Source organism: Mucor mucedo, assembly GCF_025094135.1.
Source record: "Mucor mucedo strain NRRL 3635 chromosome Unknown EV154scaffold_132, whole genome shotgun sequence".
NCBI lineage: Eukaryota > Fungi > Mucoromycota > Mucoromycetes > Mucorales > Mucoraceae > Mucor > Mucor mucedo.
In genome coordinates, this window is record NW_026252416.1 from 46,596 (window position 1) to 118,684 (window position 72,089).

The following is a 72,089-nucleotide window of genomic DNA, read 5'->3' on the forward strand; positions in this document are numbered from 1 at the left end:
AGTGATCAACTATGACCACCTGATACTGGCTAATTGAGGTACACAGTAGTACAATGTAGAACAATAATTAATTATAAGATACAGAAAAACCCAAAAATAATAAAACAGAGCCTTTTACACCCCAATCGAATATAAACCAATATCCGACCATTTAAAGTTGGATTAGTTATTATAGTCAAGAAGAGTATCAAGTAGTACAGTTTACTAAGTCAATAGGTAATTTGAATCCCTATGTCAGAAGATTTATAATAGATATAGTTGTGTAGACTAGTAATGAAGTAGTAAAAAGATGATCTTTATTAAATTGAGATTCTGAATAAGTTTTATCACCACCGTTAATTTTTGGGCTCAAATTTGGAAATCGAAAATGTTTTAAGGGCCCTCGCAAGCACATCAAACTATTTTTTAAAGATCCCGATTAAGGACATTAATTTTTTTTTTTTTTTTTTTTTTTTTTTTGTGAAAGGTTACAGTTTTTCCAAATAGAATCTTTTAAAATTTTAATAATATATATGGACGATTAATAACAACATTGAATATTTTCAGTGCTAAAAAATCCGAATTGTCCAAACGAAGAATTAAAATCTGCAGGCCCCAAAAACCTTCTATCAGATTATTTAATGTCCAAATCCGATTACTGAAATCACGAATGTTGTTTTATTTTTCAATAAGAGCCTTTTATTTTTATCGATTTACTTTTTTTTTACCATCTCCATTTTATTTTACAGATATGAGTTTCCAAAATTATTCAAGTGCTGACTTCATCAATGGCCAACGCCCAAACCCTCCTGTGGTAAGAGGCCGACCCAGAGTAAACCCTCCGTCTGCTGCACAGATTCCCACTGACGTACCTGTTCCATCCTCTCAACCTGTACCTACCCCTTCTTCTGTACCTGCACCATCTTCCGAACATGTTCCTTTTGCTGGTCCTGTTCCTTCTGCTGGTCCTGTTCCTTCTGCTGGTCCTGTTCCTTCTGCTGGTCCTGTTCCTTCTGCTGGTCCTGTTCCTGCTACCGAGCAAGCTCCTCCTCCTGCTGCTGAGCCAGTTTCTGCTGCCGATTCCGTACCAGAGCCTAACACCAACCTTAACTGGGATTCACCAAGCACACATGTATTGATTGAAATTTTTCCTGCGTATCTTGTTGAAGCGGGTGTGACTAGCTCAAATGAGGCAAAGGCAGATTTAATCCAAAAGACAGAAAAAGCCTTCAATGACAATGTCATGAACTCATTTCATCATGTCCTAGATCATGCCTTGATTTTAAACCCTTGTGAAACCTTGTCCTAAAATCTAATATCAGTATACCTTGTCCGCTACCAAACTCCCTGTAAAACCTTGTACCCAAAATAATATCAGTATACCTTGTCCGCTACCAAACTCCCTGTAAAACCTTGTAACCAAAATCATATCTGTATATCTTGCCCGCTTCCTGAATTCCTTGTAAAACCTACCACCAATCTGTATTCCAATATATTTCCCGCCTCTTGTCTGACTCAACCTTAGTAAACCTTTTTCCGATCATCTATTACTTCATATCCCAATCCAGTTTTCCCGCCCGTGTCAAATCAGAGATATTCCCCGAACCATCTAATTATTCAATGTCAACTAAATCCAGCCTGCTATTACTCGTCGAATCTCAATTACTCATCCTTGTCAAATAATCTGCTCATGATATCTGTTCCGTAAAGTCCCTTGCTAATCTATAATTTAAACCCATCGTAGCTTTTCCCATGTATAAGAAATAGTATAAATAGATGCTAGTTATTTATTAGAAAAACGTTATTCTGGATCTTAGTCCTAACCCCTCCCCCTTCTCTGAAATAAACTTCTTTATTTATCATTTTCACTCTGACTCTCGTGTCACCAAGTAGTCTTCTTTCTGTTCTTGTTCTGTTTCTGACAGACAACGCAGCCGTCAATGGCCGAAGAGACATCTGTGCCATGACCACTAAATGGCATGCTCTTCATGCTAAGTATCGAAGCAGACGAGACGATGCTAATTCTACTGGTAGTGCACCGCTTCAACACTGGGAGTTTCATGATTTGATGGAGCAGGCAACAATACAAATGCCAACTACAAACCCGCCTGTTACATACAGCTCCCATTCCAGAGAAACTGTGGACAACCGTGGTGATTATGCCACCAGAAGACGTGGTCATTCAGAAGTCGATAATGATAATGAAGAGGATGAGGATGAGGATGAGGATGTCGTTCCTCAGGTAAATGCAAGACGTCCACGTAATGTAAGTGTGTCAATGTGGTTTATGGCAAACCATATGGAGCAAATGGAAGCTCAAAGCCGGGCTGAGAGAGCAGCTGATCGTGCTCGTATGATCGAAGAAAGGAATACCGATCGTGCACGTATGGCTGCTGAACGAGAGGCAGATATTGTTCGTATGGCTGAAGAAGATGCATACCGACGAAATCAACTGGATCATAACAACGATTACAGACGACAAAATACTGAGTTGTTAAGAGAGGCTACTTTGTCCATGTCCCGAATGGTAGATTTGTTTGCTGCTTCAATTGCTCAAAACAACAATGCCACTCGTGCTCCCACCCCTACCACTACCACCAGCAACAACAATCCCCCTTCTCCCAATCCTTCTACAGATAATATCATTTAAATAAAATTGAATAAAACAAAAAGTTTTCTATACTTATCTATTTCTATTTCTAAGTCTAGTTCTTCTTCTACTTCTACTTCTAGTTGCTCTTCTACCCCCTCTAGCCGCCCCACGTCTACTTCTACGTCTCATCAATTCCTCAAAAATGGTAATCCTTCTGCTACTACCGCCTACATCAGGTGCGTCTTCATCTTCAGGAACAGCTGCACTATGATCTTGAAGGTGAACAGTGTCGGTAAACCCGGTATCACCAAGGTCGATACACATATTGTGTAAAATACAACATCCGGTAATCACCTCGTTGATCTTCAACTGGTCCAACATGTAAATGTACTTGCCAGTAAATCTCCAACGAGCCACCAACACACCAAAGGCTCTTTCGATCGCCATTCTTGTAGATGAATGTACACTATTGAATGTACGCTTGCGACTGTCTAACACGCATTGACTCTCAGGAAATGGTGTGATCAAGTTGGGTCCCAAAGGATAGGCAGAGTCACCGATCATGAACGTGTTGTCAGGAAAGTGAATGTCTGGGTGGCGAAGAATTTCACTCGCTATATCACTTGATCGGAAAGCAGCAGCATCATGCGTTCTTCCTGAAGTAAATATTGTTGTGTTAGCTTTTATATTGTTTCATCGTAGATCATTTTACTACAATACCTGAGTCACCCACTTTGATATACGTGAATCGTAATGCAGAATCACATACGGCAGTAAGCTTCACGGAATAGTTGTTCTTTCTATCCCTGAACATAGCACCCACGGATGGAGGGGAAGGTTGGTGAATGATAAAGTTCTTACCATCCACAGCACCAATCACACCATTCAATCTATCCCCAGTGCTACTCCCAAAACCGACAGCGATCGCATTGGCTCTGATAGGGTCTGATGGCCATGTCAATAAATGACCAAGTTGATCCTTAATTGCTTTGAGTGTTCTTGTGGTGAAGTTGTTATAACTACCTGATGAAACACCCAAAAGCATATACGCTTGACGATATCCGATATGGCAATTAGCCAACCGAAATAAAGCCGTTGCGACTTGGATATAAATCGGAATAGTATTGGGAGCAACAAGATTGAATTCTTCGTGTGCCGAAAGCTCGTTCACCAAATGCTCAAAAGCACGCTTACCCATACGGTAGTTGGCGCGATAGCTACTGACCTGGTTTTCGTCATTGTCATTGAGGAATGGGTGTTCCAATCTCCAAAAGTGGTATCGACGCGATTCACGTCTACCATCAGCACTAATTACTGTTCTTGTTCTTTCTACATGTTCGCCCATCATGAAAATGGGGAGATTGTTAATAGAAACTCCATATTGATTGCGGTAGTTGCTGGCAATAAAATCATATTGGAGACGTTCTGCTTGGTAAAGTTCTCTACTGGAATGAAGAGTCGTCATATTTTCTACGAGGCGTTGTCCAGTAGAATTAAGAATTTCCATTCTATCTTCTTCGAGAGATTCAGATTCTTCGTTGATTCGAACTATAAGGAGCTGCAACTGAGACACGATAAACGCAATTTGTTGTGGGGTCATCATTCTTAAACTGTAATTTTTATCTTTTTAAAATAATAAAAAAATCGGTTAAACTGAAATTTTGTCTTTAAAAAATAAAGGAACAGATATTTTAGTAATCTGCAAAAACTTTATTATTAATCATTCAAATTGGGTCATTTAAAAAGCAACGTCATGGATTTCAGAAAAAGATTTCTTTTGGAAGTCTGAAGTAACCTTTCACAAAAAAAAAAAAAAAAAAAAAAAAAAAAAAAAAAAATTTAATGTCCTTAATCGGGATCTTTAAAAAATAGTTTGATGTGCTTGCGAGGGCCCTAAATTAATCACAAATCCTAAAATATAATAAAGCATCTTTTATCTTCTATTCATGATTAACTTATAACTAAGAACGATCACGACATTTCAAACATTATTTAGGAGATCAAAAGATGATTTTATTATATTTTAGTGAACACTATTTTAAATATTAAACTACTTGTGTGACCGAAGCCACGACAATACCCCCTGTGATAGTTTCGTATATAAGTAGGTGTTTATAGGCGGAAGTAAGAAATGAGACTCTTTGTTCCTTTATTATAAATTGGAGAGTGTGTCATGAATAAAATTAGAGGTCTTTTTATATACGAATTATAACTTCAGCTACTTTCTCTGCTCAGTTCTAATTAAGGTTTGACACGAGGTGGTGATACCTTAATTTGAAGTACAAAACAATGTCAACATAAGGTAGAGTTTATTACTTATGTAATGTATCCTCGCTTTTGTATGTTTGGAGTCTTTATATAAATATAATCATTCATAATTCCTTTACTTGAAGTTAAGGGATTTAGAGTTCTTGATCAAAGTACATATGTTATAAGATTCCACAGTTACACGACAACCTGGATTTAATGTAAGATATAATCGCAGAGTAAATGTTGTGTGTTACTGGCATTGTGCCTTTAACCACTAGGAATGATATTCACTAGAGTTCTTGTTATAACATGGTATGTGTTATAACGAAGAGGCAAGCTAAATTGTAATTATATTTGGTTTAATGGTAGGAGTAAATACGACACCCCCTTTCCAAAAAGAGCTCAAGGTAGGAAAAAAATTATTATTTTTCTTTTGCTCTTGCTATACGCGGAATATACCATGCCTTGTCGATTGGGGAGCCGTCATATTTTACAGGATGGAGTCTGTCAGTGTGTACCCAGGACGAATAAACCTTTCCATCTACTTCTTTAATCTGGTACGTGTTAAAGTCTAGGTTGTGCTTGAGAACCTGATACGGACCCATCCAATTGAATTCCAGACCCTTTTTACTTTCGTGTCGAAGCATCACATAGTCATCAATTTTGAAAGTTTGAGTTTCTTGTCCTTTAATGAGTGCATCCCATTTTTCCTTATCCTTTTCAAGCTTGAACTTTAAGACGGTCTTCGGCTTGAAAACGTTGTTCACGTAAATAGCGTAGGTGGGTTAATGCATCTTCCGCTATTAATTCAGGATCTTCTTCGGTTAACGGATCCATGAAAGGTCGTAATAAATTGCCTGGTAGTACAGGATTGACACCATACGTCATGAAGAAAGGGCTCAGACCTGTGGTTGCATGCTTGCGAATGCGACAAGAAAACAATGCAGATTCCAAATATTCGTCCCAGCTGTGTACCTCTCCTTTAACATATTTGGTAAGCATATGTTTAAATGTTTGGTTTAATCTTTCGCATTTCGAGTTGGTACGGGGGTGGAAGGCACTGGTAAAAATATGATATGATTTGATTTTGGCCATGTACTGCTTCAATATCTTCGACATAAAATTGGCTCCACGGTCTGTCACAATTTCAGCAGGGCAAGAAAAACGCATCACTATTTCCTCATAAATAAATTTGACAATAGCCGACGCACTAGCAACGGGAAGGGCTTTAGCTATTGGCCAATTCGTGTTGTAATCCTCTGCCATAATTATCCACTTATTTCCGTTCTTGGTTAAAGGTAGCTCACCGATAAAATCCAGATGCCAGCGAGAAAAAGGAGGAGGGACTTCCAAAGGTTTCATTGGCGCATGATGAACATTCTTTTCTTTGCGTGAATGTAATTGACATTCTGGGCATTGAGACAGCCAGTTTGTAATATCATTTAACATTTTAGGCCACCAGAACCGTGTTTTCATGAGTTGATTTATTGTTATTTTTCCTTGATGTCCAAATCCACGATGAAAATCTTCAACAAGGTCTGCTCGTCGTTTAAAAGGAATAAATTTTACCCATGTTTCCTTGACCGGCATATCAGCAGTAATTTTTGATTTATCCACAAATTGACGCCACACATGATTATCCTTCACCATAAAGCGATCTTGCTGTTGTTTTAATTGAGTTTTGAAATGGTCTGGCCATTCATCTTCATTTTTGAAATAATGTAGGGGCCAGTCTTGGAGAGGGTCAGTTATCAAAGGATCATCGGACCGATCATTATTGAGCGAATTCACTGCAGCGCAAGTGTCAGGTGAATCATACAAATATCTTGGTTCAAAGGATATATCATTCGGAGTACAATTGGATCCATCACGACGACTTAAAAAATCTGGAACAATATTATCCACACCCTGTTTGTATATGATTTTCGGGGAAAACATACTCAATTCGGACATCCAGCGAACTAAACGAGGTGAGATTTTTGAGGTATCCTGATAATATTTTAGCGGTAAATGATCCGTATACACTTCGTAGTCATTACCGTCGATAAAACATCGCCATGTTCTTAATGCATGAAGTATTCCCAAATATTCTCGTTCTTGAGCGGGATAGGCACGTTCTTGAGTACTAAATTTGTGCGATTCGTATGCTAACGGCTTCCATTGATTGTTATCATCTGGGTCCTGTTGTAACAATACTGCACCACAACCAAAATCGGAAGAATCAGTTTCTATGCGGAATGGGCGAGTCATACAAGGCGTTAATAATACTGGGGCCGATGTTATCATTTGTTTGATTTTATCAAATGCAATTTGACATTCGGTTGACCAATCAATTTCTCTACGCTTAAATCCACCACCCTTCGTTAAATCCGTAATAGGAGCCGCGATTGATGCAAAGGAAGGCAAAAATGACTTATAGTACTGGCATAGGCCAATGAATTTGCGCACGTCTTGAACATTTTTCGGAATCGGCCAGGAAATAATAGCACTTACTTTCTTTTTGGAAGGAAGGACACCAACATTTGCAATGATATCGTATCCTAAAAATGTCAATTGTTTGCGATTAAATTTACATTTATCACGATTAACAATCAATCCAGCTTCGTCTAATTTCTTCATGATGAGATGGACATGTTGCTTATGGACATCAATATCCTTATCTTTGGTGAAAATCAGAATATCGTCTATGTATACAATACATATTTTGTCAATATATTCTTTTAAAACAGATGTCATCATTTTCATAAATTGAGCACCCGAGTTACGTAGTCCAAAAGCAATTACTTTCCATCGAAATTGCCCATATCGAGTATTAATCGTGGTTTTTTCCGCGTCAGCGTCTGTTAATCGTTGCTGGTGAAATCCACTTTGCAAATCCAACGAGGTAAAGAAATGCGCGCCATGAAGCTGTTCCAAGCATTCATCGATTCGGGGAACAGGAATACGTTGAGATATTGTTGCCTTGTTTACCGATCTGAAATCACATACCATGCGTAATTTGGCTGGTTGATTCCCTTCCGCCGCACGTTTTACGAATAAAACCGGACTGCCGTATTTCGACGATGTTGGTTCAATTAAGCCTTGATCTAATAATAAATCTAATTGTCGTCGTAACTCACGCAGTTCAATAGGACTCATTTTGTAAAGAGCTCGCGATTCTAGTTTGGCACCAGGTTCCAATACAATCATGTCCTCAACTGATTCACGCATTGGAGGCAAACTGTCAATGCAACCTTTAAAAACCTTTGGGTAGGCGGCCGCGAATTCTTGACACCATGCCTCATTCATGTTCTTTGTTGCAGCTTCTTCATTCGTAAGCGTCTTTGTTGATTCTGTCTCCATCATAACATGAAGCTCCTCTGGACTATAGATTGCCGAAATGTCGATCCAAAAGCATTCTTCTACTTTCTTTTTCTTAAGCAATGTGTCGAGCTGTTTAGCCGTCAACAAAAAATCGAGATCGTTGTTAGTACTATTTGCTATATCAGTAATTTTTGGCTTATCCCGTTTTGATTCCTGTTGATCTGCTAACTTGATACTTAATTCATTTATTGCTTGACGCACTTGGGTTTTCATAGGACGAATAGTTGTTATCTGGTATGGGTTGTTGCGTATTCGGATTTGCCATTCACCAGTAGGCCAATGAGGAACAGGTTGAACCTGTGATAACCAAGATCGACCGAGGATAACATCGAATTTTGTATCAAATACATAGGCTTCAATTCGATCAGTGTAATCTCCTAGTGCTATTGAAAACGATGCGATTTTTGAAATTGCTGTTAATTGACCATTCGCCGTTTCAACCGATTGACCCTGTATCGTCGGTGCTGTTTTGGATACGTATGGAATAAGTCGAGGATGAATGTAATTTGCACTAGCCCCAGAATCAATTAATACGCTACATGGATGACCGTTAATAAGTATGCGATATAGTGGTAATTTGTTAGGAGTAGAATTTGCATTTAACATGAATTCAACATCTTTTTGTATCATATCCTTATTTAGTTTTAACGGTTGCACAAAGGAAGCCGATGATGGCAATACAGCATAAAGAATAAAAGGCTCTTGAGAATACTGTTGAGAAGATTTATCTTTATTGGTAGATTTATCCATTATTGGTTGAGGGGTAGGGGTAGGATTGGGGTGGGAAGAAGGATGTGATTGCGGATAATAGTCATGTTGTTGTTCATTATCGTAATCATAATTGTCGCTGTAATAAAAACCATCATTCATATAATGAGCTTCTTGGCGGTTTTGCGGACAATTGTACTGTAAATGTCCAACTTGCTGGCATTGATAACATGACCGAGTTTCTTGTTCATAATACTGCTGATGTCCTTGATAGCCACCTCTAAATTGTCCCCGAGAGAAACCACGCCCACGCAAACCCCCTCGAAATCCACCTCTAGATTCCCCACGAGAAAATCCACGACCACGAAAGCCACCCCGAAAATCACCACGAAAATTACCTCTATATCCACCACGATAATTACCACGTTGAATACCGCGGCTATTGGAACTGATATAATTGACCATATCACGAATTGCGGAGAGATCCATCGGATCATCGATTGGTTGAGGTACAGACATGGAGTTGGTGTTCGGCAAAAATGAATATGTTCCATGCTCATTACGGGCAGATTCAAATACATAAGCAGCTTGGATTGCTTCATCCATGGTAGGACTTTTGTCACCTCTATACAAATTTCGAATATGTACACGCGCATCCTTATTTTTCAGATGTCTGATAAATTTAGATACCGCTTCATCGTCCGTCATTGTTGGCACACCAAGCTTTAGAGTCAAAAAGTCTTGAATGTATTGGGATATGGTGGTTGTTTGTCGCAATTCTTCTAAACGTTCTCGAAACACTAAAGCTGAATTCGTTGGCTTGAAACCTGAAATAATTTTCGCACGCAGGCTAGTCCAAGTAGTTGGTGCATCATTGTCATTTAATTCCAAGTTACGCAGCCATATGGATGCAATGTCGCACATCAAAGTACGAGCAAACTTAAACGTCTGCTCGTCATCCCATTCTTTATATGCTTTGTAATCATTTATTCCCTTGATGAAATTATCGATAACGAAAGGATCCCTAGATTCATTGTATTTCATCGGTTTGATAATAAGATCTATTTCCATATTGTTATTTTGTTGTTGGTTTGTATTGGAAGCATTAATTGCCCCAATTGCTTGAGCTATTCCTTCTTTCACCGCAAGTGCAATAGTGTTTGCTATGGATAATTCGTTTGTATATTGATCAGCCATATTTGATGCTCCTTGGTTGTGATGTTCTAAGTGTTGCTTCGAAAATTCTTGGTTGTTATGTTCTAAGTGTTGTTTCGATAATTCCAATATATATTTTCCAACTAATGGTTTGATTATTGAATTCCAATGTGCCTCTCTTTTCTCTGTTGATTTAATTCGTACAATAATGTCTTCTGCTTTTATAATTCTGAATTTATGGTAAGCAGCTTTTAATGCAGTTGGTAAGGCAGCTTCAATTCTTTCCTCAATTTCAAATTTGTTTAAATTTTCTTGAGATTGTTCCAACATGAAATTCTTGTTATCGTTGTTGTTACTACTTCTATTATTTTTACAAAAACAATTCTTTTTAATAAACTGGTGCTACCAATTGTCGAGGAACTATTGTTATGTAACGACCGAATATATCAAAGATTATTTAGGAGATCAAAAGATAATTTTATTATATTTTAGTGAACACTATTTTAAATATTAAACTACTTGTGTGACCGAAGCCACGACAGCTTCAAGAAACTTTTTGTCGTTGTCGTAGTGTCGGGGTCTGATCTTGATATATGTGTAATGAAATAGAAAAGTAGAGTAGAAGATAAAAGATGATCTTTATAGTTTTGTATGATTATGAAATATATATATGTTTATGTTTTGTACTCCGACAGTAGGACTGATACAATCTGGATAGTGATTGTGATGTTCTATTGGCAGAGGTTAATACAATCTGGATAGTGTGTCAAATATAATTTTAGACTAAGCTCTGTACAACTTCAATTTAGATATAACCACTTCACAAAACTATAATTCAATAAAGATCATCTTTGATTTACTATACTTAACTTTACATAAGCACATCTATTAAAATCTCTCTGACAAGTGATTGTGATGTTTTATTGGCAGAGGTTATGAGTTAAGATAGATCAAGAATATAAATAATGATTTATATTTCAGTTCTTAAGTGAGCACCACGTTATTTTATATAAATACTTGAAAGATATAAATGGTAACGAACCAGTAAAGATAAATAGAATAAAAGATTTGAAATAAAGATACAGAGAAAAGAGACTAGGCTTCGATTTTCTAGGGAGACAGACAGATAATAAGCCAAATTATATGTTAGATATAAGTATTGACCGGCAAGATATGGTGTTACTGCCAAGTTTCAGCAAAAGTAATAAAAGAAAATAAAAATAGAGGTTAAGATAAAAGTCCTTAAAAAGTGAGCACCAGACTATATATTTGTCAACTGAAAAAGATAAAATATATTTATATAAGAGGGTAATATATACGACGAAATCAGATAAGAGTGGTATTCGAAGGAGTATAGTTAAATACGTAATGGAAAAGCTACAATGCTTATTTTACAGAAGGAAATTACAAGCAATTATAATAAATACAAAATCACAAAGACTTAAAGTATTAAGACTTATTCAGATTAAAGTAAAGAGCAAACTAATTATTTTATTATGAATTTTTGGGGTCCTTTTATAAGAAAAGGTCAGAAAAGCAGTCAGAAGAATGTAGGGATTGGAAGTCTAAAGGACCAAAAGAAGAAGAAAAAGGTGGTGTAATAGTGGTAAGAGTTTATAAGAATAATATAGATAAAACGCTGAATGGTTTATTTAAGTATAATGTTTTTATGGGTTTATATAGTTATATCTTGTCGCAAGGATCGGTAACGATACCCTTGAACAAACGGATAAAAGATAACTAATGATATATTAACTAATGAATTTAAAATAGAAAAGGGAAAGTTTCTAAGCTGTTGCAACACAATGCTAAAAGTTAGCTTAATAGAAAATAAATTTGGTTGAGTATAAATTTTAGGTTTGAAGTCAAAAAAAATAGTTGTTGGAAATCCGCATTGTAACAATAGTTATAAATATGTCGGACAAATCATTCAATAAAAGCATAATTCTTTTACTACTCTACTTAAATATATATAACTAATAGTGCTCGGAATGAAGATAGAAACTCTCCAGCGAGCTTCGATCGTGTTCCAGTTGAAGCTCGCTCGAATGCGTTTTATGCAGCTCGAGCTCGCTCAAAGTTTCTTAAGCTCGGATCGGTTGCAAATACGATAGCTCGAACTCGCTCGCCCTTTTTATTACACAAAGTGCACGTCAAAGTGATGTTAATTACAGAAAGTTATGATAATAAAATTGTTATTTATTGAAATTGAAGTTGGAAAAAGAAAAAAAAAACTTTTTTCTCACCAGCCTTAACAACAAATTCGGCTACTTTGTTCTATCAAACAAGATAGACAGTTTATAAAATAAAGAAAAAGGTAATTGTGAAACTGGGTAAATTGAATATTGTTTTATTATTGAATTAGAGGATGGTTTATATAGGAATTGACAAAGTCCTACTTGTCAATTAATAGAGCAGGCTGAGAGAATGATTAACACATAATGTGATCATATTGCAGTAAGCACGTGTGGACCATGCGTGCATTGTAAACTGTGGTATTATTTATAAGTTGTTTTTATCATTTGTTAATGCAGATGTTGCGTGTAAACCGCGTGTACATGAGGTGACACAAAACAGCTATTTCGAGTTTCTTTGCTAAAGTAACTCACAGAATAGTGCTTCTATACACTACGGGATATTTCTGTATACAAAATACTTAAATCGAACTTTTACTGCATCTATAAATATAATACAGTTGTATTTGTGAACACGAAAGTTTAAATTAACTCTGCTACGTCATGTTACTATGGTTGCTGTAAAAATTTGGGTTAGTTGGGTTTAGCGTGCAACACTGTATCATTTTCTATGCTAAATAGGTTTGTTGGTTGTACAATTAAATAAAAGTCTAAAGCATTTTAGTTGGAGGTATGAGAGTATAAATAAAAAAAAAAGTACAGATTAAACCCAAAAAGTCTTAAAATACTATTAAACTCTGAAAATATTCGGAAAAAACACTTAAAACCAATCGGAGAACTGAATGAATTAAAAAGTTGTTAATTTAATGTTTGATGTTCAGGAATTATTCAACAAACAATTATGGATTTCATGACTATTGTAACTGCCATTAAAAGGTCACCGAATGCGTTGAAATAGTTCAGCTCCCGCTAACACAATTTTAATTGTTATAAGGCAGAAAGTTAATAAGTTGACGGGGATGCTGATTTTAATAAAAACTTCAGCATAATTTAATCTTTTAAAAAGCTTCACTGAAGTTTATTAATACGACACTTTTTAATCTTAAACACTTTATTTTAAAAAAGAGAAAAAATAAATAAACCTATGGAAAGCTTAACTCTGCGTAGCTGGAAAAGTAATCATATTCGCCTATTTGCAAATCTATTCTTCTCATTTCGGGCCAAAAGAAATATATCCTGTTCATATTCTCCAAATTTGAGGTTAGTCCGCCTGCCGTACATAGAAGGTCTTCAATATCTACTACTTCTAGAACTGGACATGGGTTAATCTCGTGGCTATTACATCTTTCGCTAATATTCCAATATGGAATGCCTGTTAACGCCACAAAAACGTTTTGGTATATGTGTATAAGTGCAAGTCTCTTTGTTATTTGATGATGAACATGCTCAAAAATCATAAGCACTTTTCCAATATATGGTCTATCAGCCTCATTTGATTTCACAACTGCATATTGACATAATCGACGTTTTTTATGTGCTACGATAATCGAACTATTAAATGATCTATATTTCTCAGAAAAAACCAGTCTTTCTGCACAAGCGACTTCGTTTAAAATATTTGATTATGCAGTCTTCAACTTTTGTGATAACAATAGCAACAGATTATAATTTTGGAACTTGTCTACATCAGAAATAATATTGAATTTGCCGGAAGGATTCATCAATTCATTACAAACATCAGTGCCCAAACGTCTTTTGTGATAATTGTTATAAGCATCATGTATAAATATATTCTCAGCGTTTTTTTCAGGCAAGCGGGTACTTTAAATGTTTTTCTTCATTCTCTGGATTCGTAGCTCCATACGTCTGCAGCTAATTTGTCGCAGAAATCCCATTGCTCTTATAATCCTTATAATATGAGTGAGATAATGTTGATTTATGTTGAACTGCTCAACAGGTAGACTGTCCCGAAAAGATGATGGCCATGAGTCTATATTTTTGTCGATTTCTTCAAGTTCACGATCGGTTATTTCATATTGGGTGGCAATGGAACATATTAATGATATTTGTTGTAACGCTTTGATGGCCGTATTCAATGCCTCAGTGTCTTTTTGGTCTATGGCACGGCATTGCTTTTGCTGCTATTCGAGTTGTTCTACAACAAGAGTTGGAACTACGTACTTCAAAAACATCATATAATCAACACCTCTGATACGACCGGTATTCTTGAACACATACTTAATCTCGCCTTCGAAGATGTTTGGTAGGTATTTTCCTTCATCCGAAACATTATTGCCGAGCATTTCTTAGTATTTCTTGGCCAAACGCAATATACCATTTTCAGTAGACTTTAGGAAGTCTCAAATTTTGGTGCTGATATTCAATCCAAATAAATGAAATTCATCGATTCCCAGAAAATAAATGCTTTGAAATGATAGCAATCTTCGAAAAATAGATCGCTGCTTGATTCCACAATTTGGATCACCTTGTTTATATTCATCAATCGTTCGAAGTCTAAATGGCTCTTCAGTCTTATTTGCGGGGGTTCCAAAACACATGCGATACTTCAGTAGAGTGGACTTTATAGTACAAAACCGGCATGACCAGTATGACGAGTGGCCACTTAAATAGTTTACTTCTGCTACTAATGGAATATCTCCAAAGGACCCAAGAAGATATACTTTGAGATTGTATGTAGTCTCATTAACGTGAGCCGTCATGCCTCTGATAGCTAATTATTTTAATTCCGCGACTGCAAAACGTAAATAGCTTGCGAGGTTGATTGTCTTTAAAGCAAATCCAATGTCAATGATATTCTTCTTTTTAACCCTATTTTAAGTCTTTATCAGATAGAGACAGAAAATTTGGAGATCTATTCATTCAATTACCTCTCAGTCTCTGGAAGATTTAAAATTTGAAGAAGAATTGTATTTAACTTTAAGCCTCCTTTGTTCAATGTCAGGAAATCATCATTGAATAAGATCAAGGCAATATCATATTTTCCTTGGAAAAGGCCTTGTTGCTGAAGCTGATTTATATAGGATCCTTTGATGATACTGGTGATAGGTTTCTCGCACTGTTTTAGAAGATCTGAGTTGGTGAACAACGACACCAATTGAGGTGCAATCCGCAGCTGCTTTGTGGTTCTGTCGTATTTGGGTACGATTCACTTAAGAATAATTAAGCAAATCGTTTAAATAAATAAACTTTAAAATTAAAACAACCTTTGATGTTGCATATCAGCATACGCTTGTATACTGCTATACAACTTCTCCTACTTCGAGTACATACTTCTATATAAAATATTTCATGATTGGCCTAAATACGATATACGAATGACAGTTGGATACAGAATGCTATACCACTGAGTTACGATATCACCGATCGAGAAGAGAAACTTCTCAGATCAATCAGGAATTATAAGAAAGAGAAACTTAATATTAATAGTTCTCTCAATGGATTAGCTACCCAGAGAGAGAATAGAACAGCTATTAATATAAATGGTTCATTTACTTATATATTTATATAGTTATACTACTGATAAAGAGTATAAAGAAATAGTGTATGAATTAATGGATACCTAGCTTCTACAACCAAATATACAAATATCGATAAGACATTTTATATTTGGGATCGTAATTTATTCATTACAAAGATAATAGATAGCTTTGGGGAGCCAAATTTCAATTCAATGTTTTCTCAAAAAAGGAAAAACCTTGGTCAGCTCCGATGTAGCACAAAGCAATTGATGGGAAACAGGGAGGAAATAAATCCAAAAAAATGTTACGCCTTTTTGTGTTATTTCGTTTCAGCGAATCATATTGGTTTATTTTAGTGATTTTTACGAAATTTCGTCATGATGATTTCCAATAAAGCTATTGGATTCTCTTATTTTTAAACGCCATCTTTTGTCTACTTTCAAATATAATAAACCTATTTCATATATTTCAAATGACTAAAAACAACGACACCTCAAAAAACTCCCCACCTAAAAAACACTACGGAGAATGGACAGACCGAAGAATTATTGCTCTTGTCGATGCCATGATTGCATATCATCCATATGATAGAAAGAAGCTTGAAGTGTCAGAGGCAAAAAAAGCCGTTATGAGAAACGTTAACGAAATAGATAGAGATGCAGCAACAATTTATAGTTGGAATACCTTTCAATAGAAGATCAGCAATTTGATCAAAGAAGTTACCAAAAAGCAATTGTACGACACTACGTATGGCACTGGAAGTAACAATTTTGAGACTTACCTAGAGTACAGGGTAATGGAATTGAAACTGAAAGTAAGCAACCAATTTAAATTATATAAGATCATATGTTAATATGTTACTTAAATGGAAGAAAGTAAGCAGTTGACAAGTAAGACGAAGGAGGCCGAAACCAATGCTCTTTTAAAGAAAAAAAGTGACCAAGAAGCTTTGGTAGCAGCTTCAAAGAAGGGCAAACATGCTGTCGGTCAGCAAACCAACACGAAGCAGCTGGACTTTTTATCTCTTGTAAAAAATGAATGTGATGAGGAAGCCATTAAGGATAAACAAGCAGCTTGTGTAAATCCCGTTCCTGGATTTAACAGAGGCATTAAACGCTCAATTGAGAGCCTGGAACAGGACAGGTTACAAGAAAAAGATGCCATAAAAAAAATGGGTCTTAAAATCGATATAATTGAAGACATGATTAAGACTGTTATCAAAAAACAGGATGACAATGAGAAACTATTACACCAAGCCCTCAAAGGTCCTGTCCCTCAACATCTCTATCTTCCTCGTTCAATTGCACCTGTCCAACTTCCAAAGCAAGACAATATAAAAAAGCAACAATAAAAACTGGTTTATTATGGCCTTATTTCATCAATATATTCCTCTAATGTTGGCGGTTCTATTCCAAAATATTTACTCGTTTGATTACCTCCATTGACACAGATGTGAACATTTTTCATGAGCGTTGCAACTTCATAAAAAAGATTACATCTGCTATGGAGTATCTTCTGCTCTGGCTTGTATCTAACAAAAGAAAACAACTTTGCAACATGGCCAAACTCCCATTATACTGCGATTCTTACTGCTTTCATTGAATCATTTACATCATTTTCTGCAGCAGTCATTTGGGTGCCTAATATTTGCAGTTACTTATGATACGTAATTGTATTTTGAAACCGACAGTAAACTATTACCTGTTCTGAATGGCTTTATCAAGCATCTATCTTCTTTATATGCAGGATCTCCGTATATTGCGTATATCCTTTCTTCAATGTGAGAAAAATCAAGGCATTGATGAAGATCAACGATTACTTCACTTGTGTCAAACACGTTTTGCTCATGAATAGCTCCAGCAAAAGGGCCTGCTAGACTGGCCGTAATACCATCAGGCGTGACAATACTTTGGTATTTTAAACCATGACAGCGCTATACGTAAGAGAACGTAATTTTGGAAATTTAGAACAAGAAACACATATCGATCATGGATCATTAACCGTGTGCCCATTAAAAGTAGATCTTTGGCCACGGATGGGTCTAGCAACTGCGACCAAAGTGCCATCTATGTAACCCACAATATTATCATATAGAGATCCTATGTAAGTGATAGGTACAATTCAGCGCATTATTAATAACTATATAATATATTTAGCATCATGTTTACCTTTTGCTTGTATGACAGCTGAAAACAATTGAAGATTGAAAGGATTCAAATGTTTCTTATTAAATCTGATACTGTCAGAAACAGAACAAGAACAGAAAGAAGACTACTTGGTAACACGAGAGTCAGAGTAAAAATGATAAATAAGAAGTTTATTTCAGAGAAGGGGGAGGGGTTAGGACTAAGATCCAGAATAACGTTTTTCTAATAAATAACTGGCATCTATTTATACTATTTCTTATACATGGGAAAAGCTACGATGGGTTTAAACTATAGATTAACAAGGGACTTTACGGAGCAGATATCATGAGCAGATTATTTGACAAGGATGAGTAATTGAGATTCGACGAGTAATAGCAGGCTGGATTTAGTTGACATTGAATAATTGGATGATTCGGGGAATATCTCTGATTTGACACGGGCGGGAAAACTGGATTGGGATATGAAGTAACTGATGATCGGAAAAAGGTTTACTAAGGTTGAGTCAGACAAGAGGCGGGAAATATATTGGAATACAGATTGGTGGTAGGTTTTACAAGGAATTCAGGAAGCGGGCAAGATATATAGATATGATTTTGGGTACAAGGTTTTACAGGGAGTTTGGTAGCGGACAAGGTATACTGATATTAGATTTTAGGACAAGGTTTCACAAGGGTTTAAAATCAAGGCATGATCTAGGACATGATGAAATGAGTTCATGACAGATACATTCGTGAAAGTTGTCATGGACCATTTCAATCATACCATTGAAAACAACATCGATAGTTGTTTGATTAATTCCAAACAACATCTCAAGATCGGGAAGGCAATTCGGATACGCTAGTCTTCGTAGCATTATTCCTAGACACAAGACTCGGCTAAACGAGAATCGATGACTTATATCATTCGTTCTGAAATAGATACGTTCAGGGAAGCACATTGTTCTTGCTATGTATTTAAGTTGAACATGCGAAAACTTAAAAAGATCTATGCACATCTTGTCATTTAACATCTCGAATTCCAAACGTTGACCATTATTCAAGAAGCCTCGTACATCTGGACGTTGAAGTTGTGGTGACCTAGCAAGGCTATAGCCATATTAGAGCTAACAAAGGTTTATCCATGCTGATACCATTTGTGATATAAGCTTAACAATAAATGTCATAGTAAGAACTATAAGGATATTACATCACAAGTCTAATTTAGTACGTCTGAGAAATACTTAAAATTTAGTTTAAAGCAAAGAGAGTTAAGAAGACTTAACATTTATTAGAACAAGACTAAATTAGTGACTATGTAATAATCGTATACATTTTTGGTTAATCAATGATAACTTCAAGATAGCACTAGAGATATGAACACAGCAGACAGTCTTTTATATAAATACTCGTACATTTCATTTATTAATAAAGGACAATCTTATAAACAGTCTCAAACTACTCCTATAGTCTTTTTATAATTTAAACCTTACCTTAAAACACAACAGAAGTATATCGTCTTCTAACATATCTTCTCCGTCATTTTCAGCAATAATAGTGCTGTTTCCGTTATCAAGAATTTCTTCAGTAATGTATTGATCAGACATGATAATAAAAAAGTGTAAGTAAAAAAGAGAAACTAAAGTATTTCGTTATGTCATTGAAAGACGTAATGTTATTGTATTTTTTTTGGCACTAAATTTTGATGTGAGATTGATTCGAAATATGTGTAACAAGAAAATCAAAACGCAGAACTGAATTGAGACAAAAATCCCCCAAAGCTTTCTAATGAATAAATAATCAACTATTATGTTCTATTGCCAATTACGCTTGACAAACAAGTATGCATCTTTTACAGTAACCGTTGCATGATCTGATAAATAAGTGTCTCGTAATACTAAAGATTTTGTCGTATTTACTCCTACCATTAAACCGAATATAATTACAATTTAGCTTGCCTCTTCGTTATAACACATACCATGTTATAACAAGAACTCTAGTGAATATCATTCCTAGTGGTTAAAGGCACAATGCCAGTAACACACAACATTTACTCTGCGATTATATCTTACATTAAATCCAGGTTGTCGTGTAACTGTGGAATCTTATAACATATGTACTTTGATCAAGAACTCTAAATCCCTTAACTTCAAGTAAAGGAATTATGAATGATTATATTTATATAAAGACTCCAAACATACAAAAGCGAGGATACATTACATAAGTAATAAACTCTACCTTATGTTGACATTGATTTGTACTTCAAATTAAGGTATCACCACCTCGTGTCAAACCTTAATTAGAACTGAGCAGAGAAAGTAGCTGAAGTTATAATTCGTATATAAAAAGACCTCTAATTTTATTCATGACACACTCTCCAATTTATAATAAAGGAACAAAGAGTCTCATTTCTTACTTCCGACTATAAACACCTACATACATACGAATTATCACAGATTTATTAGAATACTCATGCTCACGATCCACTGATATGGGACAACGTTATCTGGAAACAATTCTAACGAGTAGTATCCATTTAATCCAAGGCGGGAAACAAAGTATAGATCTATTCCAAAACCAGAAAGGTTGACTCATCATTAAAACTCAGGAGAGTTGTGCAATAAAAAAAGGATCAATTATTTCATAGCAGCAGAGTTCTTTTTAGTCTATTTTTACCCCTAATAAAAATATACTTTTATCTCATTACTTTTCTATGTAATATTTTGTCAAATACCACAAGTTCGTCTTGACTTAGAAGTGGAATTGTATGATGTGTACCTTTGCTCCTGGCACTCAGGACACACGGGTTCACTTTTATCCGGAAATACGTAGCAAGCGTTTATACACGTTTCAAGATCTAGTGGTCAGAATGGTGCATCATGCTTGACCTTTGTTTTGTACAATTTGTACGAGAGAAGAGGGGTCTGATCTGTTAAAAAATCTATAATAGAAGTGTTCAATTTTGCTTTACAATTACTGCTTACCTTCTCTCTTTTGATTATTGTACCCAGCAATAACTTTGTCAATTGTACCCTGTTTAATATTATGGTCTACAAAAATTTTGTAAAGTTCATGATTCTTTTGGTCAACACCAAGACAATTTCTTTTAGGGTCTGTAACCGTGAAAGTTGTACTATCTGAATACAAATAAACTAAGTCTTCTTCATATCCTCCTTCCTCTTGATTCTCATTAGTTTCAAAATTGCTATCATCAAAGTCAAAGGATTGCAAGGTATCCATTCGGTTATTCTCATGGTTTACAGTTTGTGGTGCTGCGGATAGTGTTTCTTCTGTTACTGTTCCACTTTTCATATTTGGGTACGATTCACTTAAGAATAAAAAAGCAAATCGTTCAAATAATCAAATTATGAAATAAAAAAGAACCTTCAATGTTGCATACCTTCATACACATGTATACTGCTACACAACGTCTCCTACTTTGAGTACATATTTCTATGTTAAAGATTACATGATTGGCCTAAATACGATATACGAATGACAGTTGGATCCAGAAAGCTATACCGCTGAGTTACGATATCACCGATCGAGAAGAGAATTTTCTCAGATCAAATCAAGAATTATAAGAAAGACAAACTTAAAATTAATAGTTCTCTCAATGGATTAGCTACCCATAGAGAGAATCGAACAGCTATTAGTATAAATGGTTCATTTACTTATATGTTGATATAATTATACTGCCTATAAATAGTATAAAGAAACTAGCTGGCATCTCGCATCGCAAAATTTCAAGAACGATTTATTAAAAATTGACCGCAATCGCCATGATTGCGGTCAAAAATTGACCATATCGCATTTTTGGCGATAATATCCAATTTTGACCGCAATCGCCTAAGTTTAACTCCGAAAAAAAAACAAATAGCTTCAAATATTGATTTTGCTATCCTTAGAGGTTAGAAATAGATAATAGAATAATTTGGTCGAAAAAAATAGTTCTTTCCGACAATTATTGATGATTTTATAAGAGAAACAAAACGGATGATTTGGTTCATGGACTGGGTTTGAGATTTTGTATCACGTCAGATAAATTTTCTCGCACTAATCAAAAGAATTTTTTATTTTTTTAATTTTGCCTTTTATTTTATAAAGTAATGTCGCCCACTTTTCCAGCCAGTTTCGACATAGCCTCCTCAAATGCCTCACCCGTACGTATGACATACATGTTGGATGACTGATCAGTGGCATTGACCAGCCCGACCGAACACATAATATCCTCCGCGTCAAAAACGACAAACTTCTTTTGCTCATTCTTGGAGTAAGCCTTGACCCGGGGAATAGCCTTGGAGTACGGGGACACCCCATTCGTCTTCATCAACTCACCATAGACATAATGGGACCTAGAGGCCTCACGGAAACTGAAACTAAAAAAAAACAAGGCCTTACAAACGTACTATTTCTCGACGGAACGAAATTGTCTACATAATGGATAATTTTAGCATTTAACACAAATGAATCAATTGCAGGGGTAGATACTTACAGTTCTGATGGACGACCTTGAACATCAAGAATTTACCACCACGAGAACTCGAATTGTTATTGGACTTGAAAAAATCAGAGATCAAAACTTGGTTGTTGAGCCATAATTTTGCCGAAATTATGATCGTTTGATCAGCGTGAAATTGACCGAAAGATACTTCCTTATTTCCTTCTAGACTAACAAAGCAATGTAACAAAACCTTGATCCAGAAGATAAAAGGGTATCCTCCAAGGGAGAAAGAAGTCGAGGCGGTGAATCTCTGGTACAAATCGCCAAACACCAAAGGAGCCGGGTTTGACATGAAAGGAGACCAGAGCTGTGGGCGGATTGGATTATTTGACGGATGCTCTACAAAATTCGGGGATTTATCAACAGAGGCGCGACCAATCGAAAAATCGATAATATCAGCCGACTGGATGAAGGCAAATATTTCTCGAGTTTCTAAGATGTTGCCAGCATTGACACCAGGATGAAGAGTTGAACGGATTCTTCTTTTGTATGTACCGATGGTTCTTTCTAAAGATCGTGCAGAGTAACAACGCAAGGGACTATATTAAAATCAGGTTAGACGGTGGATTTCTTTTGCACTACTACTATTATTTTAACTTACCCCATTCTTTTAATCATATACATAATATGATTTAATTGATGCATATTAGACTTGAAAATGGTACGGGAGATCGTTTCTTGGACAAGGCACGTATCCAGATAATCAAACCAAGTGTCAAATGATCTATCAGATTGGATGATTAGTGAGTTAGATATTTATAAGGCATTTGTAATATGTAGCTAATTACCTTTCGATTTCTTTAAGGTTGGACTCGCTTACAACCCACTGCAAACTAAGTTTAATGCCTCGGGAGAGAGCAATAAATGCCTTTGTGGTACTACTGGCGGGAAGGAGAGGTGCGACAATTGTAGGTATCACATACAGCAACCAAGCAATCCAATGAACAGATCGATACATAGAACGGACGTTGTCGGAATGCATGCCCTTGAAAGAGCCACTGAAATCTGTGGGGATATTACAGCGCGAATCGTTCATGGATTGTTGAATCTTGGCAAAGTTCGCAGGGGGAAAGGAGAAAAGGGTACTTGGATTCGTGACCAACAAATTTAAACCGGGCATTGTACCTTGGGGAAAGAAGATCAAAGCAGAGTTTGCTGACATTGGAGAACATATGCAGCTCATCGCAAAAGAAGAAATCTATTCCCAAGAAGGTATTTAATCGACCAAAAGGACTTGGTTTTTTGATGCCATAAGTGTTATCAGCGTTGGGCTTTGGATGTAAAATGTAAGTACAAAGTAGACGGGAATATAAAATGTGAGAACTTACGGATAACAAGGATTCCTTACTTCTCATAGCAACACCCCTTTCAATGAAGTACATGCCACCTTTTTTTTCTTCAACAGGGTGAACACCTTCAAATAATCGAATAAAGGAGACGAATAAGTTTTCTAAGTCGTAAAAGTTGGAATTTAACACATACCCAAACAAAATCTACATCCATGGAACCCTGTATGGCCACCAAACATTAACAGCCGCTGGTTGATTTCAACACCATCCGCAATAACCCCGAAACAAAATACGTTAGACGTAGCAACATGTTCACCATTACGCTTAACGACAAGCGGTTGTTTGCTTAATTGATCAAGGCTTCTAATTATGGGACGGAGGTAAGACTCAAAATTTGTTTTGGTATCGCCGAAAAAAATTGCTACTTGGAAGGTATATTCATCCGTATATCTGTTAATTAAATGATAAAGTTATTAATAATAATTTGAAGTATATCTACAGATATGTGATACATTACCTAATGGACGGATCGATACTGGGGATGATGACATGTACCATTACCATACTTTGTCGGGAAACCTTGGATGTGAAACCATCGACGCAGAGAACAATGGCCAAATCATGCTTACCCGAGAAAAGCCCCTTCGCTTTCAGCTCCTTGAAAGCCAAACCAGAGAAAAAGTCGGTGTAAGGATCGTCTTCCTCCATACCATCAATGAACTCTCGGTATTGATCGACCTCCTTACGGAAATCATTGCAGGTCAGCATACGAGCAAGATGATCACCGATGTCGACCATTTTGACAACAGATGTTGCACGTCTTACGGCACCACACTGAGGACAAGCAGCCATATTGACATCGATGATGGGATCAAAAAGATAGCAACCCTTCTTCGAACATATCTCATACTCGCGGACAAAATCCAGTTGTAATCTTCTTTTGATCATGGCAAGGCCAGCTTCTTGAGCATGAAATTTCTTCTTCTGGACTGATGCTAAAAAAAGGGAAGTCGATTAGTATCATTATTATAATTTAAAACTGATCGATAATTTTAGTATTTTACTGGATCGTTCTCTGTTCGTAAACAACTCCAACAATCTCTTCATTTCTCTCACTGCTTCGACTGTCATGTTTGACTTTACGCAACTATACATGAATTGGATACTGTCATATTCGTTATTGTTGAATGGATGTTCAGGAATAAGAATATCCTTGGTGTCGGAATCTTGATACATTTGGGCTAATATGGAGCATTTTTGGGTAAGCATAAGTGTTTAAAATTTCAATTATCGTTACGAACCTTCATCTGTGTCTTCTTCAGTTACAGTTGGCTCCGCAGCAGAGGGAAGAATGATCTCCCTTACATACGCCATTTCTTCCATTCTACTACGTTGTTCAAAGTCCACATCAGGGATGTGACTATCCAAGAACTCATTACAATCCAATGCTTCGTCAAAACGTTGTTCGGCAGGGATAGTCTCTACATTGACATGCGACAAAGGAACGGTATGAACAGCATCCATGTCCACATCATTTGCTTCACTATTTGCTTGATTGGTATTGGCAGCAGGAGACATAAAGCTCGTGATACGGTGGGCTCTGCCCTGTCTATGGACTATTGAAGGTGTAAGCGATTTCTGAATTCGATTAGGGTGCACCATGATTTTAAATTATTTGAATTAAACAAGTAAGTGAAATTATATGGGCCTGTTTTCTATAGGTTTTATATTCATTATAGAATTAGACTATCACAGGTCGGAACTACTTAAAACTCTTATGCCGTCATAGCTGCGAAGCAAATTGGCTTTCAAATACACGAACCTGTCGGGAGCTGTTGTCAAATTGTCTTCCCAAAACGGCGTTCAGAATTAATGATACAATACTGTGATTGGTGTATGCGAACCATACAAATCGAAGCTAAGTAACTGACAAAATGTTATAAATACTAAACATTTATACTAAATCATTGATATTATTTTAAATAATTATTTTTAAAATTTATAACATGAACCCCAACAATATTGCATTATCCAACGCCGATTTTATCCGTCTTTACGAAACTGCCATCAATCGTATGGAAGCAAAGTGGGAGACTAAGTTTTCTCAGTTAACTGCAGATATAAATCGTGGATTTTGTAATGTTCCTGTAGCCGTGAGCAATCACATGTACCTGAAATCTGGAGAACATTGTAAGTGCTGCAGTCAACTCAAAAAGCTTCAAAGATCCAACAGCAAGGCCTCCATCCAAAAGCCACTCGCAGTAGAGTCAGCAGGTATGAAATATCAAACATTTTCGGTTTATCTTGTAACAGTATTTTGGTTTTAATATTCTTACTTTGCGACTTATAGAGCATCTGCAAGATCAACTCCGTCGAGCAATTGCGCACTACAAGGATAATGGTCTGGTCGAAAAAATTGATGCCATGATGATAATTTTTGGATCTAGATCAATTGAAATGCGTAAGGAGAACAAGATCGCAGACTTTGAGATCGTGACCGAGGCGTATCTCAAGTCAATTTCGTCTGAGCATTGCAGCGATCAGGATATCACGGCCAGAGCCAAAGAGTCATACAACAACGTCCATTCCCTGTGTAAGCATTTTGTCGTAGCATATCTCGGTGACAAATTGCTGACACATTTTACATGGAGCTCACTTGATGTCAAGGTCCGTAAGGAGATGACCGCCTTGTTTGAGTGCATCGTTCTGTTCTGGAACAAGCGTGTGGGTATAAGTGGATTCCCAACAAATTTCGCCGCTGAGATGATCTCGGATGCAGAAGCTCACACCCCGGTGATGCCACTGTACCGTGCTGACAAGAACTGGATGGCACGTCGTATGCTGATTTCAGCCATTCAAACTGCTGTCCCAGTTAAAGTAAGTAATATTTTTGTATACAATGGTTCATAATGTGGTATCTAACTAAGTTTATTGTATGATCAGCCAGTACGACGTCCAGTTTCCTCAGGCGTGTCCAACAACTTTGACAGCTTGGGGTTATCCGAAGAGCCTCTGGATAACACGTCCACATTCAATGTCAGCATGAGTACGTTGAGTTCTTTTGGGCGGGTCAGAATGCCAGACGACGATGCTCCGTCAGTCTCTTCTAACAGCGACATTCTCAACTGTTTGTCTGACGATGTGTTTGACGATGTGCTTGACGAGGTGTCCGAGGAGGTGTCCGAAGAGGTGCCTGAGGAGGTGTCTGAGGAGGTGTCTGGTGCGAAGAGACAGCTTGCCAATTCAAATGCAGAAGGTGAAAGAAGAAAAAGTCAACGGTCTCGTAATGCTTAGATCCGTTTTTTTTAAAAGTCAACTAAAAAAATTTTGTTCTATTTTTTCTTAAAAATAAATTTTTTTTTCTTTCCCCAACAATATCTTTTTGTATTTAGCTTTGATGTATGTGTATGATACTATATATTTTTTTTTGTAAATATAGAGGTGCCCAGCCCCCATCCCATCCCTAACCATAAGGTAAACTAGTAAGTGGACTTCTCGCATCCGTGAAGGTAAGTTCAATATTCTTCTGTGCAACTAACTAAACCTGCTCTTTTTGATTGTAACCATTCAATTGTAATGTAAGCCAGTGATTATATTTGATTGTATTATACTCTAACACTGTAGTCTATAGATATAATGCATACAAAACTCTCGCTAGGTTAGACTAAGGTAAATAAATAAATGATTGTGACCTGTGTAAGCCACCCATTAATAATTTTAACTCTAGATATGTAGCTATTCTATTCGTATAATACTCTTACGTATCAATACAAAGCACGCGATAGGATAAGGTAAATAAAATAGCACTGTAATCTACATAAGCCACCCACTAATATTTTTAATTTTAGGTATGTAGATTTTCTATTTGTATAATACCCTTCCATTTTACCTGTAATTTCACCTCATAATCCATAATCCCTTTCGCCGTTATTATTTTATAAACATTTAATAAAAAATAAATAAAATTTTTCATAACATAAACACATAACTGTTCTAGACAAGGGTATAAAATTTGATAAGCAAGGGAAAATTTAAAGATACCGCTGAAATACGGCCAATAATAGTAAAACAATTGATGGCATTCGTGATAAATACGACCAATAATAGTATCGCATTCGGGATATATACGGCCAAAAAGTGTAGAAATTGATCGCATTCGCGAAGATTACGGTCAAAAAGTGAAGAAATTGATCGCATTCGCGAAGATTACGGTCAAAAAGTGAAGAAATTGATCGCATTCGCGAAGATTACGGTCAAAAAGTGTGAAAATTGACCGCCATCGCCGCGATCACGGTGAAAAATTGACCGCCGTCGCGGCGATTGCGGTCAAAAATTCATCGCATTTTTGCTGGTTATTATTTGATCAAAAATTGACCGCGATAGAGATTTTGCGGTGTCGCTCACTTCGTGAGCGGAGCCAGCGTCTGAAACGCACTCAAAGTTAATAAATATAGCATTTATTTGTAATATACGGTGGGATAAAAAATGATGATTTTGGATAAAATATAAAATTTAATGGGAGTTAGGTGTGGATGAGTAATTCAGGATAAACAATATTTTCTGTAGTGTTTGTTTATCTGAAAATAATACGGATATTCCGTTTGCTGATGTTGCTCTAGTATATCTAATAAATATTTTGTATACGCAATGCAAATCAACATTTTTACAGTCAATGCCAATCCACATTTTTACATTCAATGCCTATCAACATTTTTACACTAATAATGCCAATCTACCGGTCTTTGTTACTGGAGGTGGGGCAAGCCCCTCCCCCCAGACCCCCCTCGGAAATAAATTTTTCAGCTGAGTATAAATTCCGCTGGATTTTTTTATATGAATTGTAGTATATTATAAGATAGTGTATGAATTAATGGATACCTATCTTCTGCAACCAAATATACAAATTTCGATAAGATATTCTACATTTGGGATCGTATTTTATGCATTAGAAAATTAAAGCATAAATTATCAATTATAACTATTATGTTCTACTGCCAATTACACTTGACAAACAAGTATGTATCTTTTAACAGTATCCGTTACACGATCTTACGAAGAAGTGTGCCATTGCACTAAGTATTTGTCAGAATACTCGTGTTCCCGTTTCACACATCTGGAACAACGTTACCTTTAATCAATTCTAACGAGTAGAGTTTAGATAACACAAGATGGAAGACTAAAATATAGATTTATTCCAAAACCAGAAAGGTTGACTCATCATAAATCCAGGAGATGTTGGCAATATAAAAAGGATTGATTATTCCATAGCAGCAGAGTTCTTTAGTCTATTTTTACCCTAATAAAAATATTCGTATTATCTCATTATTTTATACGTGCATTTTATCAAATATCACAATTTTTTTAATGAAGAATCAAGAACTCTCTTCTGCCGCCCCTACCACTGCCCCCACTCAAGAATCGGATCCAATGTCCATGAATTACAGCATGGAAAGCCCATCTCATGAAGCCATTCAAGGTCCCTCTGCCCCCGTGTCTCGGAAGCCATGTCTCCTCAGAATAGGGAAGATATTGGTACTTTTGGTTTAAACGGTAAACATGATGTTCAGAAGAATATTTCGCATCAATTAATCAGAAAGATTAATCAATTTTCTATTTCAGATCAAACCACTTCTGACAAATTAGATGAAGATGAAGAATTGATCAAATGTTACAGATCAAAATTAAAATGTTTCACAAAGCACAATTAATGACGGATGATATTGAGGAGATCACAAAGAACAATGAGTTGATCACGCAGCTCAAGATTTCTATTAAGGAATTATCTATCCAACATGAAACAAAAGTGGATGTCAAACAAAACCACAACAAAAAAACCAATAAGAAAATTGATATCCCCAATTTCCAACTAGTTGATGATCTATCAACCAGCAAATCAGAAAATTACCCTTCTTACGAGAATGCAGAATCATTCGTCACCACCTTCGAAACAATTTTACTTGCGAAGGAAGTAGATGTAGGAAAGGAATGGAAGAAATATCTCCCCAACGCATTCATGTTCAACAAGAACGAAAAACATCTCCGTTGGTACACAAATTTCATAAATTCAATCAGTCAACATGCCTCCTGGGAAGAAATCAAGGAGAAGCTCATCGACCGTTTTGGTAATTCAGCCAACAAAGCCACCAACATTGAGAAATATTTGGATCTTCGCCAACAAAAAAATGAAAACATCAGAGACTATGTTGACAGATATCTGGAAACTTATCGCCGTCTTCCCATCACGAAAAATGCTAGTGATGCAATCGAAGCAATGAAATTTATTAAGTCTCTTTTGCCAAGAGCTAGGGAGGAAGTTACTAATTCTTTGAAAAAGAATAAGAAAACTGACGTAGAAAGCTACTTGCCCGACAATTTGGAACAACTCTTCAAGTATTTGGAAAAAATATTGGAGATATCCAGAAAGCTCTGTACATTTCAGTTATCATCCCAACGGCCAAATCATCCTACAACAAAAGTTACATCGTACAAAAAAAATACAGTAATGCGGAAGGTTACGACAAAATATGAATAACAAACGTGGGCTCCACAGCAACAACAACATCAACAAAGAGAATCCAAAAAGATTCAAGGACAACAGAAACTTGTGTAAGAGCATCCCCAGCAGTGCCCGATAAAAGTCGATTTGCCCGCTAATTAAGGGAAAATTAAAAGTTTTTTACCCCCAGCAGTGCCCGATAAAAAATCCTTAACTTTGGGAAATCAAAATTTCCCATAAATTTTCTCAATCCGAAGTGTTTTTTTAGAGGAAAAAAAAACATCAATAAAAAATACCCCTTTTTATCTCTATAACCTTTTTTAATAAAAATGAGCAATAACAACGATTCTGACTTCGACAACGGTAACTATTCTAGTAACGATGCCAGTGATAATGGTAGTGTCCATGGAATTGACGACCACAAGCAAAGTGGCAATGAGGATGCTGGTCCTTCCGATACCAGCAAGTTGAAGCGTTTTCGCTGGACACACGAGGAGAATGTCCAGGTGTGCAAGTCATGGTTGCGCATCTCGGAGCAGGCAGTCCATGGTAATTTGATAAAGGCGGAAGTGATCTGGAAGTTGATTATGAACGACTTTAAGGCGGAGGGTGAGCTCGACTGGCCAGAAAGAAACGAGAAGGCCTTCAAAAACCATTGGGGGAACATTTCTGCTGCTGTCAGCAAGTACTGCGGCTGTGTCGCAGCAATCCAGCGACGCAAAAAAAGCGGTAATGCTGCTGCAGATGAAGTACGTATCATATAACTATCGATAAAGGGATATAGTAGTTTAACTCAAATAATTTAACAAATAGTTGGGGGATGCTTTCAATTTGTTTCGAACAAAATACCGTGTTCATTTCGCTTTTTACGATTGTTTTTTGGTACTTCGTAGTAGTCCAAAGTGGAATGATGAGATGGCAAGAAGAGACGCCAAGCTCGTGAGAAAACTGGCGGTAAAGGCAGGTTCCAAGAGAACGATTACCGCTTCTTGTGCTCCTGGTAGCTCTGCTGCTACTGAGGTTGGGACCTCAACAGTGATTGCGGAGGATGAAGATGGTGAAAGTGATGGATCCATCATTGCGCGTCCTAAGGGACCCAAAAAGAGCAAGAACCAGGCTTCCATGGACAAGAAGATCACTGATACCTTGGTTGACTGGGAAACAAACCAGCAACAGCTAGCAGACAAATACTCTGAGATGATGAAGAAGATGGATATGGCGAACGCCATTAAGCAGGAGAAATTGGCTGTCAACCAAAATCTTTTGGCAATCAATCAAAAGTTGTTGGATGAGAGATTGTTCAGCGTTGACTTGGAAAAGTTCAAGGATGATGAAGAGACTTTGCGTTTCTATAAGCTTAGTCGCAAACAAGCTTTGGATCGCCTCGAAGCTGAGATTGAGAACGAAATACTTCGTACAGAAGATCTTAATGGTGAACAATAAATATGTTTAATCCTCTGTTCCATTCTCAAAATTATTTATATTTTTAAAACTAGATAGACCTATACTTTTGAGTGAATTTGATTTAGAAGTGAAGTCTAAACAATTCCATGTCCTTTTCTATGCCAGAGATGCGCGACCAAGGCCTTCTTCAATCTGAAATGTTCAGATGCATCAATGATATTTCCGTGGCGCTCTAAATAGCTAGAAAAGTTATAGAACGAAGAATCGCGAGAAATGTCTGCAGCATCAGAAGGATTGGCAGAATGAGACTTAAAGTAATTGTTTGGAAGGGTGTCGCTCTCATCCCGCTCGTCTTCGACTATCATATTATGCATAATTATGCACGCCTTCATGATCATACCAAGATCTTTTCTTTTCCACAATCTTGCAGGACAACTAATTATAGCAAATCGAGCCTGCAATACGCCAAAAGCCCTCTCGACATCCTTACGGCATGCTTCTTGTTGTTTAGCGAAGTTCTATATTTTAAGAAGTCACGATTAATAGCTAGCATATATATTTCAATATTTTAGAAACGATATTTACTACCTCGGCACCAGGTTTTGGAACAGAAAATGTCTTTACCATATTGGCAAAGTTGGGGTATATCTTATCGGCAAGATAATACCCCATGGTAAACTCCTGGTCACCGACGTCAAACTTCACATCCACGCTGCTGCCGTTCGTATATTCATCGAACAAATCCGATCTGTCAAGAACATTAATGTCATTCAATGAACTTGGTAAGCCAAAATGGGCATGCCAGATCCACAGGTCATACGAAGACACTGCTTCCAAAATCAATGTTGGCTTCTCTTCCTTGCCGGTATACTGACCATTGTATGCCGTTGGACAGTTTTTCCAAGTCCAGTGCATGCAATCGAGAGACCCGAGCATACCTGGGAATCCACGTTTTTTGTTCTCTTCGAGAAGTCTCTCGGTATCTTCTTCGTTGGGTCTTCTAAGATACTCCTCTCCAAAAACCTCAACGACAGCAGCGCAGAATTTCTTCATACTTTTCAAGGCAGTACTTTCACCCAAACGCAAATACTCGTCTACCGTATCAGCGCTGACGCCGTAGCATAGCTGACGTAATGCAGCAGTAGCCTTCTGCAAAGGATGAAGACCCATTTTTCCAGCAGCATTTGGCGTTCTTTGGAAATACGGATCATGCTCGGTGATAGCTTCCACAATTCGAAGAAAGACATTCTTACCCATTCTGAATCGACGACGAAATTCTTTTTCGCCGTAAACCGGGTTTTGGACAAAGTAATCATTTAATAGACGTTGATAGCCGGATTCACTGTCTCTGACAATGACTCTGCGTCCCTTGACTGAACCACCTGTCTTTGACTGACTGTCCATTTCATCCTTAAGTCTTTTGATGTTCAGTATATGAAGGACATTATTATTTGCACGCTTTCTAAAATTCAGGAGTGCCATGGCTGCGAGTTGTTCCATCTTAAAAAAATTCGGGATTGAGTAAAAAGATCTTGACACTTTTTTTTTTCTGGTACATTTAATTAATTAAGTTTTTTGAGGTCCGTTATTTAAGACTTTTTTTTTAAACTGCTGGGGTTGACAAAACTTGGATTTTTATATTTGTTGGTAGATGGTAAATGATTTTCCGAAAACAGGACTGTGATTCCTTTTTTTTTTTTTTTTTTTTTTTTGAGCACCTGTCTGGTTCACGCGCTTGATAAGAATTTTTTTTATTACAACCCTGAACTAATTATGTCATCTAACAATATGATATACTCTTTAACAAACATTATGGAAGCCCTTACTCCTTCAACTTTGCCCGGTGTAACGCAGTTAAATACTGGCGTAACAATTAAAGTAGAATCAGCTAGCTGGAAGGAATGCCTGGCCGAAATCAACGAAGCTTGTGCCTATGGCTGGAGAATCACTAATTCCATCAAGCAACCCATGGATCTCTCTCTTGAAGAAGCTAAGGCTAGAAGCATTTCTCTCCGTTTCTCTCAACAGTATTGCTGTCATCGTGCTGGTACTTACAAGTCTGTTGCCAAGGATCGACCCGTTCAAAAAAAATCGAAAAAGGTTGACTGCAAGTGCACTCTCCGTGTTAGAAGCTTTTATGCTTATCCCGAGTTCTATGAGCTCATTATCGAAAAGGATCATACAAACCATGTTCCTGGAGATTTTATGGACCATATTCGCACTCTTTCTCTCCCAAGAGACCGTTTACATGAGATTTTGCAGCAGCTGAAGCATTCATCAAAGACTCCTCGTCAAATTAGAATTGATATGTTGAAGGCAGCTGACTCTTATGGTCGCAAGTCTCATTTTAAGGTTAATTACCATGATATCTGGAACACTATGAACAAGGTCAGACTATAAACTCAGTATTTACGGAATATTGATATTAACAATAACGCGTTTTAGGTTGATAAGGAGATGTATCATTTTCATAAGGATCATATGGTGTCTTTTAAAATTTGGATTGAGACAAAACTGCCATCTGAAGGCTACGAATGCTTTACTGGAAAATTGGCATACACTGAGGACCCATCCTTGTTCGCCTGTGGGTTTGTCTCCCCCGATCAGAAGATTCGAATGAAGAATTCCAGTGCGTTTTGTTTGGATGCCACTCATAGTATTTCCAGCAATATGGCCGATATTTTGTATACTTTGATCATTCGTGATAATAGCATTGGCAGAGGATGGCCAGTTGCCTATATGATTACCAATGATCATGGCACTGGACCAATTGTTGAATGGCTTCAGCATTTGAGGGATGCCCGTCTTTTGGTTGATCCTGAACAATTCACCATTGACTGTTGCCAGGCCGAGGTAAATGCAATTACCAACACCTTTGATCCAGCAAAGACAAAGATTCAGTACTGCATTTTCCATGTGACTCAGGCTTGGAACAAACATCTTGCTTCTGTTTCTGTTCCTGGATTTTCACCTTCTCAGAATAGAGTGCTCAGAGGTGAAATGATGAGCTATTTACAAAGCATCGTATACGAAGAAGATCTTGATCAGTTCCATCAAAAGGTTATTGGTTTCCAAGAAGAGTATGCCGACCAAACCAAGTTTATGGACTACTTCGTCAAAAACTGGTGTACTGAAGACAAGTTCAAAGTTTGGAGTAGATCGTACAAAGACATCCAGTTTTCTCATATGTTGACCAACAACTTCATCGAATCTTGGCACAATCAATTGAAGACCGTGTTTTTGGGCCGAGTTAGAAACAAGAGACTCGACAAGCTCGTTTTTGTTTTGGTCAATGATGTCGAGTATTACCTCCTTCAAGAATTTGAAAGGGTTATTCAGGGTAACGGTGCGATGTCACCCTTCTTTAAGCAGCAAAGAATCAGAGAGCTTGAGGCTGAGGAAGTTGATGATGATGATAGAGAGAGAATGGTTGGTGGTCCCTCGGATGTAGATGGTGAAGGAATCAGAAGGTATCAGGTTAGCTCCTTTGTCGATGGTGCTTCAATCGATTATTCAATTGAAGTAACCATTGACAATGTCATTATGTCTTGTTCCTGTTACGATTTCGGCAAACGAAGACAGCCATGTAAGCATATGTATCTGTTGAAAAACCATACTAACTTTTCGTTGCATTTTCCTTCGTCTGTCAACAACTACGTTGTTGATAATGTTCCTGTTTTGGAGACGGCTCCTATGGCCACAATCATTCAACAGGATCATAACGAAGAATTAAAGGATCATTTCTTAGATAACATGGCCACATTAAACCATTCTCGATCTGATTTAACACGTCTTTTCAAGTATATGACCAAAGAAGAGGCAACGGTTGTAGATGAAATTTTGCAACGTACTATGCAAATCACTCAAAGAATGAAAGATAAGTATGAAACACATTTCCGTAGATCAAACACGCAACTTTAAAATAAATTTTACAATTTTTCTTTACAACTTTTAACTTTGTAATTTGCCTTGAGAGTTTTAACTTAATGATTTTTCTGATTTTTTTGTCAATTTATTTCGTGGTAGATAAGCCTCTTTTTCGGAAAATCATTTACCATCTACCAGCAAATATAAAAATTCGTTGATTCAGGGCGACGTTATTTGAAATCAATTCTAACGAGTAGAATTTCATTAATGTAAGGCGGGAAACTGAGTATAGATTTATTACAAGACCAGAAAGGTTGACTCAACACAACTACCAGGGGAAGTTGTTCAATATAAAAAGGATCAATTATTTCATCGCAGCAGAGTTCTTTTAGTCTATTTTTACCTCTAATAAAAATATACTTTTTTCTCATTACTTTTTCATTGTAATATTTTGTCAAATACCACAGTTTTAATTTCATAGTTTATTTATTTGAACGATTTGCTTAATTATTTTTAAGTGAATCGTACCCAAATACGACACATTTAACCAATTATGATAACATTCCAAGTTCTTCTTGTAAGATGAACTCAAAATAGGACCAAAAGACGATCTTCTATCCAGTGCTTTGTTAACTTCTTTTTTCAACAAGGTTGCCACAGATTCCACTTTATCCTTATACACCATTAATTGTCGTAACAAAAGAGTCAACTTCTCGCTGATAAATCGATGATAATTTAGGAAAATAACAAGTAAGATTAACCAGATTGCAAAAATTAACTGAACTTTTATTAACATAAAATTTAGGGGTCCTTTATATACATATTGAATTCGACCTCCTTCTTCGACAGGGCTAGATGACAGGCAAGATTATGACTGACACGCCATATTTGAAAGTAAGTAGTCCAATGAGAATTATATAATAGAAGAAAGAGTGGTACACGTTTCTGTAATAGGTCTGTAGTGTCACTTGACGCGTACCTTTAAAAGTCATCAAAGTACATTCAAAAATTTATCGTGTTTGTACTTTTAAACCTCGCTTGTCATTGGCCTCCGCTAATCTGATTAGTACAATATATTAATAATGTCTTTTTAGAATAATTGTATAATAAATGTATACTTTTGTACTTGTATTTAGCTTGATGAATATCGTGCTAGTTTGTTAAGTCAATTGTGAATATTCAATATGCAACATTAAAAGAAGTGTTTATAAAATTATTGTAATGGATAAAAATATGCTGTGTAGATCAAGCATACATGAATATATAAAGCTCGATCACAACAGGGGCGGAGTGGTATACGTATTCTTTTGCTTATTCGTTGAGTGGTAAAATTGGAAGGGGAGCCAAGACTTGTTTGTAATAAGTCGCTTTTGATGCCACAAATTTGAAACGAGGTTACTGTGAAAGACGGTGGATAAATAAAGCTAAAAGAACTGATTGCTTTTTGTATGATTGTTTTGGCTTCCAGAAGTAGTTTAAAGTGGTCATCCTTGACCTTGGTAGTGGTGGCCTTCTTTCCGACTTCAATATTCGCTATATCAATGAATCTCTGATTGATAATAACTCTAAGTCTGTAATTGTTTTTGAACTTGCTATCAAAGCTTTTCAATACTGTATCGCCGCTATATAGAGTAGATAATGGAGTTAGTATTCTCTGATATCCTTATTTGTTTTTTTTAAAAAAAATACGAGCTTTGTATTTACCTCTTGACTTGTACAATGGAATCAGAGAACATGGCTTCTATGATAGGCTCCCAGATATTTATGTTATAATCTTGCTCTGATTGTTCATGAGCAACAGATAAGTCAAGTAGGCTTGGTTTGGTGTAGAAGGCATTCATACTATACGCATAAGATAGTCGCATTATTGTGTTGTTAGCAAAATATCACGCATAAAAGCTGGGAACATTTGGAACTTACATGGTGGTAATAATCTTGTAAAAATATAAAGAATCTTCGGGACATTGTTGCTGGTATGATAAAGATCGAATATACCTCTTATAAGCTGTTGACTTCTATGATAGTAAATGCTGTTAATTAACAAATATTCTGATTTGTAAATTTTCTCCTCATTCACATGCCTTTTGTGTTACAGAGCTTACCGCAGCAATCAGTTTTGGACGTAATGCTGGTAATTGGTCCTCTTCAGTACTTTGATGAGCAATCAGTATTTCCTTCCAACCATCAACATCATCTTGTTGAGACGAGCTCCCTTGGTTTGATAGGTCAACAATGCTTAAGCTTAATAAAAGATAGGTATTTATATTTAGTGATTGCTAAACAAAGTATTTGGTATGCTTAGTGGTACTTACTTTTGGGATAAATGGCGGTCCTTTTGGGTACGTTCGGTTGACTAGACAAAATAAAGACTCTGTTGTTAGAGCTATGTATTACATTTGATATAAGTTTTTGTGTCTCACAGAGGATGCTTCTTGGGATAGCATGTGGTCCAATTTTCTTTTGTTTATATTTGCGCTGATTATATCTTTGACTGTATCAGTCCAGTATATATCCAAGTGTGTACTTTCAGTAATCATCTAAAATGATAATTAGTCAAACGTGTTATAATCTGTATCTGACAAACTTCATACCGCAAAATCATCACGTATATATTCTTCATACAAGAATTCTTTCAGTTGTTTGTCTTCAACTTCCTGATATACAGACTTAACTTGCCTCATCAAACTGTCTTACCTGGCCACCGTCAACTCCATACACTGATTATTATTACCTGCAAACAACACCGTCACCAAACATTGACTCACCACCAGGAATCACAATCTCCGAGTATTAATTCACCACCAGGACTCACCACCTCCAAGCATTGATTCACCACCACGAATGACCGCCACCAAGCATTGAATCACCAGCATGAATTACCACCCCCGAGCATTGAATCGTCACCAAGAATCACCACCTCCGAGCATTGGAGCACCACCAATAATTACGCAATTTTCAGTTCACTTTCTGCATAAGTGCTTGTCTTGAATAATTGGCAGTAGAACATAATAGTTGATCATTTTATCATGAATAAAATACGATCCCAAATATAAAATGTCTTATCGATATTTGTATATTTGGTTGTAGAAGACAGGTATCCATTAATTTATACCGTGAAGAAGCTAAAATTGTCAACGTTCAAAGAGATCACAAGAAGCTAGCTCGTTCTATGGCTGCTGCTTCTATCGTTCTTCTCAAGAATCCAGACATTCTCCCTCTTTCCAAGAATATAGAATGATTGTATATCAAAGTCTTTTCCCTGTTCAAGAATGTAAGCTTTCTTGTATCTAAAAAAACATAAATAAGTAACAGGACAAGAAATATGGTGTCATAGCATATATCTACATTTTAAGAGTATCAAATCTTTTAAAGAAAAGTAAAAAAAAATTTTGTATGAACAAGATTTTATAAAAAAAAGAAAAAAAAAGTTTTGTTTACTGATGGTTTTTTTGTTTATATTGGATGGACAAGAAAAGCTTGGCATTTTGATTTTACTACTTTTTGAAATGGGATGAACACCATCGGACCATCCGTTTGATTCTCGTCAGATCCATGTGCGATACATCATACTTTTGTTAGGATCAAATGGAATAATGAGCAGTAAAGCATCTTGGAATGACATGATACTTTCATGTGAAACAAACACTAAAAAATCAACTTTATCATTGGCTAACACATTATGGGGAATGCGACAATGTTGACATATACATGTTTTTTAACAAAAAGTTTCTAATAACGTTCAAGCATGATTAAGTTTTTCTATGAAGAAATTTAAATCAATATTTGTAGCTCTTGTTTTGATGTTGCCAGCATACAAGTTATATACTTGTAAGCAGTATAATATGCATAGACATTGGACTTCCTCAGTTGAAGTTCTGATGCAGCCTTAAATTTTATGGTCTCGGCGGAGTACATAAACTTCAACTTTTGATCTCAACTTCAAAACTCTGAATTCAAAAATTCAAGCAACCCAATGTTAATACACCATCAGCTGAAAGCAAAAAGATAACACCACCTAAAGCTATCAAGGCACAATTAAGCTTTGATTACGCACCAAGTCAAGACGACATCGATCATAATCTACTTGTTTTACATCATGGTTTAGATACTGGAGTATTTACATAGTCATAAAAACCAATATAATAACTGATTCGACAAGCTTGGGTCCTCACTCATTAACAATTCTTGAGGCTTCCACTGCATTTAGGTCTGTCTTCTTCGTTAACAAATCGTCGCCAAAGCCGTTTTTCTGGACGCGATATTCTCTGGACTTTAAGAATCATTTGATAGGAGAAGCAATCATGTAGCTAAGGTTATCCTTCATGACTATGGTTTCTCTGTTAGGAAGGTGATAATCGCGTCTCAGGATGTTTTTTGCACGCTCAACTGCTTCTGGAGGGACAATTTTGGCGATATTAATAAGCTGCTCGTCTCCACTGACGTTATCCATTTCATCTTCTTCCACTATGCACTTAAATTTCTGTTCAAATCCTTCAGGTATAATGAAAGTAACCTTATTGTTCATATTGGCAGATTGAAGTAGAAATGATGCGATCAAACGTACACTTTTGACGGTCGTCAAGTGTTATGGTGTGTAAACTGGCAGCTTGCAAGAAGACGTGCTTCATGTATTTTTTATCACAGTATCGGAATTTTATGATAAAAGCACAATACTTTCTCAGCTGCAGAGCAGTGATCGTGCTTTTGAGCTTGAGTGTATCTGCTGTTGGCGAAGAACAAATCCTCCAGTGCCTTTTGTTAACATAAGCAAATGAGAACTTATCCAGTTCACTTGGAAAAATATTTAAGACGGATAAAAGCACTTCGGTAGGTAAGTTTTTCGTCATTAACAACCAAATCAAGTCAAGAATAACAGAAGAGAAAAGGGTTTTACTAGATCTTTTCTGAAACAATCAAAATTCATTTGATTTACAGTGATAAAAATAGAATGTTTGCCTTAAGGCAATTGTTATTCGTTTCAAGTAATGCCAACTGCTAGAGCGCACAGTTACAGAATACAAATATGGACTACAACAAAGTAACTCTCTACTTAATCACTTTAAAAAAAACATTGGCGGAATGTTGGATACAATTTCTTAATGTAGTTTGAGGAACGTTATTAAATGCTTCAGTGATTCTTGTATGAAGATCCCTCAGTAACATCGAACTTAATACGCTCAATACTATTTTTAACAATAGCCCAAAATCATTCAGTAGGGTTCAATGTAGGCGAAAAATAAAGGCAAGTAAATAAACTAATATCATCTGCTAGCAACTAAATTATCAATGCCTTTGTGGGTATAAATAGGAGCATTATCCATGACAAAGATAAGCCCTTTTAATTCGGGAAATCTAACTGGTCTCAAGTTCCCTTTAAAAAACTCAAGATAATGTCCAGTTCTTGTTCTCGTCTTTGCACATACCATCGCTTCTGCTTAAAGCACAGAACTCTTGTCTTCTTTTCAGGACCTCATCTTTTTTTACGTTTTATGATTGATTTATATATAGATGTACAGAAACGTGAAAAGGTAAAAGAATGTTTGTTTAACAGCAATCTAGCCGATAAGTATATATATACCAACTGTTTTAGACATATAAATGCTCGCTCCAAACTGAAGGCTAAGTTTTGTTTTTGAAGCTAAAATAGCCATTTATTTTTACTTCCCTTTTTTAAAAAAAAAAAAAAACGACAAAGGGTGATAAGTACAATGATTTATTAGTTTAAATAAGATTTTTGTGCTCAAAAATCAGTGGAGACTCTTAAATTTTTGGTTTGTGGGTATTGATTATTTTGTCAAGATCTACAATTGTAGTTGAAGGTTTTCTTTTGATATTGCTGGTTGTATTGGATTTCTTGACACAACAACGGTTGTAAGAATTACTGAGTTTTTTTTAAATCATCAAGTTGCATAATAAATCCTGTTAGATTTTGCATAGATGATGGAATTTTTATTTTTGAGACTTCGAAGACGATTTTGGGGCCATTTTTGTGCTTTATACATCCATAATTTGTTATTACAGTACCTAGTATATTTAAATTTATAAACAAACTATGAAAATGTAACATCAATTAAATGTTTACTTTACCTACGATCTGTATGAGTAAAACGCATTCAGCATTGATATCTTCAATTTCATTTACTCCAAACAAAGCCAGTCTTAGTAGATCTTGGTGGGTAGATACTGTATCCTTTTTTTTTTTTTTGTATTCTGACTTCACTTCAGTAAAACAAGTAAGCTTTTCAATTCTTCTCTCGTGGATTACAGCGCAACCAGCGTCAGGGCGGGTACTGAGAGTTTTTACTACCTTTCTATTTAACCTATCATTTAGATGTAGAATTAATACTACTAATAACATTAAAGTCTATATCAGGCCATTTACCAAAAAAAGTGTTTCCTGTTTTCTGGTTTGTGCAACAATGGAGTAAGCATAGGATCGACAAAGCCGTTGATGAGCTCTTACTCTTCAACCGTATAATCAATAATTTCTTCATCAGGTAGTTTGTTTAATCTATAATAAAGAGTAGTGTTGGTTTATAAATCCTAATATCATAAAGTTTTTTTTTTTTACTACATGTATAATACGCACAAATTAATTAAAACATCAATTACTTTTCTGTTTTAGGATCATGTTTTTTTTACTGTCGTAAGATAAAGTATCGAATACAGAGGATACAGCGACAATTGCGAGAGGAAAGATGAAGCCGTACCTTACATCCCAACAGCCATACCATATCATATACCCAAAGTTGTATCAAACTTGGTAAAAAAACAAAACTTGCTGCACCTCACACACTTACTTCGCCATTGTCAAGCACCAATACTACCGAGTATTCCCTCATCGACAAGCATATCCACCATACTTGCTGCACCTGGCATATCGATCTTCTTTTTTGGCCTCTTCGTATATTATAAATAGTTTGATTTTTACTAAGTCTCTGTCAGAAATATCACCAATACCCTGAGAAAAAAATATATGAGACATAATATTAAACCTTAAACTTACTTACTCTAAATAATTCTGTTAAGGCATCAAACGTTACTTTTTCAATACTTGCACCACATTTGTAGATATCCAACATCTGGTTATATAAGTCATTCATATTTATTCCAGGATAAGCACGGCTTTTTTTTAATAGTATAATATTGTAAAGAGATCTAAAGCAGAGGCATGAATATATCAATATACCAGAATAAAAAAAAATTACTTACAAGGTTTGAAAAACCTGCATTAACGAAGAGACCGACTACTTTTACCTTTTTGTAAGCATTAATTGGAACGAGTCGAATTCTTTCAAACAGGTAGGAGCCCCTTCATCTACTAATATTGAATTTATAAATTCGGCCTCATTTTCATCATCGCTTTTTCCGTTTGAGAAGTCACTGTCAGAATCTTCCTCATACAAGATATGTTTTCCATTGTTGCTATTTTCCGCCTATTCTTGCACCGGTACCTATTTTAGTGATAATAAAACGTATTACTTTCGATATTTATATTAAAACGCTTTATTTCTCATTAACCTGTAACTCTTTGGTAATCGCTGCACCACTGGCTTTAATCAGAGCAATGGATACTTTGTTTCGTTCATTGGTGAGTGTCTTGGTAATTTGTGTAGAAAACCATAGTGTATCAAAGTCAAAGATAAAGATAAGCGACGGGCATCTCTTGCTTAAGGGAAATTTTGCTTTATATTCTGCTTTGAATTTATTCACTATATTGATTTTTCCATCTTTTGATTTATCGTACTGTTGAATATATGTTTTAACCAAAGTAATATTGTTGCTGTAGTTGGGTACAATTCACTTAAGAATAATTAAGCAAATCGTTTAAAAAAATAAACTACGAAATTAAAACAACCTTTGATGTTGCATATCAGCATACGCTTGTATACTGCTATACAACATCTCCGACTTCGAGTACATACATCTATATTAAAGATTGCATGATTGGCCTAAATACCAAATACGAATGACAGTTGTATACAGAATGCTATACCACTGAGTTACGATATCACCGATAGAGAAGAGAATCTTCTCAGATCAAATCAAGAATTATAAGAAAGAGAAACTTAATATTAATAGTTCTCTCAATGGCTTAGCTACCCATAGAGAGAATAGAACAGCTATTAGTATAAATGGTTCATTTACTTATATGTTGATATAATTATACTGCCTATAAAGAGTATAAAGAAATAGTGTATGAATTAATGGATACCTATCTTCTACAACCAAATATACAAATTTCGATAAGATATTCTATATTTGGGATCGTATTTTATGCATTAGAAAATTAAAGCATAAATGATCAATTACAACTATTATGTTCTATTGCCAATTACACTTGACAAACAAGTATGTATCTTTTAACAGTATCCGTTACACGATCTTACAAAGAAGTGTGCCACTGCACCAAGTATTTGTCAGAATACTCGTGTTCCCGTTTCACACATCTGGGACAACGTTACCTTTAATCAATTCTAACGAGTAGAGTTTAGATAACACAAGATGGAAGACTAAAATATAGATTTATTCCAAAACCAGAAAGGTTGACTCATCATAAATCCAGGAGATGTTGGCAATATAAAAAGGATTGATTATTTCATAGCAGCAGAGTTCTTTAGTCTATTTTTACCCTAATAAAAATATTCGTTTTATCTCATTATTTTTATACGTGCATTTTATCAAATATCACAAAATTTATTTCAAAATTTGTATACGTGATAAGTGAAAAAAGGTAATGATTTGTGTCATAAGCGGAGAACGTGTTAATTTTAGTGCTCGTTTCTTAAGGCTTTTTTTAAATGTGTACGTGCCTTCTTCAGTTGCTTTATTTCGTTACTGATTTTTTTTATCGCACGTTTTGTCTGTTGCCTCCATTCACGGCTGGGTGTGAAATCAACAGTGGCCTGTAATGAAGCATAGGCGTGGTAGCAGGTATAGGCGTGGTAGCAGGTATAGGCGTGGTAGCAGGTATAGGCGTGGTAGCAGGTATAGGCGTGGTAGCAGGTATAGGCGTGGTAGCAAGTATAGGCGTGGTAGCAGGTATAGGCGTGGTAGCAGGTATAGGCGTGGTAGCAGGTATAGGCGTGGTAGCAGGTATAGGCGTGGTAGCAGGTATAGGCGTGGTAGCAGGTATAGGCGTGGTGGAAGGCATGGGTATAGACTTGGTAGTAGGTATAGGCGTGGTTGAAGGCATGGGTGTAGACGTGGTAGCAGTGTGAATTACGTTAACATTGGAACTTGGCGGGTTGTTAAAAGTTAATTTTTGGAATTGGTAAGTGACCACAGTGCCATCACGGAATCGGGCGGGAAGGAGTGTAAAATGCATGTTGTTGATGGTGATGCCCTTTTTAATATAGTTATTATAAAACACAGACGCACCTTCAATGGATGAGAAATGAAGATAACAAGTACTAAAAAGAAAGAAAAGAAAAATTAGTAATTGAAAAATAATTTGGTCAGGATACATACTCGAACTGGACGTCTTTTTGAACCTCGTTCACTAATTTCAAATTTAAACACTTAAAAATCTCTTCTACCTGGCTGTTTGTCATGCCTTTAATCGAAGCGCTTTTCACACGCACTTGTTTATTGGGTTTATTTCAAGCGGAACATACCATTATGTGTACACAAAAAAAAAATAATTAAAAGACTTATGATGGTCTATAAGAAAAAACCAGGGATATTTGTATGAAAAATTATACAATTATAGGGGGAATATTATGTGCCTTATTGGATCATGATGTAATAACCTGTTGATAGTAAATAATCAACATATCGTTAAATTTAGCCCTTCCATACCGAGTATATATATTAGTCAGAGTGATTAACAGTAATAAAACATCAAATGACGAGAGTAATATTTACACTCGGATTTATTAATATTTTTTGTCCAGGACTATTCCATTGTAGGTATTGCTATTTGCAGAAGAAAAATCTACTCGCCACAGAGTTGTTTCCTGTGTACAGACTTCAACGGTAGGATGAGAACAAGCGGGTTAATGTGTGATTCATGATAAACTTGTATATTACTATCCATCCTAAATGTGATGTGACAATTTACTGTATTATTAGTAGAGACTTTAGGGGACTAGATTTTCACTAATTTTTACACTTTTTTTTTTGGTAATAAATATTGATGTCATCGTAGATTTGCACTTTCCTAATAAAGCGTAACATATAATCCAATAACGTCAGACATTTATGAATCTGCGACTTAAATATAATGATAACAATGGCATTACTCTTTTTTTCTTCTCAAATAATCTTTAAAACAATACATAAAAATGTCTGAATATATCATTAACATGTGGAGAAATAATTTAACCAGTGCCTACAACCGGTTACGTGAAGTAGAGGAACAGACTCTAGAAGAATTCGAAGACGAATATGAGGACGAATATGAGGACGATTTCGAGGAAGGTTTCGAGGAAGATATGCCATCCACGATGTACAATGATGGTCAACGTCTAGATATCCAGTCCCTCACTGACGAGATGAGTATCCATCTATTTAGATTTACGTATCAGCAAATACAATCTGTAGTGATCAGCATGCATCTTACTGAGAGGATTACCTGTCGTGCAAATACATCCCAACAATTTTATTGGGATATCATCGAGGCATTTGCTATCATGCTTCGTAGACTTGCCTATCCGTCTCGATTGATTGATCTTGAACTCCTTTTTGGTATAAGCTACTCGACTATTTATACGATATTCAATGAAATGATTGTATTATTGTATTCGAAGTACAACGAAGGTATACGTCTTACAAGAAATCATTTGCGACCTTACAACTTGAGACGATTCAGCGAAGCTATCATCCAGAAAGGCTCGCCTTATACTGAGGTCGTTGGATTTATAGATGGAACTTTGAATGCTGTGTGTAGACCTGGTGAAAATCAAGGTAGTGTATACAACGGTCATGTGAGAGGGCACGGGTTGAAATACCAAGCAGTTGTAACTCCTGACGGTATCACTGTTAGCTTGTGTGGACCATTTGCTGGGGCGATTCATGACATGAACATGTTGGATAGCTCAGATATCATTAGCGAATTGGATGAAATCTTGAACTGTGAAGATATTGGCGATAAATTCTACGCTCTGTATGGTGCTCCGGCATATCGGCCATCATCTTGCCTTATTAGACCTTCTTTGACTGGTTTGGCTCTAACAGATAATCAACGTACAACAAACGAAATGATGTCCTCAGTCAGGGAATGTGTGGAGTGGGAGTTTGGGCATGTCGCAACTCTGTTTGCTTTCGTCAGATATAGACCAGGACAAAAGGTGTCTCTAAGTCGTGTTGGAATGTTCTATGTTGTTTCAACCCTTTTGAAAAATATACATACCTGTATTAATAATGGAAATCAAACCAGCTTCTTCTTTGGACTATCACCTCCTACGTTACAACAATATATCGACAGTATAACTAATATTTAATAAATTTATTTTGAGTCGTTTTGTTTAAATTGATACATTTTTTGAGGTATTTGTTGAGGTGGTTTTGGGGGGTAAGGATAGACAACCTGCGGAGGGTATTGCTGAGCGTTGGCTTGAGACGATATTGCTTTATTTACAGATGTCAACAAGTTATCTTCAAAGATCTTTTGATTTATCTTGATGTCATCTGCAAATTTCTTTTGGCTTGCCTCTACAGCCGCAATTGTCTCCTCTTTGCCTTTGTTGATCAATCTTTAAACATCGCTCAAAAAAGCACGCTGGTATTGTATCTGCTTTTCCGATTCAGCCAAAGCAAAAGCATACTCATTCTTTCGTGCTTCCTCTACTGCACGCTTTCTATCAAAATGTTTTTGTTGTGTAGGACGTTCCATCTTGTTGTTATCGTCTTCGATCACATACATCTCCTCTCTTGCCTCTGGCTGCTGAGATATCTGTGGGTGCTTTTCTTTAATCTCGCGTTGAGTTGCCTTTATTTTTTTGTTCACTCCTTTTAACGATTGAGAGCATAGCTCTGCCTGGGCTTCTCTTTTTTTTATACGGGCAGAGCTGGCCTGAGCATCTTCTTCATCCTTGTTCGTCTCGACTTCAGTCATCTTAAGTTTAATCGATGGAAATCATTAAAACCTTGTAGTATATCAAATTTTTTAATTAGTTACCTCATCATCCATTGAGCTCAGTCGATTCTCGAGAGTCGTTTCAGAATCATTTGTACCACTGGCAAGTCGATCCGCATTTTTCTTTTCTATTATTTCTTTTCTTGCTTTCTTCAAATAGTTTCTTAATGAAGTCAAACCAAGAGACCTCAAATGAGGGTCTACTTTGTGTACTTCTTGGAGAACTAAATCCCATGCTACTGTTACATTGGTTTTTTTCTTGTCAAAAGGACGATGAGATATGCTGGCCTCAACGGCTGCCAATTTTCTACTTTCTGACCATTGACCACGTTTCTCAGTAGACTTCGACCCAGTCAATTTACCGTCTTGAATAAAGTTGATGTTGCTGTCATTGTTGCTATCATTATTGCTGTTTATATTGTTGTCTTTGTTACTGTTGCTACTGCTGTAGCCGGAATTGTTAGGTTCTGTGCTTTGTTGGGACATGTTTTATGTTTATTAAATGATCAAAGTAAGAAAAGACAACTAAAATCATGAAATCATAGACTCATAATAATGCAAAAATCGGTGCTAAAATAATGTAATATTAACATTTACAATTGGCTTATTTCAAAGACAGATTAGTGAAAGCGTTTTCACTAATAGTGGAAGACTTCCAAAACTGTTAATTCATCAAAATTAAACGGACTTAAAAATATTCTTTACGATGTGTAACCAAAAATTAACCTTAATTTTAAGACATTTTCTACTGCTTAAATGGAGAAAAGTTAATTGACACCCCCCACCCCCCTTAATTAACTTGAAAATTAACTTCAAAAAAAAATTAACTCAAAAAAAAAAATCTTTTTTACATTTTCTTTTAAAACTTTGCATGCAATAGGCTTTAAGGATTATGAAAGTAAAATAAATGTATTGCGAAGAGTTTGTTTATAAAAAAATAATTTTATTGTGCTCTTTTACGCTTATTTGAAACGACTTTTTTACCCTTTTCAGAAGAAGTAGGAGATGGTTCCTAAAAAAATGAAAAAAAAAGGCATTTTTTAGTAAATACAAGACCTAAAATATATCACAATTGTAGGCGAGAATTTGCGGGCAAGATTTTGAGTGTGCCAAGAGAAAACGCAGTTGGTGTAGATAGAGGTGATGTGGCAACTCAAAAAAAGCATGCCGTTATTACGAAGCATCGTCAGGCAGTAGAATGGGGAATGAGAGCCATACAAGGGTCATTTGGAAGGCTGCATGCAAAACTTCCTTCTGATAAGGAACAGCGTAGAGATGTTTTGACCCTTGTATGGAGGTTACACAACTTCCGTGTAAGAACCGTTGGTGTAAACCAAATCCGAACGGTTTACTACGCTAATTGGAAGCAAAGGGAGCAAGAAATTATGAATTATTTGAATTAATAAAATTAAAAAAAAATTAATCTTAATTTTTGTGCGTTTTGGAAGGCATGCGAAATTAACCTCGGAAAATAGAATTTCCGTAGTTAATTTTAAGTTAATTTAATTTCTGTTTTGAGTTTTGGAAGTCATCCAGTGTAAAAATTGATGAAAACTTACACTATCTTGTGCAACATCGGATTTCAAAATCGTGAAATTTACATATTAGTACAGTGAAAATTAATCCCCTAAAGTCTCTAGTTCTTTCTGGTGCATGTTCAAGCATTTTTACATCTGTCTTTTCCTTTGTTTAAAGAAAGCCTATTTTTAGTTGCTACAAAAAAACCATATGTCTTCCGAGGCATAAATAAATAAAAAATAGACTTTAAATAAGAAATTATTGGTAAATACAACTTTATTTTTAATTTGGCCATCAATTATTGGCTGAACTTCGAACTTCATTTTTTTGATTCAAAAAACTTTCCAAATATGGTTGTTTCTAGTTGGTGTGTAGTTCCCGTACCGAAAACGAAACCGAGACAATCATTACTGAGGTCAATAAAAAACAAATCCAATTACAATGCTTGGACAACAAAAGCCGAGTTTGAAAAAGAGGATGATGATGAAGGCGATGTGGAATAAGATGATAAATATCATGAATAAATAACACCGATTTTTTTTTAAATAAAAATGACCCACTTTTAAAAAGTATTTCCATAAATCCTATCCTATCACAACTAATGCCTTTAAGGAATAAATTGTTTATTTATTTTTCACAAGGATGGTAAATAAAGGATTGTAGATGCAAAACGGAACGAATCCCGATGACCCTGAAACAAGATCTATACGTGTGAATTCAGCCCAATTTTTTTTTCTTTTTTTCTTGACGCTAAAAAAACACAGACCGTTTTCTTTTTTTTTCTATGTCTTACCTTCGTAACTTATTAAAGTCATAACACTATAAAACCCCGTAATACTGAGCCTGATCAGTGGTTGGGTTGAGTATAGCTGGGATCTCAGAGACTGTAATCTAGATTGCGTCTTTCATTTGCCATCACTGGTAAATAAACACTAATAGTAGAAAGTAAACTGTATTTACTAGGCGGTCCTTAACTGGATATAACGGTTGTAAGATGGCAGTGATGGAGGGGCGGTAGCTGAGGAATGGATAAAGGTTTTTTTTTCTTTACGCCATATTTTTTGACCTTTATCAAACACTTTGAAGAGATGGCAAAGATTCAAGCCTCCACGTGGCCAATCTAGGGCAACATTCATTACTGAATGTCAATTGTGTATCTGTTTATATTGGTTTTGTTTGCTTTAATAAATTTTTTATTTTTAAACATTAAAATAATGTGTTGGCATTTAAAAAAAGACTTTAATTGTTGATCAAGTAATCGCTCAATTGTTGATAAAATCTATGTGGAAACAAATATCTTAGATAAAATAAAATCATCAATATCACTTACACTAATTTATCATTGAAAGTCAGATTGATGCCGTTGGTACTTCCATGATTATTGTCAGATAAATGATTTAAAGATTAAAAAGTCAGAAAGACACGACATACTGTATATATGACACTTTTTTTTAAGGGATTTCACTCATTCGACAATGTTCAAAATGAAGTCAGAAAAACAACAACAAAAAAGGTTGTCAAGCTTTCTTTCTTCAGTTTAAAATTTTATTACTGACATCAAAAAACTTAGCAACTATGAGATTATGCAACTTCAAATCCTGTTTATTAGTCTATGGACTAAACGAAAAGACACTAAAAAAACAAGTATATATAACCCTTATTTTATCCATTTTTCTAATTTTCATTTTAATAAAATCTTGTTTCATACAAAAAAAAATTGTTACTTTTCTTTAAAATCTTTGATACTCTTAAAATGTAAATATATGATATGACACCATATTGCTTGTCCTGTTACTTATCTATGTTTTTTTAGGTCTAAGAAAGCTTACATACTTGAACAAGGAAAAGACTTTGATACACAATCATTCTATATTCATTTCGGATTCAAGACACGTACTTATGCTAAAAAGGAACTGAAAATTGCCTTTAAGTCTGTATATGAGGAAGTTGAAGACAAACAACTGAAAGAATTCTTATATGAAGAATATATACGCGATAATTTTGCAGTATGAAGTTTGTCAGATACAGATTATAACACGTTTGACTAATTATCATTTTAGATGATTACTGAAAGTACACACTGGACTGATACAGTTAAAGATATAATCAGCGCAAACATAAACAAAAGAAAATTGGACCACATGCTGTCCCAAGAAGCATCCTCTGTAAGACACAAAAACTTATATCAAATGTAATACATAGCTCTAACAACAGAGTCTTTATTTTATCTAGTCAACCAAACGTACCGAAAAGGACCGCCGTTTGTCCCAAAAGTAAGTACCACTAAGCATACCAAATACTTTGTTTAGCAATCACTAAATATAAATACCTATCTTTTATTAAGTTTAACTGAAAATAGCATTGTTGACCTGTCAAACCAAGGGAGCTCGTCTCAACAAGATGATGTTGATGGTTGGAAGGAGCTACTGATTGCTCATCAAAGTACTGAAGAGGACCAATTACCAGCATTACATCCAAAACTGATTGCTGCGGTAAACTCTGTAACACAAAAGGCATGTGAATGAGGAGCAAATTTACAAATCAGAATATTGTTAATTAACAGCATTTAATATCATAGAAGTCAACAGCTTATAAGAGGTATATTCGATCTTTATCATACCAGCAACAATGTCCCAAAGATTCTTTATATTTTTACAAGATTATTACCACCATGTAAGTTCCAAATATTCCCAGCTTTTATGCGTGATATTTTGCTAACAACACAATAATGCGACTATCTTATGCGTATAGTATGAATGCCTTGTACACCAAACCAAGCCTACTTGACTTATCTGTTGCTCATGAACAATCAGAACAAGATTATAACATAAATATCTGGGGACCTATCATAGAAGCCATGTTCTCTGATTCCATCGTACAAGTCAAGAGGTAAATACAAAGCTTGTATTTTTTTTTAAAAAAAAGGATGGATATCAGAGAATACTAACTCCATTGTCTGCTCTATATAGCGGCGATACAGTATTGAAAAGCTTTGAGAGCAAGTTCAAAATCGATTACAGACTTGGAGTTATTATCAATCAGAGATTCATTGATATAGCGAATATTGAAGTCGGAAGGAAGGCCACCACTACCAAGGTCAAGGATGACCACTTTAAACCACTTCTGGAAGCCAAAACAATCATACAAAAAGCAATCAGTTCTTTTAGCTTTATTTATCCACCGTCTTTCACAGTAACCTCGTTTCAAATCTGTGGCATCAAAGGCGACTAATTACAAACAAGTCTTGGCTCCCCTTCCAATTTTACCACTCAACGAATAAGCAAAAGAATACGTATACCACTCAGCCCCGACGACAGCGAGAAGTTGACTCTTTTATTACAACAATTAATGGTGTATAAGGAAAAAGTGGAATCCGTAGCAACCTTGTTGAAAAAAGAAGTTAACAAAGCACTGGATAGAAGATCGTCTTTTGGTCCTATTTTGAGTCCATCTTACAAAACGAACTTGGAGTGTTATCATAATTGGTTAAATGAATAAATTAGTACTTATTTTTTATCAAAATACATGATTTGTGGTATTTGACAAAATATTACATAGAAAAGTAATGAGTTAAAAGTATATTTTTATTAGGGGTAAAAATAGACTAAAAGAACTCTGCTGCTATCAAATAATTGATCCTTTTTATATTGCACAACTCTCCTGAGTTTTAATGATGAGTCAACCTTTCTGGTTTTGGAATAGATCTAGACTTTGTTTCCCGCCTTGGGTTAAATGGATACTACTCGTTAGAATTGTTTCCAGATAACGTTGTCCCATATCAGTGGATCGGGAGCATGAGTATGCTAATAAATCTTTAGTATTACGAGACACTTATTTATCAGATCATGCAACGGTTACTGTAAAAGATGCATACTTGTTTGTCAAGTGTAATTGGCAATAAAACATAATAGTTGATCATTTATTCATTGTCTTTGTAATGAATAAATTACGATCCCAAGTATAAAATGTCTTATCGATATTTGTATATTTGGTTGTAGAAGCTAGGTATCCATTAATTCATACACTATTTCTTTATACTCTTTATCAGTAGTATAACTATATAAATATATAAGTAATTGAACCATTTATATTAATAGCTGTTCTATTCTCTCTCTGGGTAGCTAATCCATTGAGAGAACTATTAATATTAAGTTTCTCTTTCTTATAATTCTTGATTGATCTGAGAAGTTTCTCTTCTCGATCGGTGATATCGTAACTCAGTGGTATAGCATTCTGTATCCAACTGTCATTCGTATATCGTATTTAGGCCGATCATGCAATCTTTTATATAGAAGTATGTACTCAAAGTAGGAGAAGTTGTATAGCAGTATACAGGCGTATGCTGATATGCAACATCAAAGGTTGTTTTAATTTCATAGTTTATTTATTTAAACGATTTGCTTAATTATTCTTAAGTGAATCTTACCCAAATACGACAACTTTTTCGAGTTAAAATGATATTTTAATGTCAGAAAACATTTTTTAAAATTTGACCCCTCCATAGTGGTGGGGTCAAATATTTTTAATTAAAATCAAAATTTTAAAATTTTAAATAATTTGCTTGAGAACACCCCTAACCTTTCAGATGGGATATTAATTTTAAGGAAAATGTGTTTTACCCATCTTAATATTTGTCTCTGCATAAATTTGTTTTAGGTACCACCTAAAAGCAGATGCACTCTAAGATACTATTTGAAAAAGGAAAAAGCCGTACTCGCTTAAAAGAATGATCATCTAAGTGGGACATTTAAAAGATATCAGGAATTTTTCGCTTTTAACCGGTACATTGTACGGTCGCCTTGTAATTATCAACCGGCGATTTGACCGATCGGCTTTCAGTTTTCGACCAATAAGTTGACCGGTGGGTTGACCGGTCGATGTATACTGCTAAAACATGGCTGGAATGTTCGTTATTTTGAAATGTATTACACTTTCACGAAAGTCGCGATTGCAGAAAGTCAATTATTGTGCCCAAGACTTATTTGTATATTGAGCTGAAAATGTTATGGCTACAAAAATAAACGCATTTCCAGTTTTTTTTTACGCAATCTATGCCATAAACTGAATACAATCATATTCCTGATTGTTCTTCCGCCTAATCACGTGTGCAAGCAGTGTCCAAAAAGGCGAAATTTAACTATTTTGGTTGCTATGAATCTCCTGTGAAGGCTTTCCTAACATAATAACTGCCTGTGTTGAAGTTACCCAACTCCTTCTAAAGTATTTCGTTACAGGTGTCTAGTTTTTATTTTATCTTTTGTACGCATTGAAATCAACCTGACTAAATATTTCAAGACCATGTTTCATATACCAAATCATGCGATGCAAATCATGTCTCAAAGAAAAAAATTAATATAACGTGCCCCTAAGCTTGAACAAGATAAACTTTTTATTCTTTTTTAGTTCCAGTTTTATACCCCAAAAATTGTTTTGCTACAAATTCCTTGCAGGCGAAAGGTTGTAGTAATGATTTCAAACATAATATAAAAACCATTTACATATTTATTTATAAAAATGTTTTTGTGATAGTTATCAAACATTATTACTGTTAAAATATTAAAGCGTAGTAAAATATGGGACGATTAAATTTATTATAAAAACAAAAACCAACTGACGGTGGGTTAATAGTAATGGACCAAATAATAACGGTAATGCATACGACTTGATATTTTTGGTATAACTTAGTAATAAATAAATAACCAGAAAATAAGAGAAAGAGAGATTAGCGGCTGTTCGGGCAATTGGGCAAGATGTAAGGTTACTGCACGGAACTGAATTATAGGAATTCAGGTCTGAGTGGTAATTGTGTATTTTTCTCAAAATTGAGATGACTACTCTTCAATTGCATTGAAAAAAGATCAGAGGAGAACTATTGCCCCCTTTTTTTTTGCTCACTGTTTATATCTTGCAAAAAAAAAGGGAGAGTTATTTTCAATTTTTTGTATATAGAGTCATCACCTGTATAAAAAGCAACAGTGAGACATATTTTCTAGGAGGGTTATCACTTGTATAAAAACAAGTTAGAATGATAATGTCAATATATATATATGTTTCAGTGTGAGTGGGTGTGTGTGACAGAAAGGGTACATGTATAACCGATGTTTATGTATATTTTTAAGCTGTTCTTGTTGGTCTTGTTGGTCTGTCGGCGATGGTTGTTGTGACGAAAGAAAACTGAGTGTTTCTGTCTGTTTTTTTAGCTTTGGTTCCGTGCCATTTGCAGTTGGCTTGATTATCTGGGGAAAGAGTAACATTGTTAAGACACTGGTAGTAGTTCTTAAAGGATAAGATGGATATAAGTTATTAACACTGATGTGAATAATAAAGTAGTTATGAAAGTGAGTACCAGACTGGAAGTAGTCAACTTAAGAAATCTTAAAATATAAATTTTTTAGGATAAGAAGATAATCAACGATGATTTTAAGAGGGCGTAACTAATATAAATATAAACTGATTGCTAAGATTGAAAAGAAAAGTATTTATGTTATTATAAACATAGTTATATACGGTTTTAATAATAAAGAGAATCGAGTCGAGTGTGAAATATGAACTTTAAGTTAAATGTTTTATGAAAACTATAGACTTAAGAAGAACAAGAATATGAAGTTGAGGGAAACAGAAAGGAGCCAATTACACATTATTAAGAAACTAGATTTTTAGTCTAGATAAAACTGAAGAAGTATTTATTAAGAAAAAAGGGGGCGTAGTTATAGGAAAGATCCTATCATGTGTAACAGCAAGTCAATTTAGATAAGCTGCAACAACATAGTCAAACATGGTGTCACAAAGCAATTGATGGAAGACTTCAGCTTCAGCACGACAATTTTGTTTAACCAGAAAAAACAGGATAATAATGTAGGCGGTTCTTGAATACACAATAACCGCTATTCTGGAATTGTTTCGAATAATTTCCACAATATGATTCAGGTTACTGGAAGCCACATTTGGAAGTACTTGATCAAAAGTATTATTCATTGTTGCTACACTTCTATTCTGCTTGACATAGACTGGCATTGCCTATCAACAAAGTCATCATGAATAATCTGAAATATAGAAATAATGGAAGGGATGGGATATACTACTTACAAAAACCTCATTTAACAAGTGTCTGTTATTCAAATTCGCTAAAGTAAATACATTGTTATCGAGTACGTCCGGTCTGAATGCGTTTGTGTTGCTAATCAAGTTGAACAAGTCTTGAGAAAAGCAATTCACAAGAGAGACAGCTACCAACTCCGTAAGGCCTTCGGTGACAATCATGTTTACCAAAGTAAAGGTAGTAGGATTTAAAGAAGTGTACATTGATTGGTCGTCTTCGTCTAATGTCCCCAGATCGAACAGACAAGTGTCATTCATTTCGAATTCCTGGTAGTTGATTGGATGCAAAAATTCATCCGTAGGCAAATTATAACGTTGAGTACGTTCTGAAGCTGTAGGAGCAGTACGTGTATTGGTAATCTTTTAGTCTCCAAAGCCTTTCTTCCTTCAGGCGTAAACATGGTCATGTTCGCCTCATACACTTCCATACAATCCCATGATTGAAGTTCTTCGTTAAAGAAAAAAAGATCTGGAGTCAATAAATAATGTGAGTTCATATTGCTATTTTGGAACATGAACTCCAAACAACCACGATAGTATTCAAATGAACGAGGTCGAGACACAAGTCCACACAAGATAACTGATAAACAACCTTACGTAGTAAGAATACTGGGATTTTCTAATCGGATATTTACATGGAGCTCGTTTATTACAGCAAGCATGGCCTCGATAGCGAACAACGTGTGAATCTCAAAGTCGCAAATGACCTCTGTTGGATAGAATACCAGCACCGGCACCCCTCTTTCATTTAATATTTCCCTCCTTTTTTTTTGGAATGAATAATTTTTTTTTGTTATGGAACAGTATAGAACACTTACTGGACGAGACGAGGAATGGCATCATAGAAATCCTGTGCGTGACGTAAATGGAGAGAAACTTCAAATCTGGCAGGATACGTGAACTGACGAATATCTTGAAAGATATTTCTTGTACCGTTCTAAAAAAAAAGGGGGGTTAGTTTTTTTGGCATAAAATACGGAAAAAAATAAATAATTACAATGTTGTAGGTGCCTGTACCGGATGTCAAGGCAAGAGCCTCGATGGGACAGTCATGCGTGAGACGATCACTACCACGATGAGCTGAATAAAAAGGCGTTTTGATAGCATGATATGCTTGCATGGACAAGATGTTATACTGTCCTTCTCCATGGACTTGATCCAACGCTACGTATCTACAACCACCGACGGACTTTATGAAGCTAAAGATATCGTGTCTATATCTTGCATGTGCTGGATGGACAACATGATCGAATAAGCTCCACATTAATCTGGTTGTTGCCAGCAAAACACCGTCTTCCATCTCATGGTCTGCGACCCATAATCCGGTGTACCCATCAAAGCCTATATTCACTGCGAGATCGAATACGACATTATCATTTGGGATGGTTTGCCAATCAATGTCTGTTATATTTTCTCGGACAATGGCACCAACATCCTCTCCTTCTGAGCCGCGATATTCGATACCTTGCTTGAAACCATAACCATGGGAAAAGACGAAGAATCCTCGGAACTGCTGCATATTTTCCTCATGGATGATTTCTCTCATGATATCAACGATCCCTACTAGAAATGCCTCTGGAATGAACACACCAGAATAGGCGAATGTGCCTTGGGCAGTACGCTTTCTATACATTTCGTCTCTTGCATTGACGGGAAACAAGTGAGGAGTATCCGTACCTTGTCGAAGAGCAGGGAATAGGACATTGTTAACAAAATTTTCTTTTGTTGCTTGATCCACCCTTAAGTTTTGTTGGTTTCTGATATCACGAGGATCTCTCATTATCGGAAAGAACACGGACAACTAGATATATCATCAGTTTTTTTTTTTCGTTACAAGAAAAAATTGGTATGGATAGATGCTTACGTTAAATCTGGAAGAATGACCAAATCTAGCAATACTAATGTTTTGGATCTTATTGAGAGGAGTACCATGAAAGAAGGGAGATACCTTGGATGTGAATGTGTTGTAAGGGTCCAAGTTCAAACTGATGGGAGCACCAATAACAGTGGGAATATAATCCGTCCATACGCCAATCATGTCAATGTCAACAGTGAAACCTGAATTTGGTCCTGTCTTTGCAGCACATGATTTTGAAATTGAGGAACAATGCCCACGTTCTGGGGATTACCCTCTGCATTTGTATGAACACCACACAATTGTAAATTAATGTAATCGTTCATTCTGTTGGTACGATGCAAGCGGTTGCTCATATTATTAAATTCTTCGATATCAACAATTATTTCATCTGCAGCAGCATCAGTAGCAGGCGCAGGAGTAGGACGAGTAGCAGCAGGACGAGCAGGAGTGGGACGAGTAGGACGAGTAGCAGCAGGACGAACAGGAGGGGGACGAGTAGGACGAGCACGAGTAGGAGGAGAAGTAGCAGGAATGCCCGTATCTGCGAGCTATAGACATGAACCATTTGTTTTTTTAGAATTGTATATATAAAAAATAAAGATAGTACTTACATTGTCGTTTAAAGAATCTGCTTCATTTGGGGGTTGTTGCTCATCTGGATACAGTTGTTCATACGTAATTGGTGCAAGAATTCGACGTACACGATCGTGGTCTATAGACTGTGTTTAGATTTTGCTTTAATTTTATCGTCAGTTTGGATACTTACGGCTTTCTCGGTCTGTCAATTTATTTACTTCAAGAAAAAGAAAGGGGTACTTAAAGAGTGTTTATAATGAAGTAGAGGAAAGAAGAAAAAAGACATAGGTTCTATACTTTTACTGATGATGATACATTGGCAGCAAGTCGGTTGTCACTGCTTATGTCATTATCAATATGCCTAAAGAAAATTACAGGTTTTGTTTGGGGGTACATAATTTCTGTCACTGAGATAAAAAAAGATCCTACAATGAGCATGTGCATTGTGTAACAGCGTAATATAACACCATGGTACTCATACGATTGCATAGTAAACAAGTATATAAAGATTTTTTTTTGGAATTGATACAGTGGATTGTACATCATTGTAAACATGAAGCCAGTGTCGACGCGTATTTTGCATACACACTGTGCCCACCTTTTTTTTTTAAAAAAAAAAGGGGGCGACGGGGCTGAGTATATGAATTACCAAAAGGAGATTATTTTTAAAAATAAAAAGTGTACTTTTCTCTCTTTTTTTCGTTCGCTCATTCTTTTTATAAAAAAAAAAAAAAAAAAAAAAAAAAAAAAAAAAAAAAAAAACTTTTAAAGATTACTACCCTGGATACTATTGACGTGTTTGTTGAAGACACGGTGTAAGCAGTGGTATTAGCTGTCAAGAATACAAGACGACTTGGTTTTATTCAACAGCCTTGGTTTTTTTTTAAAAAAAAGAAAAGGGGCAAGTAGCAACTTCCATGGTGGACAGGTAGAGTAAAGAATGGTGCTATATACATGGCTAGAAATGAATGAAAGAATGAATACACAATACAGAGTTTAAACGAGCCACCAACAAGTGCAAGGAAGAATAAAGTCGATATCCGTGTTTGAGTGTGCCGAGTAGAGCATGACACTTGGGAATTGCCATTGCTAGTCAAGTGGTTTTGACGACACCTTTTCAGGACCACACCGTAAAACTTAGTCGTGGTAAATTTACAATTTAGACCGGGACCGGAGGTTGCGGTCCAATTTTAGCTAATTACCTCTACCAGAGGTCCAAGTAACATTTAGACTTGGACCGCAAAATCAAAAAAACGCAAATGACATAAAAATTGTAAAAAATTGTTATATAAAGATAATATGTTATATTGGAAGTTGTGTTATGAAAAAAAAATGATAAATATGTTCCTTGGTGATGGCAAAGATGATGTTTGAAGAAAATACTGTTATTTTGTGTGACACAATGAAGCGATAATTTTTTTTTCGGATGTTGAAAAGCCTTTACTACATTCAAAAAAAAAAAAAGAAAAAAAAAATAGCTCTTTACTCCAGAGTCCCAATCTTTCCGGCAGAACTTGACATGTCTTTCGCAAACGCATCACCAGTTTTGACGACATACTTGTATGCTGAATTGTCTGAGGAATTTAGCAATCCAACAGAAGATACAATATCCCTGGTGTCAAATACAACGAATTTTTGCTCGCTATCACCAAAGAGCTGAATCCGTGGGATAGACTTTGAGATAGGAGACACGCCATGTGTTTTTGCCAATTCACCATACACATAATGGGACCCTGGTTCATTGGCGGAGAATTGGAAACGGAAAAAGAACAGAATCTTACAAACGAACCAGTTTTTAACTGGCACGAATAGACTAAATTTGAAGAGTGTCAATAAATGCAATACGGCGATAGCAAAAACATATACTTAATTGTTCTTATGTATCGCTTCGAACATGACGAATTCACCACCACGAGAGCATGACCTATTCTTCTTCTTGTACAACTCCGAAATGTAGACTTGATTTTCATGGAATAACCTTGTCGAAATTCGAAGGTGTTGTTGTTGATGAAACGGCAATACAACTCGTTGCCTCATGCCAGTCAGCCTTGTCATACAACCCATCAACGCACGACACCAAGGGACTGTGCGATACAGACCACAAATGAGGACATCCGAAGAACCCTGCAAGAGCACACCAACCTTAGTAAAAGAATCATCAAAAGGGGACCAGAGTTGAGGATAGGTGGCATCTTGAGGATGCTGCTCGAAGTTCTTCTCGTTGCTGTCAGGGAATACCGTTAACGCAGAGAAGTCAAAAATACCGGATGCATTGAAGAATTTAAATATTTCCTTGGTTTCCATAATGTTGCCAGCATTAATACCAGGATGAAGAGAAGACCGGATACGTTTTTTGTATGTACCAATCGACCGTTCAAGGGACTTAGCAGAATAACACCGCAATGGACTATAGAAGTTGGTTAGTATATGATCGAATAAGGATTAAGTAATTAGTAGCTTACCCCATTCTTCGGATCATGTAGGGTATGTGGTGAAGCTGATGGAGAGTTTCTCTGTGCCTGGTACGGATTCTGTCCAATCTCCCCACCCCTCTCCCTCTCCATCTCCTCGCCTGTCTGCATCTGTCTGCTTGTCACCTGCTTCTTCACCTCCACCCCCTGAGCCATCTACTTCGTCTTCAAAGATTGACCAAAGAGCTGAAAAAAGGGCCGCAAAAAAGGCAGCAACCAAACGGGCAAGGGGTGAGTTGATAATAGAAGGACGCTCTCGTAGCAAAACTAAGCCCTAATCCGCATTGGGTTTTAATTTTTTTTTGTTAATAATCTTTTTTTTTTTTTTTTTTTCTTTTCTTTCTTTTTCTAAAATTTTTTTTTTTTTCAAAAATTATAGTAAGTACCTCAAAACATCACATCCTCATATAACTAACTGAAAAGCTATTAGATATATTGTTATATATCGTACTGGCTTTTATGGCTTAACTTACCACTGCATTCTTTCGCGTACATGGTTGCTGTCCACTCTAAATACATGATTGTCATCTAAAGCGAGTAAGCCTTTTTTAAAATACTGAAAACCGTGTTTATATAGTTTAACTCTATTTTATAGTTGTTTACAGCTCAGCAAAGGGTACTTCATGTGATTGTCAACTACAATGTGAGTATTAAAAAAATTGAAAGCCTTGCTTATATTTTCTAACTGTATCTTTCTTAGTTCAATCTAGCTTTATCAAAGGTAAGTCATATATCTAGCTTGTTATCACTTCTGCATCTGGTAGTCTCCGTATGCAACCAGGACAACCAACACTATATTATGCATGGTATCTGTTTGTTGTCATCCTTACACTACACAGTATACATTTAAAAAGGCGTTTCGTAGTTTTTATACGTGTATAAACCATTCATAAATTATTTCGTTGTAAAATAAAAACCAATATAAACATTATTTTTGCCCCTCATATTCTATTATTTCCAATGTTATTTTTTGTAAAACCCATTTAATATTGCAAGGGTCAATAGCCCTAGTTTAATATACATTCAAAGAATATCCTCCAATACCATCTCGTTAAATAATAAGGTTATGATGTTTTCATTCGTTAGAAACTGGAAGTAGCGGTCGGTTTTCATGCGTACATGGACCGCGACCGCTAGTTCAGGTACAAATTAATTACCGCGACCGCTGGTCGAGGTACAAAATAATTACCGCGACCGCTGGTTCAGGTACAAAATTATGTACCTCGACCTCTGGTCTAATTTTTTCGCGGTCCAAATTATACTTGGACCGGAAAAAAAATTTGCGGTGCCAACTGTAAATGTAGCTAACGAGTCAGCATGAGTCGACAGGACTGGAAAGCGGAGGATGATGATGGAATAACAAGTATGGACGAGAGAAAAACGAGTAGACGATGGATAGATAAAAACCAGAGTTAGGGAGGAATAGAGTGTACCTGTATTTATGTGGATACCGTAGGAAGGGAACAGGTAATGAACAAAAAAGTCATGGATAAATGGGATAAAAGTGTAACTACAAAACGAATGATTATTGGATGATGATAGTCGAAACAAGTGTATGGGTTTTTCTATTAATAAATCAATGTTTATAAAGAATATTGCGTTCGTTATTGTTGACTTTAGTAAAGACAAAGGCACTTTTTTTTTTAATCCTTTATAAAACACGCCATCTCTTTTCCATATTAAAAAATGTTAAATTCTTCCCGCTCACCTCTCGATTACTTTAGCACTATTGGTTTGACGAATACTGGTAACACCTGCTTTATGAATGCACCACTTCAGGTAAGCATGTTGATTTATCCAACAATAGGCTAATAGTGTAGTGTTTGTTTTCTATTATACGATTACGAAAGGCCATCTTAAACAATACCCTGGTTTTGGAACCTGATAATAGCACAGTTGTGAAAAGATTGAACGATATTCCTGTGCCAATGAAGGAAATGTTGAAAGGCAAGGTTGGCAAGTAACACATCAATGAAAAAAAAAGGAGAACAGAACAATGACTCAATAAATGATATGACTAGTGGTGAGAGATCTTGCTGTAGTCTTTGCTGGTATGAACAGTCGTCGGCGAGTGTTTACCCCTCCCCGAATGTTGGCTGCTAAACAGAATAACAGGTCTGGCCTAAATGATTTTTTCGCGCGAGCACAGTCTGTGATGGGAAACAGCCATCCTGGTACCGAAACACCCATTCCTACGACTCCTCCTCCTCCCCTTAATCAAATCATGGATGTTGACAATATCCAAAACGATGATGCTGCTGGTTAGTACGTATATGACAAAGTTTAAAAAAGATGAACTCATTGTTTGTTGGATATTCTGTCAGAATTTTTCAGATTCATTCTAGATTCAATCCAAGTAGCAGTGGTAGAAGATGATCAGACTTTGGTGCCTTTCAAGTCGTCCTACATTGCAAACGAGGTTATTCCTGTTGAATATGAGGATGTAAACGTCATTGTGGATGATGTAGTTGGTAATAACTTTCCAGTCACTTTTTTCACTGGGCATGATATGACGAAGATGGGACCCATTGTTTGTTTCACGCCCACTGTAAGTGCATGTTGCTATTATTATTCTGCCTGTCTAAATTGACCCTCTAATTTTTTTGTGTGTTTTGTTTAGTACCGATATAGTGGCACACCCAGACAGAGAATGAACATTCCACCTACTCCTGGTGGTGTAGTTGAACAACATTTATATCATTTGCATGCAGTTGTGATGTTTGTCTCCGAGGGACATTATATTTCATATATTCGTGACCATACAAACAGTCAATGGTGGGAGTATAATGATACTAAGGTGCAAAAAGTGGACTCACGAAAGATACGTGGAGTTATTAAACTGTTGATTTATATCCGTCGTCAACTGTTGAATAATTTTACTGCTGTAAATTAATAAAAATATGAAACTATACTTGTAACATTTAACTCCACCTTTATATTTCACCCTCGACTTGAATCGCTTTATCAAAACTATAAGATATTGTTTATAATGACAGGATTACTTTTCTTTGTAAACTTGGCAATCTTGTTAAAGAAAAGAACATTGATGAACGAAACAGATGTAGATATTTATTTTTATATATAGAAAAAAAAAGAAGAGAAATAAAAGCAAAAAGAGAGAAAAGCAAAAAGAGAGAAAAGGAAAAAGAGAGAAAAGCAAAAAGAGAAAAGGACAGAAGGAGAGAGAAGGAGAGAAGCGAAAAGAGAGAGTTATTGTCTGATGGATCTTGGTATGAGACAAAAGATGAGTTTGCTGTTATCAATTTTGAATTTGCTATCTTCAGCAACGGACGGCATAATTCGCAAGGTTGCAAAGAACCTTCTTTCTAGAACATCATGGAATGCTTTAGCCTCTGCCTCTCTCCCTACCATAAACATGTTTGCCATAAAAGAAATGTAGGCATGTCGAATAAGGACATTACGTATGGTTCCAAAAGCAACCCCATCCACATACGTATCGGCAACGTCAACAATACGTAACGTGGGTACCGGGAACACGAAACGAAAGTAATTACGACATGTGTCCACGGTCGAACGGCGGAGGGTCACTCTTGGTTGATTTGCACTGTTTATGGTAGCCTTGTTGAAGATGCTTGACGTGTTTTCGAAATCACGCAAAACTACACGATACACCTCCATCTAGTTTTTAGACGTTTTTAGTACTGCCCAAATGTCTCTGACATAATACTCCACCACTCGTGTTGCCAGATCCTCGTCCAGAGCTTCAGCATTGAAGAACATGTCAACACATTCCACAAGCTCGTTCGTCATGTTTTGGTAATATTCAGGTTCCTATCGCAGACCAGCTGGAATTTCAGGAAGAGTGGGTCGAACAGGACGAGCTGGAACAGGACGAGTTTGACGACGAGGAGTGGGAGTAGGAGAAGCAGGACGAGTAGGGGGAGCAGGACGAGTAGGTGGAGTAGGACGAGTAGGTGGAGCAGGACGAGTAGGAGGAGCAGGACGAGTAGGAGGAGCAGGACGAGTAGGTGGAGGAGGAGTAGCAGTGGCAGTAGGAGCAGGTGTAGGTGTAGGTGTGGTGGGTGGAGCGGGAGTGGAAGATCTTGATAGTCGACGAGAAGTAGCAGAGCCAGGAGCAAAGGTGGGTCGAGGAATACTCGTAGCACTGGGAGTAGGTGTACGAGAAGTGGGAATAGCAGGAGAGGCTCTTGGTTGAGCAGTAGGTGTTGTTTGTCTTTCATTTGACGATGATTCCAGCTCATATATATCATCCTCCACAGCCGTGTCAGAAAGTGATTGTGAATCAGCTTCGTCATCGGCTTCAGGTGATTGTTGTTTGAGTTCAGGTTCATCTGGTGCTACGGGAGATGGTGGGGCGGCGGTGGTGGTAAGAGGTGGAGTTGATGGGGCAGTGGTGGTAGTGGTAGGAGGAGGAGGTGGTGGTGCTGGTGTAGCTGAAGAAGTGGGTTGTTGTTGAGTATGAAGAGAATTATAATCAACAGCTTCAGCGGTGAGAGGTCTTGTCCAAGTGGTTACGTTGGTGGAGCAATTGTAATACACCTCATGGTTGTGCGGAACAGACCAAGTAACCTCCCAGTGAGGTGGTAAACCTCGTTCCAACAAAATCATCACGTCACGAATGGTGACTCCTCCATTACCACCTGGAGATGTTGGCTCCTCTGAACCCCTGGTACGACTTGTTTGGAGGAATGCCTGGATGGCAGAGCCAGCAAACACACCAGCGTAAAACGTTCGGTAACATACGGCATCAGTGTCTTCAAAATTCTCTTCCAACAACGCAAGGTTGTTACGAACCACCTGCTCGTCAGTTGATTGACGAAATTGCCCGATATTTGCTATTCAATGATTGTGTCAACATGATAAAATCATTCAATGTCTTTATATTTTTTTACTTACCAAGGATGGTTCTTACCATATTTCGGGGAATGATGATATCAGGGAATTGAGATTGGAGAGAAACTAATTTTTTCAAAGAAGATTTAACGTTAGTTTTTTTTTTTTTTTGTGTTGAATGTATAATACACTATCTTACTATCGTAAGTAGACATGATTATGGTTTTAGTTGGTTGTTGTTGATTGTTGTTGGTTGTTGTTGATTGTTGTTGGTTTTTGTTGGTTTTTGTTGGTTTTTTTTAAAGAAAAGGGAAATAACTATCAAGTTGAAAGATGAATAGGACAGAATGGACCGTGTGAGTACTTATATCATTGCAAACGAGTTTTATCAAGTCAAAACATTTAACAATGAGTCAAGATTTTGTCCTGTTGTGGGGCAATTTACTTGACAATGAGTCAAAGCATGAATTAAATTAATAACAAAATAAATTTCCTTTTTTATCAGTACTAGGTAAAATGCATGAATCGTCCATAACGATTTTTACTACGGCTACATAATTCTATATTTGGGATCGTATGTTATTCATTACAAACAACGAATAAATGATCACCTATTATGTTCTATTGCCAATTACACTTGACAAACAAGTATGCATCTTTTACAGTAACCGTTGCATGATCTCATAAATAAGTGTCTCCTAATACTAAAGATCTATTAGAATACTCATGCTCCCAATCCACTGATATGGGACAACGTTAACTGGAAACAATTCTAAAAAGTAGTATTCATTTAACCCAAGGCGTAAAACAAAGTATAGATCTATTCCAAAACCAGAAAGGTTGACTCATCATTAAAACTCCGGAGAGTTGTGCAATATAAAAATGATTCAATATTTTATAGCAGCAACATTCTTTTTAGTCTATTTTTACCTCTAATAAAAATATAGTTGTATCTGTGTATTTCGCAAGTGTATTATTTTTGTCAAATACCAAATATACATTGACTATTAAAATGATGTCGTATGACTACAGAAATAATTATACAGGAAAAAAAAGAGGTTTGGAAGGGGGGGGCGAGATACTACATACGTGATATTGTGTACAATCAGGGATACTCCCACTTTAAAAGTTGATTGTCTGTGCAAATCCTCAAATGAAGAAATTCTCGGCAAAGACCCGAATATAGCAAAAGACCGCTTCCCCAACCCTGCTGTGCACGTCTTTAAATTACTCCTTACGCAATTGCAAAATACATGTGGGAGACACTTTGACTGTTGGATTTGGGGTTGGTAATGGTAATAGAGTTGGGGAGGTGTCACTCTTCACAAGTTGCTTTCATTTCCCTTTTTTTTTTTACTAGTGTTCATGACTTGTTTCAGTGTTGTTCTTGGAGAATGGGTGTGTCATGACTAACGAGTCTTTTGCAAGAGTGCCACTACTTTATGACGGTTGTTTACTTGATTCTACTTTTCATTTGTTTATACAATGTCAATGTGAAGGTGTCTTTGAACAAGGAAAAAAAAAAGATAATAATAGGGTGGGGTTACCACCAAAAAAAATCCAGTTCCCCTGATATATTTAAAAAAAGGCACTCGATGTGTAACAAAAAAAAATGCACACCAAGATCGACGCTGTGCACTTGATGATTGGAGGAAAGAAATTGTTTATACTTTCTCCTGAACGTATAGTAAAGATAAATCATGCAAAATGCCTATATTGAAAACTAATGTGATTCATTGTTTTACAATCGGTATAAAAGCAATGTAATTGGATTACCTTTATTCCGTTCTTTATTATTATCCTTTAATAAATCCTATTTCCTTTTAAAAAAAATTCAATTCACTAAAATGCCATTCAACAGTGGTAAGACCATTTTGTTTTAATTGGAAAGAATGAAATATGTATCCTAATTTCATTCCTCTTTTTTTTCCCCGTAGCTATTTCTACCAACTCTTCTTCCAGCAAGAGCGCTCATGCCGGATCATCAACCAAAAAGGTCTAGTCAACCACGAGCAAGAAGGTCATCTTTGAAAAGCCTGAATTCAAGGTTGACAACATGCCCTCCACCGCCATGTCCAATACGCCCACCAACATACCTATGCCAACAACATCACCTATGCCAACAATTTTACCTATGCCACCTATGCCTCATGCCACCACGATGTCTGTCCTTTCTGATGATGATGACGCTATGGATATATGCGAAGAGCATTCTATGAAAAGAACTATGCCTATGCCAGAGTCACCAGCTGCCAAAAGACAAAGGCCAACCATGAGAACACCACCTGTCGATATTGTTTTTGGAAAGGCTTTGTATCGAAGCCTCAATCAGGGCATGGTGGCTCGTTTGGATGGTTTTCGCGCTGCTTTTCCTTTGAACGAACAAGCACCCACCCTTGTTTTACGTTATTACGTATCTGACCTTTGGTCCATGTTGCAGTCCAGCAGCTAGTACGTCCCCGTGGATCTGGTGGAAATGTCTGATTTCGAAGACGCCTTTTCCATTTTGAAATTGGCTGAAAGAGATGACAGCGGTCAGGTTCGGGTAAAGATCCAAAATGTTCAGGTTGATACCGGCTTCCAGTACTTTTGCTTGGTCTTTCCTGTTCCTGACGACCAACGTTTGGCATTGGCTCATGCCATAGTGGATGGCAGAGTCCAAAATCCATTCAAAAAGGTTGGTATCTGGCGGGCATATGTGTATTATAGGGCCAACGTGATGATGGATGGCCGAGGTAAGGAGGCTACTGAATTTCATCAATTACTCCAGCGGGCCATTTTCGATACTTTTCGTATCATCCCATAGATTGGAGCTGATGGTAAATTTGTTGTAGTGAAAGGCAAGCTGCTCTTTGCCCTTATTCTTTCAGGTTGTCTGGAATAGTTTTTTTTATAATAAACAATCTCTTTTTCTTTTATAAATAATAAAGAAGAAACATTCCTTTTTTTTGAATGATACTCAGGTGAGTATTTAATAAAGTCTTAATAAAAATCTTTTCTTTCTCTTTTCATAAACCTACAGCCCACTACACATTACTACGGATAGCTGGCTGTTTAAGCTGTAAAGCAGCTCGTTGGAACTGCTGATTTAAAAATACATGGAATCATTTCAGCGATGCATCAGTTACGACCCAAATAAACAGACTGTTTGGGATGGAGATAAAATGTAAATTACGGTAACAAAAGAAAATACTGTTAGAACTTTGTATATCTTTTATTTTGAGAAAATTTAGATTAGGGAATTCTACTAGCAAAAACTACAGGTATTTATACTAAATGATTAGATGGCTTTCGGATAATATATGTGACGCGTTAGAGGAATATGATATGATGTTATACGTAATGTCTGTTTAAATAAATATGTTATGAAGTAATTCCTGCCTTACAAAGTAAAGACAAAAGTACGTGAGGATCTAAATTCATCTCCGCAGGTGACATTACGTAAATGCCAAAGAGAAAGTTTAGTGCGTGCAATATTCAGTAACCGAATATTCCGCCTATGGGATTGTACTATACTTTTATGGTATTATAATATTTTACTCGTCACAAGGCAAATCATCTTGTGCACAGACACCAACGGTTCTGATGATAACTGATGGGGCGAAGTGTGAGCCATGAATATTTATACATGATCATCCATTATTATGTAAAATGTGATGATTCTTTTATTATAATCTATGACATCCTCAACACAGACATACAGACTTTACGACTTGTTGCTTGAAAATAAAAAAAAAGGGTAAATCATCACGCTGTATTGGACAAGTGACGAGTCTTTAAACACTGGGTTATAAGATTAGTTCTTTTACATTGTTGTTGTTATGATCGTGTCACGTAGATGCATTAATTTTGGTATTTCTTTGTCAGCACCTTGTCATCTACGTATCAGCCATCAATCATCAAGTCTGTCATAAATAAGTAATGACTTATTAAACTTTGTCATTGCTTATTTTTATGCTAAATAATCATACACTATTTTCATAAATTATTTGGACACTCTTGGAAAAAAATTGCTCACTTTTTTCAATCTCAGCACACTTTTTTATTTTTTTTGCTCACTTCCAGGAATTTTTTTTGCACAGTGTGTACGAATTATTTTAGAGTGGATTTTCATTTTAACAAGTTTCGAACTTGGACTCACAATACCGGCAAATACCTTTAAAGTCGCTTATCACGACATTTTCGCATGCTTCAGTGATTCTGATGTTCAAAGTTTCGGCCTCCAACAGTTTTTCATGTTTCAATCTACTGTTAACAACAAACCATTACTGGTCAATAGAGTTTAATTCAGGGCAATAAGGTGGTAGATACAAACACCGATACCCACAATTTTCGAGAAACTTTTTAATATTATCTGAGGTATGTACGGGCGCATTATCCATGATAATGTAATGCCCTTTGAATTCCCCATGACTATCCATCACATCGATAGTGCTGGCAATAAAATTGAAGTAATGTCTCGTAACAGTACCAATACTTTTCTGCATTTTACTTCCAACCGTCTTTCGTTTCTTAGAAGCTGCAGAATGGGGTACCCTTATCCTAACATTGACAATGCCATACGGGGATATAGCACCGCATATTATCGAAGTCTTCGCTCGTTTCAGTGATGGATAACCTCGGCTCGAGTGCCTTTTTCGGACCAGGCAATTGTTCGCTTCAAATGGATGTGAAAGGCGGACTCGTCGATGAAAACACAATTAATATTGGAATCCATGTCGGTTTGAATGCATCTTGCAACCCAGTGAAATCTTTTCTCAATGCTTACGGGCGAGTTTCTTTGTTTTAAATGAAATTATGCTTTTTTAAATGACAAGGCACACTTCTCTGTCATGAAGTTCTAAACAGTTGTTTTGGTTAATTTCAATTCACTGAACTGGCTGGTAAGACTTTCTATTGCACGATCCAAAGTTGCAAAAGGGTGATCGATAAACGTTTCTTTCAAATGCTTTTTATGGTCTTCATTCAATAAACCAGGTCTAACAACGTTCGTTTCGGTTTTTTTAGTCTCGAATCCATCCTGCGTTTCAACAATCAGATATTGGTTTTTTTCAACCAGTCCTAGGCGCTTCTACGGCCAGTATCTAACTGCTTTCCTGCTTTACCTGCAGTAAGGCCTTCTCCATAAACAACATAGAAAAAAATGACCGTTGACATCGTCTCCATGTTTCTTATAATAAGAAACTGGTCCTGATGCAGCAGTAGAAACCATCTTATTGGTTTTAATTGAGGCTTCGGGCTTTTTGGGTGGTTTAAATTCCACGTAGCTATCGAAGTCAACAGTGTCAACGAGTGGGTAACCGTCCACGTCTACTTCCATTTCAACCGGATCATTTCCATGCTCATCTATAGCGTTTCCGTGTCCCTCTTCAATAAAAATACGAAGGTTCATTGGTTATATCTTTGTTTTCGAAATTTGTGCGAAATGTAAAAGTTAAAGTGGGCAATTTGTTTTTCAAAAGTGAGCAAAAAATAATTTGTGAACTGAGCAAAAAAAAATAAAAAAGTCTGCGGAAATTGAAAAAAAAAGTGAGTGATTTTTTTCTTAGAGTGTGCGAATCATGTATGAAAATAATGTATCAATTACGGGGAACATTGATCAGATTTGAGGGATTTTTTTGCTGGCGTCCGGTATAGTGAATTTTCGTTTTCTAATGGTTGACCGGTCGGTTGATTGGTCGTCATTTAAATCTTGACCGGCAGGTGGGCTGGTCGTTATTTAGTTTCCGACCGGCAGGTTGACCGGTCGCTGCATAATTGCCGAAACATAAGTGAAGTGCTCGTTATTTTGAAGTTATATTGGACTTTTACAACATAAGCGATAGCTGAAAAAGATTTATCGTATACAAGACTCACTAGTAATATGAGATTAATATTTCAGATCGAAGAAAAAAGGAGTTTCCATTTTTTTCGCATACAATTTTGGACACGAACTGAATATCATCATGTGCCCTGATTGTTTTCATTACTCATTGAATTAAACCTCACAAAAAACTTCCGGATCATACCTCACTTACAAACTCTTGCGATACATATTTTGTCGCACTGGCAAAAAATATGATGTTGAGCCAGGTTCTTATTTAAATCTTCCGTGCCACGTAAAAAAAAAAAAAAAAAAAAAAAAAAAAAACTGCGTTGTTTTATAAAAAGAGAGTATGGGGAATTACTAAAAAAACTATTATTTTCCTAATCCTCCTCATCGTCAATATCAACGTCACGAGTCGCCCGTTCATCCTCGTTATAATCATTATCCTAACTCTCCGAACTCATTATCTTTCCCATCTTCTCAGTCTATAGTGCCAGCTATTGTTATGCGACAAATCGAGCGCA

General features: G+C 36.2%; 10 protein-coding genes across 10 annotated transcripts; 4 read left to right on the plus strand and 6 right to left on the minus strand.

Annotated features, from left to right (window-relative positions):
- Positions 1-25,583: 25,583 nt before the first annotated feature.
- On the plus strand, positions 25,584-26,887 carry EV154DRAFT_576241 (uncharacterized protein; the record flags this gene model as incomplete). Its single annotated transcript, XM_051606482.1, has 3 exons — positions 25,584-25,851; positions 25,928-26,454; positions 26,521-26,887. The coding sequence occupies 3 exons, from the start codon at positions 25,584-25,586 to the stop codon at positions 26,869-26,871; spliced, it is 1,146 nt and encodes a 381-aa protein (XP_051452839.1). The 3' UTR covers positions 26,872-26,887.
- Positions 26,888-35,819: 8,932 nt separating this feature from the next.
- On the minus strand, positions 35,820-37,185 carry EV154DRAFT_429126 (uncharacterized protein; the record flags this gene model as incomplete). The annotated part of the gene is made up of 3 exons (XM_051596453.1): positions 35,820-36,053; positions 36,600-36,915; positions 37,079-37,185. 3 exons carry the CDS (start codon positions 37,183-37,185, stop codon positions 35,820-35,822), a joined length of 657 nt encoding a protein of 218 aa, XP_051452840.1.
- A 2,438-nt stretch (positions 37,186-39,623) lies between these two features.
- EV154DRAFT_576252 (uncharacterized protein) lies at positions 39,624-40,191 on the minus strand (the record flags this gene model as incomplete). The annotated part of the gene is made up of 2 exons (XM_051606483.1): positions 39,624-39,808; positions 39,909-40,191. The coding sequence occupies 2 exons, from the start codon at positions 40,189-40,191 to the stop codon at positions 39,624-39,626; spliced, it is 468 nt and encodes a 155-aa protein (XP_051452841.1).
- An 824-nt stretch (positions 40,192-41,015) lies between these two features.
- EV154DRAFT_555413 (uncharacterized protein) lies at positions 41,016-44,898 on the minus strand (the record flags this gene model as incomplete). The annotated part of the gene is made up of 9 exons (XM_051605272.1): positions 41,016-41,368; positions 41,432-41,664; positions 41,808-41,855; positions 42,217-42,305; positions 42,355-42,469; positions 42,602-42,780; positions 42,866-43,090; positions 44,202-44,757; positions 44,816-44,898. 9 exons carry the CDS (start codon positions 44,896-44,898, stop codon positions 41,223-41,225), a joined length of 1,674 nt encoding a protein of 557 aa, XP_051452842.1. The 3' UTR covers positions 41,016-41,222.
- A 6,795-nt stretch (positions 44,899-51,693) lies between these two features.
- EV154DRAFT_576265 (uncharacterized protein) lies at positions 51,694-52,439 on the plus strand (the record flags this gene model as incomplete). Its single annotated transcript, XM_051606484.1, has 3 exons — positions 51,694-51,830; positions 51,962-52,141; positions 52,184-52,439. The coding sequence occupies 3 exons, from the start codon at positions 51,694-51,696 to the stop codon at positions 52,437-52,439; spliced, it is 573 nt and encodes a 190-aa protein (XP_051452843.1).
- A 3,243-nt stretch (positions 52,440-55,682) lies between these two features.
- EV154DRAFT_486076 (uncharacterized protein) lies at positions 55,683-58,962 on the minus strand (the record flags this gene model as incomplete). Its single annotated transcript, XM_051598808.1, has 10 exons — positions 55,683-55,958; positions 56,028-56,306; positions 56,354-56,540; positions 56,637-56,780; positions 56,858-56,976; positions 57,037-57,840; positions 57,904-58,113; positions 58,155-58,445; positions 58,509-58,616; positions 58,771-58,962. The coding sequence occupies 10 exons, from the start codon at positions 58,960-58,962 to the stop codon at positions 55,683-55,685; spliced, it is 2,610 nt and encodes an 869-aa protein (XP_051452844.1).
- An 895-nt stretch (positions 58,963-59,857) lies between these two features.
- EV154DRAFT_524667 (uncharacterized protein) lies at positions 59,858-61,146 on the minus strand. The gene is made up of 2 exons (XM_051603205.1): positions 60,936-61,146; positions 59,858-60,880 (listed from the first exon to the last, which is right to left on the minus strand). Exons 1-2 carry the CDS (start codon positions 60,950-60,952, stop codon positions 60,340-60,342), a joined length of 558 nt encoding a protein of 185 aa, XP_051452845.1. The 5' UTR covers positions 60,953-61,146; the 3' UTR covers positions 59,858-60,339.
- A 1,484-nt stretch (positions 61,147-62,630) lies between these two features.
- On the plus strand, positions 62,631-63,837 carry EV154DRAFT_486078 (uncharacterized protein; the record flags this gene model as incomplete). The annotated part of the gene is made up of 5 exons (XM_051598809.1): positions 62,631-62,723; positions 62,795-62,904; positions 62,973-63,205; positions 63,269-63,492; positions 63,565-63,837. The coding sequence occupies 5 exons, from the start codon at positions 62,631-62,633 to the stop codon at positions 63,835-63,837; spliced, it is 933 nt and encodes a 310-aa protein (XP_051452846.1).
- Positions 63,838-64,154: 317 nt separating this feature from the next.
- On the minus strand, positions 64,155-65,974 carry EV154DRAFT_568735 (uncharacterized protein; the record flags this gene model as incomplete). Its single annotated transcript, XM_051606091.1, has 5 exons — positions 64,155-64,583; positions 64,638-64,736; positions 64,794-65,761; positions 65,823-65,885; positions 65,959-65,974. 5 exons carry the CDS (start codon positions 65,972-65,974, stop codon positions 64,155-64,157), a joined length of 1,575 nt encoding a protein of 524 aa, XP_051452847.1.
- Positions 65,975-67,815: 1,841 nt separating this feature from the next.
- On the plus strand, positions 67,816-68,846 carry EV154DRAFT_486080 (uncharacterized protein; the record flags this gene model as incomplete). The annotated part of the gene is made up of 3 exons (XM_051598810.1): positions 67,816-68,210; positions 68,292-68,494; positions 68,782-68,846. 3 exons carry the CDS (start codon positions 67,816-67,818, stop codon positions 68,844-68,846), a joined length of 663 nt encoding a protein of 220 aa, XP_051452848.1.
- Positions 68,847-72,089: the final 3,243 nt, after the last annotated feature.